The sequence below is a fragment of the Oncorhynchus mykiss genome, chromosome 9, assembly GCF_057628025.1.
Source record: "Oncorhynchus mykiss isolate SJ-2025 chromosome 9, ASM5762802v1, whole genome shotgun sequence".
Taxonomy (NCBI): domain Eukaryota; kingdom Metazoa; phylum Chordata; class Actinopteri; order Salmoniformes; family Salmonidae; genus Oncorhynchus; species Oncorhynchus mykiss.
The window spans coordinates 10,211,435-10,283,523 of record NC_143030.1 but is presented as its reverse complement, the minus strand read 5'-3'; the positions used below and the strand labels follow the sequence as shown (position 1 = coordinate 10,283,523).

Sequence of the window (72,089 nt, the reverse complement as noted above, 5' to 3'; positions counted from 1 at the left end):
TGGGGCACACTAGCCCGTCTATAAACAGTGTCAAAGACCGTAGGATGGTGTAGCGTCTTCTACTACAGAGTACAGATCACACACACCCCTAACTCTTCAGTATCACATCACCATACGTCACATCACATCACCATACGTCACATCACATCACCATACGTCACATCACATCACCATACGTCACATCACATCACCATACATCACATCACATCACCATACGTCACATCACATCACCATACGTCACATCACATCACCATACGTCACATCACCATACGTCACATCACATCACCATACGTCACATCACATCACCATACGTCACGTCACATCACCATACGTCACGTCACATCACCATACGTCACGTCACATCACATCACCATACGTCACATCACCATACGTCACATCACCATACGTCACATCACCATACGTCACATCACATCACCATACGTCACATCACCATACGTCACATCACCATACGTCACATCACCATACGTCACATCACCATACGTCACATCACCATACGTCATATCACCATACGTCATATCACATCACCATACGTCACATCACCATACGTGAGAGAGAGACAGAGAGAGAGACAGAGACAGAGAGAGAGACACAGAGAGAGACAGAGACAGAGAGAGAGACAGAGAGAGAGACAGAGAGAGAGACAGAGAGAGACACAGAGAGAGAGAGAGACAGAGAGAGAGAGAGAGAGCGACAGAGAGTGAGAGACAGGAGAGAGAGACAGAGAGAGAGAGCGACAGAGAGAGTGAGAGACAGGAGAGAGAGAGACAGCGACAGAGACAGACAGCCAGAGAGTTATGGAAACTAAATCTAAAATAGTGAGCCCCTCTCATATCATTACCAAGCACTGCTAAGGAATAAGAAAAGGTGTTCTACTAACACACCGAAGCCTCAGGACCAGAACATTCAATCACTCACATCAAAACGAATTACAACACAGTCAAAACAAAACCACATTACATATTGAGAAGCACAAAGCAAAATGCAGTGCTATCTGACACTAAATGGACAGTACACTGTGGCTAGCTATATGACCATGGTTACTGATCAAAACCTTAGAAAAACCTTGACGGAGTACAGGCTCAGTGAGCACAGCCTTGGCATTGAGAAGGGTAGACACAGGAAAACCTGGCTCCCTGTAGAGGAAAGGCTGTGCAACCACTGCACAACAGCAGAACCTGAGAGACGGAGCTGCATTTCCTGACAAAATGTCAAAAATATAAAACAATTAGAGAGTGTCATTTCCCCAAATTTGAAAACCTTTTTCAAGGTTTCAAAGACCTCTCTGATGAGAATAGGCTACCCGTCCTGTTGGGGGAGGACGCAGAGAGCTGTGGGTTGGCAGCGCACTACATTGCTGCCTGCCATAAGTTGAGGGACAGTGTCTGACAGACCCATCAACCTGCACATGTTGTCTACTGTTATGCTTATTGTTATTGCTCAGTGTATGGTTATTTTGACCCTTGGTTATTGTTGCCCCGTTGACAATATTGATTGAAATAATTTTAATTAGGTTAATAGACATCGCAAACTAAGTTACGGCAATATATATATATATGTAGCAATGTGTGTGTGTGTGTATATATATATATATACACACACACATTGCTACGTCATGCCAATACAGCTAATGACATTCAAGTGAGAGTGAGAACAGGGGTAGAGGAAGAGAGAGAACTGACCACTGTGACTGACCCAAAATTAAGGAAAGCGTTGACTATGTACAGACTCAGTGAGCATAGCCTTGCTATTGAGAAAGGCCACCGTAGGCAGACATGGCTCTCAAGAGAGACTAGGCTATGTGCAGACTGCCCACAAAATGAGGTGGAAACTGAGCTGCACTTCCTAACCTCCTGCCCAATGTATGACCATATTAGAGACATATATTTTCCCTCAGATTTCACAGATCCACAAAGAATTCTAAAACAAATCAAATGTTGATAAACTCCCATATCTACTGGGTGAAATTCCACAGTGTGACATCACAGCAGCAAGATGTGTGACCTGTTGCCACGAGAAAAGGGCAACCAGTGAAGAACAAACACCATTGTAAATAAAACCCATATTTATGTTTATTTATTTATTATTTATACATTCATTGAACCTTTATTTAACTGGACAAGTCAGTTAAGAACATTTTGTTATTTAACAATGACGGCCTACCACAGCCAAACCCTCTCCTAACCCTCTCCTAACCCTCTCCTAACCCTCTCCTAACCCTCTCCTAACCCTCTCCTAACCCGGACGACGCGGAGACAATTGTGCGCCGCCCTATGAGACTCCCAATCATGGCCGGTTGTGACACAACCTGGAATCGAACCAGGGTCTGTAGTGACGCCTCTAGCACTGAGATGCAGTGCCTTACACAGCTGCGTCACTCGGTAGGCCATATTATGACATTTGCAATGTCTTTATTCTTTTGGAACTTTTGTAAGTGTAATGTTTACTGTTCATTTTGTATTGTTTATTTCACTTTTGTATATTATCTACCTCACTTGCTTTGGCAATGTAAAACACATGTTTCCCATGCCAATAAAACCCTTAAATTGAATTGAGAGAGACTGATAGAGGCAGAGAGACAGAGAGATTGATAGAGGGAAGAGTTGATTTAATTTGGGGCCTGAAAATTGATTCAACACGAGGCCTATGTATTGGTCACATAACATTTCACATGACCGACTGGCCGAATAGCACCAATATTCCCTTTATAGCACACGACTTTACTACAGGGCTCTGGGGGAAACACAGCACACGACACTACTACAGGGCTCTGGGGGAAACACAGAACATTACTACAGGGCTCTGGGGGAAACACAGAACACTACTACAGGGCTCTAGGGGAAACACAGCACACTACTACAGGGCTCTGGGGGAAACACAGCACACTACTACAGGGCTCTGGGGGAAACACAGAACACTACTACAGGGCTCTGGGGGAAACACAGAACACTACTACAGGGCTCTAGGGGAAACACAGCACACTACTACAGGGCTCTGGGGGAAACACAGCACACTACTACAGGGCTCTGGGGGAAACACAGAACACTACTACAGGGCTCTGGGGGAAACACAGAACACTACTACAGGGCTCTAGGGGAAACACAGCACACTACTACAGGGCTCTGGGGGAAACACAGCACACTACTACAGGGCTCTGGGGGAAACACAGAACACTACTACAGGGCTCTGGGGGAAACACAGAACACTACTACAGGGCTCTAGGGGAAACACAGCACACTACTACAGGGCTCTGGGGGAAACACAGCACACTACTACAGGGCTCTGGGGGAAACACAGAACACTACTACAGGGCTCTGGGGGAAACACAGCACACGACTTTACTACAGGGCTCTGGGGGAAACACAGCACACGACTTTACTACAGGGCTCTGGGGGAAACACAGAACACTACTACAGGGCTCTGGGGGAAACACAGAACACTACTACAGGGCTCTGGGGGAAACACAGCACACGACTTTACTACAGGGCTCTGGGGGAAACACAGCACACGACTTTACTACAGGGCTCTGGGGGAAACACAGCACACGACTTTACTACAGGGCTCTGGGGGAAACACAGCAGGGCTCTGGGGGAAACACAGCACACGACTTTACTACAGGGCTCTGGGGGAAACACAGCACACGACTTTACTACAGGGCTCTGGGGGAAACACAGCAGGGCTCTGGGGGAAACACAGCACACGACTTTACTACAGGGCTCTGGGGGAAACACAGCACACTACTACAGGGCTCTGGGGGAAACACAGCACACGACTTTACTACAGGGCTCTGGGGGAAACACAGCACACGACTTTACTACAGGGCTCTGGGGGAAACACAGCAGGGCTCTGGGGGAAACACAGCACACGACTTTACTACAGGGCTCTGGGGGAAACACAGCACACGACTTTACTACAGGGCTCTGGGGGAAACACAGCAGGGCTCTGGGGGAAACACAGCACACGACTTTACTACAGGGCTCTGGGGGAAACACAGCACACTACTACAGGGCTCTGGGGGAAACACAGCAGGGCTCTGGGGGAAACACAGCACACTACTTTACTACAGGGCTCTGGGGGAAACACAGCACACGACTTTACTACAGGGCTCTGGGGGAAACACAGCACACTACTTTACTACAGGGCTCTGGGGGAAACACAGCACACGACTTTACTACAGGGCTCTGGGGGAAACACAGCACACGACTTTACTACAGGGCTCTGGGGGAAACACAGAACACTACTACAGGGCTCTGGGGGAAACACAGAACACTACTACAGGGCTCTGGGGGAAACACAGCACACGACTTTACTACAGGGCTCTGGGGGAAACACAGCACACGACTTTACTACAGGGCTCTGGGGGAAACACAGCACACGACTTTACTACAGGGCTCTGGGGGAAACACAGCAGGGCTCTGGGGGAAACACAGCACACGACTTTACTACAGGGCTCTGGGGGAAACACAGCACACGACTTTACTACAGGGCTCTGGGGGAAACACAGCAGGGCTCTGGGGGAAACACAGCACACGACTTTACTACAGGGCTCTGGGGGAAACACAGCACACTACTACAGGGCTCTGGGGGAAACACAGCACACGACTTTACTACAGGGCTCTGGGGGAAACACAGCACACGACTTTACTACAGGGCTCTGGGGGAAACACAGCAGGGCTCTGGGGGAAACACAGCACACGACTTTACTACAGGGCTCTGGGGGAAACACAGCACACGACTTTACTACAGGGCTCTGGGGGAAACACAGCAGGGCTCTGGGGGAAACACAGCACACGACTTTACTACAGGGCTCTGGGGGAAACACAGCACACTACTACAGGGCTCTGGGGGAAACACAGCAGGGCTCTGGGGGAAACACAGCACACTACTTTACTACAGGGCTCTGGGGGAAACACAGCACACGACTTTACTACAGGGCTCTGGGGGAAACACAGCACACGACTTTACTACAGGGCTCTGGGGGAAACACAGCACACGACTTTACTACAGGGCTCTGGGGGAAACACAGCACACTACTTTACTACAGGGCTCTGGGGAAAACACAGCACACGACTTTACTACAGGGCTCTGGGGGAAACACAGAACACTACTTTACTACAGGGCTCTGGGTGAAACACAGCACACTACTACAGGGCTCTGGGGGAAACACAGCACACGACTTTACTACAGGGCTCTGGGGGAAACACAGCACACGACTTTACTACAGGGCTCTGGGGGAAACACAGCACACTACTTTACTACAGGGCTCTGGGTGAAACACAGCACACTACTACAGGGCTCTGGGGGAAACACAGCACACTACTACAGGGCTCTGGGGGAAACACAGCACACGACTCTACTACAGGGCTCTGGGTGAAACACAGCACACGACTTTACTACAGGGCTCTGGGGGAAACAGCACACTACTTTACTACAGGGCTCTGGGGGAAACACAGCACACGACTTTACTACAGGGCTCTGGGGGAAACACAGCACACTACTTTACTACAGGGCTCTGGGTGAAACACAGCACACTACTACAGGGCTCTGGGGGAAACACAGCACACTACTACAGGGCTCTGGGGGAAACACAGCACACGACTCTACTACAGGGCTCTGGGTGAAACACAGCACACTACTTTACTACAGGGCTCTGGGGGAAACAGCACACTACTTTACTACAGGGCTCTGGGGGAAACACAGCACACTACTTTACTACAGGGCTCTGGGGGAAACACAGCACACGACTCTACTACAGGGCTCTGGGGGAAACACAGCACACTACTTTACTACAGGGCTCTGGGGGAAACACAGCACACTACTTTACTACAGGGCTCTGGGTGAAACACAGCACACTACTACAGGGCTCTGGGGGAAACACAGCACACTACTTTACTACAGGGCTCTGGGTGAAACACAGCACACTACTTTACTACAGGGCTCTGGGGAAAACACAGCACACTACTTTACTACAGGGCTCTGGGTGAAACACAGCACACTACTTTACTACAGGGCTCTGGGTGAAACACAGCACACTACTTTACTACAGGGCTCTGGGGAAAACACAGCACACTACTTTACTACAGGGCTCTGGGGGAAACACAGCACACTACTTTACTACAGGGCTCTGGGTGAAACACAGCACACTACTACAGGGCTCTGGGGGAAACACAGCACACTACTTTACTACAGGGCTCTGGGTGAAACACAGCACACTACTTTACTACAGGGCTCTGGGGGAAACACAGCACACTACTTTACTACAGGGCTCTGGGGGAAACACAGCACACTACTACAGGGCTCTGGGGGAAACACAGCACACTACTACAGGGCTCTGGGGGAAACACAGCACACTACTACAGGGCTCTGGGGGAAACACAGCACACGACTTTACTACAGGGCTCTGGGGAAAACACAGCACACTACTACAGGGCTCTGGGGGAAACACAGCACACTACTTTACTACAGGGCTCTGGGGGAAACACAGCACACTACTACAGGGCTCTGGGGGAAACACAGCACACTACTACAGGGCTCTGGGGGAAACACAGCACACTACTACAGGGCTCTGGGGGAAACACAGCACACTACTTTACTACAGGGCTCTGGGGGAAACACAGCACACTACTACAGGGCTCTGGGTGAAACACAGCACACTACTTTACTACAGGGCTCTGGGGGAAACACAGCACACTACTACAGGGCTCTGGGTGAAACACAGCACACTACTTTACTACAGGGCTCTGGGTGAAACACAGCACACTACTTTACTACAGGGCTCTGGGGAAAACACAGCACACTACTTTACTACAGGGCTCTGGGGAAAACACAGAACACTACTTTACTACAGGGCTCTGGGTGAAACACAGCACACTACTACAGGGCTCTGGGGGAAACACAGCACACGACTTTACTACAGGGCTCTGGGTGAAACACAGCACACTACTTTACTACAGGGCTCTGGGGGAAACACAGCACACGACTTTACTACAGGGCTCTGGGTGAAACACAGCACACTACTTTACTACAGGGCTCTGGGGGAAACACAGCACACTACTACAGGGCTCTGGGTGAAACACAGAACACTACTTTACTACAGGGCTCTGGGGGAAACACAGCACACGACTTTACTACAGGGCTCTGGGTGAAACACAGCACACTACTACAGGGCTCTGGGGAAAACACAGCACACTACTTTACTACAGGGCTATGGGTGAAACACAGCACACGACTTTACTACAGGGCTCTGGGGAAAACACAGCACACGACTTTACTACAGGGCTCTGGGTGAAACACAGCACACTACTTTACTACAGGGCTATGGGTGAAACACAGCACACGACTTTACTACAGGGCTCTGGGGAAAACACAGCACACTACTTTACTACAGGGCTCTGGGTGAAACACAGCACACTACTTTACTACAGGGCTCTGGGTGAAACACAGCACACTACTTTACTACAGGGCTCTGGGGGAAACACAGCACACTACTTTACTACAGGGCTCTGGGGGAAACACAGCACACTACTTTACTACAGGGCTCTGGGGGAAACACAGCACACTACTTTACTACAGGGCTCTGGGGGAAACACAGCACACTACTTTACTACAGGGCTCTGGGGGAAACACAGCACACGACTTTACTACAGGGCTCTGGGGAAAACACAGCACACTACTTTACTACAGGGCTCTGGGGGAAACACAGCACACGACTTTACTACAGGGCTCTGGGGGAAACACAGAACACTACTTTACTACAGGGCTCTGGGTGAAACACAGAACACTACTTTACTACAGGGCTCTGGGGAAAACACAGCACACTACTTTACTACAGGGCTCTGGGGGAAACACAGCACACGACTTTACTACAGGGCTCTGGGGGAAACACAGCACACGACTTTACTACAGGGCTCTGGGGAAAACACAGCACACTACTTTACTACAGGGCTCTGGGGGAAACACAGCACACGACTTTACTACAGGGCTCTGGGGGAAACACAGAACACTACTTTACTACAGGGCTCTGGGTGAAACACAGAACACTACTTTACTACAGGGCTCTGGGTGAAACACAGAACACTACTTTACTACAGGGCTCTGGGTGAAACAGCACACTACTTTACTACAGGGCTCTGGGGAAAACACAGCACACTACTTTACTACAGGGCTCTGGGGGAAACACAGCACACGACTTTACTACAGGGCTCTGGGGGAAACACAGCACACGACTTTACTACAGGGCTCTGGGGAAAACACAGCACACTACTTTACTACAGGGCTCTGGGGGAAACACAGCACACGACTTTACTACAGGGCTCTGGGGGAAACACAGCACACTACTTTACTACAGGGCTCTGGGGGAAACACAGCACACTACTTTACTACAGGGCTCTGGGGGAAACACAGCACACTACTTTACTACAGGGCTCTGGGGGAAACACAGCACACTACTTTACTACAGGGCTCTGGGTGAAACACAGCACACTACTTTACTACAGGGCTCTGGGGGAAACACAGCACACTACTTTACTACAGGGCTCTGGGGGAAACACAGCACACTACTTTACTACAGGGCTCTGGGGGAAACACAGCACACTACTTTACTACAGGGCTCTGGGGGAAACACAGCACACTACTTTACTACAGGGCTCTGGGGAAAACACAGCACACTACTACAGGGCTCTGGGGGAAACACAGCAGGGCTCTGGGTGAAACACAGAACACTACTTTACTACAGGGCTCTGGGGGAAACACAGCACACTACTTTACTACAGGGCTCTGGGGGAAACACAGCACACTACTTTACTACAGGGCTCTGGGGAAAACACAGCACACTACTACAGGGCTCTGGGGGAAACACAGCAGGGCTCTGGGTGAAACACAGCAGGGCTCTGGGTGAAACACAGAACACTACTTTACTACAGGGCTCTGGGGAAAACACAGCAGGGCTCTGGGTGAAACACAGCAGGGCTCTGGGTGAAACACAGAACACTACTTTACTACAGGGCTCTGGGTGAAACACAGCACACTACTTTACTACAGGGCTCTGGGGAAAACACAGCAGGGCTCTGGGTGAAACACAGCAGGGCTCTGGGTGAAACACAGCAGGGCTCTGGGTGAAACACAGAACACTACTTTACTACAGGGCTCTGGGTGAAACACAGCACACTACTTTACTACAGGGCTCTGGGGAAAACACAGCACACTACTACAGGGCTCTGGGTGAAACACAGCACACTACTACAGGGCTCTGGGTGAAACACAGAACACTACTTTACTACAGGGCTCTGGGTGAAACACAGAACACTACTTTACTACAGGGCTCTGGGTGAAACACAGAACACTACTTTACTACAGGGCTCTGGGTGAAACACAGAACACTACTTTACTACAGGGCTCTGGGTGAAACACAGCACACTACTTTACTACAGGGCTCTGGGGAAAACACAGCACACTACTACAGGGCTCTGGGTGAAACACAGCACACTACTACAGGGCTCTGGGTGAAACACAGAACACTACTTTACTACAGGGCTCTGGGTGAAACACAGAACACTACTTTACTACAGGGCTCTGGGTGAAACACAGCACACTACTTTACTACAGGGCTCTGGGTGAAACACAGCACACTACTTTACTACAGGGCTCTGGGTGAAACACAGCACACTACTTTACTACAGGGCTCTGGGTGAAACACAGCACACTACTTTACTACAGGGCTCTGGGTGAAACACAGCACACTACTTTACTACAGGGCTCTGGGTGAAACACAGCACACTACTTTACTACAGGGCTCTGGGTGAAACACAGCACACTACTTTACTACAGGGCTCTGGGGAAAACACAGCAGGGCTCTGGGTGAAACACAGCACACTACTTTACTACAGGGCTATGGGTGAAACACAGCACACTACTTTACTACAGGGCTATGGGTGAAACACAGCACACTACTTTACTACAGGGCTCTGGGTGAAACACAGCACACTACTTTACTACAGGGCTCTGGGTGAAACACAGCAGGGCTCTGGGTGAAACACAGCAGGGCTCTGGGTGAAACACAGCAGGGCTCTGGGTGAAACACAGCAGGGCTCTGGGTGAAACACAGCAGGGCTCTGGGTGAAACACAGCACACTACTTTACTACAGGGCTCTGGGTGAAACAGCACACTACTTTACTACAGGGCTCTGGGTGAAACACAGCACACTACTTTACTACAGGGCTCTGGGTGAAACACAGAACACTACTTTACTACAGGGCTCTGGGTGAAACACAGCACACTACTTTACTACAGGGCTCTGGGTGAAACAGCACACTACTTTACTACATAGGGAGCCATTTGGAACACATACAACTGTCTGGACTAATGAGACACAGAGAGAACAACATCAGGAATGGATAGAGAGAGAGTGCGTGTACGTGTGTGAGAAAGAGAGAGAGAGAAGTAGAGAGAGTGTGTGAGTGAGAGAGATGGTGTGTGTGTGTGAGAGAGGGTGTGTGTGAGAGAGAGGGTGTGTGTGTGTGTGAGAGAGAAAGAGTGAGGGGGTGTGTGTGAGAGAGAGAGGGTGTGTGTGTGTGAGAGAGTGAGAGGGTGTGAGAGAAAGTGAGAGCGTGTGTGTGTGAGAGAGAAAGAGTGAGAGGGTGTGTGAGAGAGAGAAAGAGGGTGTGTGTGAGAGAGAGAAAGAGGGTGTGTGTGAGAGAGAGAAAGTGGGTGTGTGTGAGAGAGAGAAAGAGGGTGTGTGTGAGAGAGAGAAAGAGGGTGTGTGTGAGAGAGAGAAAGAGGGTGTGTGTGAGAGAAAGAGGGTGCGTGTGAGAGAGAGAGAAAGAGGGTGTGTGAGAGAGAGAAAGAGGGTGTGTGTGAGAGAGAGAAAGAGGGTGTGTGTGAGAGAGAGAAAGAGGGTGTGTGAGAGTTAAAGAAGGAGACAGGACAGTGGGATGAGAAAGAAAGGATTAAGAAGAGATGAAGACAATAAGAACAACAGAAATGACTTCCACATGGAAATCTGATATACAGTGAAAGACGAGGTAAACACAACACTTCAGTGCTTTCAGAAAATATTCAGACCGCTTGACTTTTTCCACATGTTGTTACGTTACAGCCTTATTCTAAAATTGATTAAATTGTTTTTTTTCCCCTCATCAATCTACACACAAAACCCCATTATGACATCACAATATCCCATAATGACATCACAATACCCCATAATGACAAAGTAAAAACAGGTTTTTAGAAAACTTTGCAAATGTGTTAAAAATACAATTGAAATAGCCCATTTACATAAGTATTCAGACCCTTTATTCAGTACTTTGTTGAAGCACCTTTGGCAGCGATTACAGCCTCAAGTCTTCTTGGGTATGACGCTACAAGCTCGGCCCACCTGTATTTGGGGAGTTTCTCCCATTCTTCTCTGCAGATCCTCTCAAGCTCTGTCAGGTTGAATAGGGAGCATCACTGCACAGCGATTTTCAGGTCTCTCCAGAGATGTTTGATCAGGTTCAAGTCCAGGAGCCTGTCTCGGAGCTTATAATGTATCATTCTTCCTCTCTATCTTTCATTTTTTTATACATTTGCAAAAAATTCTAAAAACCTGTTTTCACTTTGTCATTATGGGGTATTGTGTGTGTGTATATGTTGTCCCCACCAGACTCACCACGTTGTCCCCACTAGACTCACCACGTTGTCCCCACTAGACTCACCATGTTGGCCCCACCAGACTCACCATGTTGGCCCCACCAGACTCACCATGTTGGCCCCACCAGACTCACCATGTTGGCCCCACCAGACTCACCATGTTGGCCCCACCAGACTCACCACGTTGGCCCCACCAGACTCACCATGTTGGCCCCACCAGACTCACCATGTTGGCCCCACCAGACTCACCATGTTGGCCCCACCAGACTCACCATGTTGGCCCCACCAGACTCACCACGTTGGCCCCACCAGACTCACCACGTTGGCCCCACCAGACTCACCACGTTGGCCCCACCAGACTCACCACGTTGGCCCCACCAGACTCACCACGATGGCCCCACCAGACTCACCACGTTGGCCCCACCAGACTCACCACGTTGGCCCCACCAGACTCACCACGTTGGCCCCACCAGACTTACCATGTTGGCCCCACCAGTCCAGTAAAGGAAGAATCCATCTGGGTCCACCTTCAGAGTGATGAGGGTTGGGTGACCGCTGTTGGGCTCCTACACACACACACACACACACACACGTTAATACATCGGGATATACACACTGTACACATATGACTAAAATGTGACCGGCATGAGGTTGGAAAGCCAGGTCTCCTGCATGCCATACGACTGTGTTAACCTGCTGAGCTAATTTTTCAGTTTTTGATTTGTTAAAAAAGTTTGAAATATCCAATAAATGTCGTTCCACTTCATGATTGTGTCCCACTTGTTGTTGATTCTTCACAAAAAAAATACAGTTTTATATCTTTATGTTTGAAGCCTGAAATGTGGCAAAAGGTCGCAAAGTTCAAGGGGGCCGAATACTTTCGCAAGGCACTGTATATATATATACACACATACACTGCTCAAAAAAATAAAGGGAACACTAAAATAACACATCCTAGATCTGAATGAATGAAATATTCTTATTAAATACTTTTTTCTTTACATAGCTGAATGTGCTGACAACAAAATCACACAAAAATTATCAATGGAAATCAAATGTATTAACCCATGGAGGTCTGGATTTGGAGTCACACTCAAAATTAAAGTGAAAAACCACACTACAGGCTGATCCAACTGTGATGTAATATCCTTAAAACAAGTCAAAATGAGGCTCAGTAGTGTGTGTGGCCTCCACGTGCCTGTATGACCTCCCTACAATGCCTGGGCATGCTCCTGATGAGGTGGCGGATGGTCTCCTGAGGGATCTCCTCCCAGACCTGGACTAAAGCATCCGCCAACGCGGTCTGTTTCTGACCGTTTGAGCAGACACATGCACATTTGTGGCCTGCTGGAGGTCATTTTGCAGGGCTCTGGCAGTGCTCCTCCTGCTCCTCCTTGCACAAAGGCGGAGGTAGAGGTCCTGCTGCTGGGTTGTTGCCCTCCTACGGCCTCCTCCACGTCTCCTGATGTACTGGCCTGTCTCCTGGTAGCGCCTCCATGCTCTGGACACTACGCTGACAGACACAGCAAACCTTCTTGCCACAGCTCGCATTGATGTGCCATCCTGGATGAGCTGCACTACCTGAGCCACTTGTGTGGGTTGTAGACTCCGTCTCATGCTACCACTAGAGTGAAAGCACCGGCAGCATTCAAAAGTGACCAAAACATCAGCCAGGAAGCAAAGGAACTGAGAAGTGGTCTGTGGTCACCACCTGCAGAACCACTCCTTTATTGGGGGTGTCTTGCTAATTGCCTATAATTTCCACCTGTTGTCTATTCCATTTGCACAACAGCATGTGAAATTTATTGTCAATCAGTGTTGCTTCCTAAGTGGACAGTTTGATTTCACAGAAGTGTGATTGACTTGGAGTTACATTGTGTTGTTTAAGTGTTCCCTTTATTTTTTTGAGCAGTATATATATAAAATTCAGTATATACTATATACTACATAATATAATACTTGCTCCTATACCTTTTTGTTGATAACCAATAGTTTCCACAACTAATTCAAACCTCTTCCACACATCTGACTTCCCCTTCTGAGAAACCAGTCAACATTCGCTCACTTCCAGTTTCTTTCTCACATCCCCCCGCGCATCCATTTTGCCGTCACATGTTACTGTGATGGGAGTTATAACACCTTTTACTGATGTGATTATGACAGGCTGTGGGTCAGGTCCTATTGGTCACATGTTACTGTGATGGGAGTTATAACACCTTTTACTGATGTGATTATGACAGGCTGTGGGTCAGGTCCTATTGGTCACATGTTACTGTGATGTTATAACACCTCTTACTGATGTGATTATGACAGGCTGTAGGTCAGGTCCTATTGGTCACATGTTACTGTGATGTTATAACACCTCTTACTGATGTGATTATGACAGGCTGTGGGTCAGGTCCTATTGGTCACATGTTTCACGTAAAAGAGAGCAAGGGTTGAGGGGAAAGGGAATGTTTTTTCCTAAACAAATTAGGGATTTCGGGTAACAGAACTTTTCAGTCAAACACTTTCTGTGCTGTGGTGCTTTTTCTCTGCGGTTAGGGAGGATCTCTCTCTCTCTCTCTCTCTCATTTCTCCTTTCCTTTCCAGTGCTTTCTCCTCCTCGTCTCATATCTCCATTCAATATCTCTCGTTAGGCGGCCCCTATGGGGGCCAGGAGTGGTTTCAGTGTCATTCACTACCATTTACTGTACATGAAGGTTTCACTTTCCACCATATCTCTCTCTCTCACACACACACACACACACACACATTTCCCTCCTAGAGTGACATAGAAATACCAGGTAATCTAGAGGCAAAAGAAGTGCACACCTATTTAGGCGAGGTGCTAGCGGAGGACTTAAAAAATAAACGAGAGCCACACACTCTAGGAGCTCAGATGCAAAAAAAATGTTTCCGTCCAACGTTTTGGACAAGCAAGCCGTCTTCATCAGGGTTAAATGGGGCGGCAGGGTAGCCTGGTGGTTAGAGCGTTGGACTAGTAACCGGAAGGTTGCAAGTTCAAACCCACGAGCTGACTAGGTACAAAATCTGTCGTTCTGCTCCTGAACGAGGCAGTTAACCCACTGTTCCTAGGCCGTCATTGAAAATAAGAATTTGTTCTTAACTGACTTGCCTGGTTAAATAAATGTCAAATAAAAATAAAAGAAAGAACTACCAGGCACCTTGGTTGGTATGCTAGCATCAACGTTGAAACTACAGTCTGCTAGATGTGCTCAGCCATCAAACATAAAGGCCAACTGCTATGGTTCTCTCTCCACTGTGATAGGATCGTTGTTGTGGCCCGTATTCATAAGGTGCACACCGTAGCAAAAAATAAATAAAAATAATGTTTCTTATTGGACAAGTTCAAGGAAGTCCCTCCCCTATGTTTTCTTTCGTTTGGTTTCTAATGAATATGACCCAGAAACACGACACGCTGTAAAGAAGCATGAGTTAGTTCTGTATTCACAAATTCACGTCTCAGAGTAGGAGTGTTGATCTAGGATCAGGTGCCCCCCTGTCCATATAATCTAATTCATTATGATTTAAAAAGGGCAAACTGATCCTAGATCAGCACTCCTACTCAGATGCTTTGTGAATACAGACCTAACACACAAGTTACTTAAGTCTCTCTCTCTCTCTCTCTCTCTCTCTCTCTCTCTCTCTCTCTCTCTCTCTCTCTCTCTCTCTCTCTCTCTCTCTCTCTCTCTCTCTCTCTCTCTCTCTCTCTCTCTCTCTCTCTCTCTCTCTCTCTCTCTCTCTCTCTCTCTCTCTCTCTCTCTCTCTCTCTCTCTCTCTCTCTCTCTCTCTCTCTCTCGTCTTCCCGCTCTCCTCCCCTCCCCACAACCTGTTGCTCTCCAGACCTCTCCATGCACAGGCCTTATTAACGATAGTCTATTCACACATGGATATGAGTTCTGCTCTCCCTCACCTCTCCCTCACAGCTAGAGAACACCACAAACATCTCAGCCATTCCTGAAGCCAACAACTGTCTCTCTTGTGTAGCTCAGAGTGTAGCTCAGAGTGTGTCTGTGTGGTTTATGCTCTTTTCTCATGTGCGGTCACTGCTGCTGTGTTCAAAAACCACACCATGAGCCGCCTGGGAACACTGACAGATACAGCCTGCTGTATAACGCAGAGATACGGAGAGAGGGTGGGAAGGAGAGAGGGAACAGGAAGAAAGTGGTGGGAGGAGGGAGAGAGATAAGGTGGAGAGAGAGAATGTTCTCATTATGTATAGTATAAAGGTAAAGTCTGTTTTTTCATATCAGCACCTCATAAATCAGTTATTATGCAGGGATAACCAGTGTGTGTGTGTGTGTGTGTGTGTGTGTGTGTGTGTGTGTGTGTGTGTGCTGCTCTGGCAACATAAAGGTTGATGACAGCAGAGAACCTTTGGACTCTGGTGAGGAGAAGAGAGTAAAAGGGAAAGGGACGACGGGAAAATCATTAAGCGAAAAAGAGGGAGAGAGAAGGAGAGGATGAGGAGAGGGAGGGAGAGAGAGAAGGAGAGGATGAGGAGGAGAGGGAGGGAGGGAGAGACCTGAATAGAGGACAGGAGGAAAGAGGAGAGGGAGGGAGAGAGAAGGAGAGGAGGAGGAGAGGGAGGGAGAGAGAAGGAGAGGATGAGGAGGAGAGGGAGGGAGAGAGAGAAGGAGAGGAGGAGGAGGAGGAGAGGGAGGGAGAGACCTGAATAGAGGACAGGAGGAAAGAGGAGAGGGAGGGAGAGAGAAGGAGAGGATGAGGAGGAGGAGAGGGAGGGAGAGAGAGACCTGAATAGAGGACAGGAGGAAAGAGGAGAGGGAGGGAGAGAGAAGGAGAGGAGGAGGAGAGGGAGGGAGAGAGAGAAGGAGAGGAGGAGGAGAGGGAGGGAGAGAGAGAAGGAGAGGATGAGGAGGAGAGGGAGGGAGGGAGAGAGAGACCTGAATAGAGGACAGGAGGAAAGAGGAGAGGGAGGGAGAGAGAAGGAGAGGAGGAGGAGAGGAAGGGAGAGAGAAGGAGAGGATGAGGAGGAGGAGAGGGAGGGAGAGAGAGGAGTGGAGGAGGAGAGGGAGGGAGAGAGAAGGAGAGGATGATGAGGAGAGGGAGGGAGAGAGAGACCTGAATAGAGGACAGGAGGAAAGAGGAGAGGGAGGGAGAGAGAGGAGAGGAGGAGGAGAGGGAGGGAGAGAGAAGGAGAGGATGAGGAGGAGAGGGAGGGAGAGAGAGACCTGAATAGAGGACAGGAGGAAAGAGGAGAGGGAGGGAGAGAGAGAAGGAGAGGAGGAGGAGAGGGAGGGAGAGAGAGAAGGAGAGGAGGAGGAGGAGAGGGAGGGAGAGAGAGAAGGAGAGGAGGAGGAGGAGGAGAGGGAGGGAGAGAGAGAAGGAGAGGAGGAGGAGGAGAGGGAGGGAGAGAGAGAAGGAGAGGAGGAGGAGGAGAGGGAGGGAGAGAGAGAAGGAGAGGAGGAGGAGGAGAGGGAGGGAGAGAGAGAAGGAGAGGAGGAGGAGGAGAGGGAGGGAGAGAGAGAAGGAGAGGAGGAGGAGGAGAGGGAGGGAGAGAGAGAGAGAGACCTGAATAGAGGACAGGGGGGAAGAGGAGAGGGAGACCTGAATAGAGGACAGGAGGGAAGAGGAGAGGGAGAGAGAAGGAGAGGACAGGAGGGAAGAAGAGAGGGAGAGAGACCTGAATAGAGGACAGGTGGGAAGAGGAGAGGGAGACCTGAATAGAGGACAGGAGGGAAGAGGAGAGGGAGAGAAACCTGAATAGAGGACAGGAGGGAAGAGGAGAGGGAGAGAGACCTGAATAGAGGACAGGAGGGAAGAGGAGAGGGAGAGAGACCTGAATAGAGAACAGGAGGGAAGAGGAGAGGGAGAGAGACCTGAATAGAGGACAGGAGGGAAGAGGAGAGGGAGAGAGACCTGAATAGAGGACAGGAGGGAAGAGGAGAGGGAGAGATACCTGAATAGAGGACAGGGGGGGAAGAGGAGAGGGAGAGAGACCTGAATAGAGGACAGGAGGGAAGAGGAGAGGGAGAGAGACCTGAATAGAGGACAGGAGGGAAGAGGAGAGGGAGAGAGACCTGAATAGAGAACAGGAGGGAAGAGGAGAGGGAGAGAGACCTGAATAGAGGACAGGAGGGAAGAGGAGAGGGAGAGAGACCTGAATAGAGGACAGGAGGGAAGAGGAGAGGGAGAGATACCTGAATAGAGGACAGGGGGGGAAGAGGAGAGGGAGAGAGACCTGAATAGAGGACAGGAGGGAAGAGGAGAGGGAGAGAGACCTGAATAGAGGACAGGAGGGAAGAGGAGAGGGAGAGAGACCTGAATAGAGGACAGGAGGGAAGAGGAGGGAGAGAGAGAAGGAGAGGACAGGAGGGAAGAGCAGAGGGAGAGAGAGAAGGAGAGGACAGGAGGGAAGAGCAGAGGGAGAGAGAGGAGAGGACAGGAGGGAAGAGGAGAGAGAGAGAGAGAAGGAGAGGACAGGAGGGAAGAGGAGAGAGAGAGAGAGAGAGAGAGAAGGAGAGGACAGGAGGGAAGAGGAGAGAGAGAGAGAAGGAGAGGACAGGAGGGAAGAGGAGAGGGAGAGAGACCTGAATAGGGGACAGGAGGGAAGAGGAGCGGGAGAGAGACCTGAATAGAGGACAGGAGGGAAGAGGGGAGGAAGAGAGACCTGAATAGAGGACAGGAGGGAAGAGGAGAGAGAGAGAGGAGAGGACAGGAGGGAAGAGGAGAGGGAGAGAGAAAAGGAGAGGACAGGAGGGAAGAGGAGAGGGAGAGAGATCTGAATAGAGGACAGGGGGGAAGAGGAGGGAGAGAGACCTGAATAGGGGACAGGAGGGAAGAGGAGAGGGAGAGAGAGAAGGAGAGGAGGAGGGATAGGGAGAGAGAGGAGGAGAGGGGGAGGGATAGTGAGCGAGAAAAGGAGAGGAGGAGGAGAGGGAGAGAGACCTGAATAGAGGACAGGAGGGAAGAGGAGAGGGAGAGAGAGACCTGAATAGAGGACAGGAGGAAAGAGGAGAGCGAGAGAGAGAAGGGGGGATATGGAGAGAGAGAAGGAGAGGAGGAGGAGGGATAGGGAGAGAGACCTGAATAGAGGACAGGAGGGAAGAGGAGAGGGAGAGAGAGAGAAGGAGAGGAGGAAGAGGATGAGGAGGGATAGGGAGGCGGGAGAATAGAGGACAGGAGGGATAGGGAGAGAGAAGAAGAGGAGGAGGGAGAATAGAGGACAGGAGGGATAGGGAGAGAGAAGAAGAGGAGGAGGGAGAATAGAGGACAGGAGGGATAGGGAGAGAGAAGAAGAGGAGGAGGGTGAATAGAGGACAGGAGGGATAGGGAGAGAGAAGAAGAGGGGGAGAATACACATGTCAATCCCAGAATCCCTCACTTCACATGTGGCTGTGTTTGACCTACAACCTTTCTTGTCCCCTCTGTCTCTACCACTCCTTCCGTCTTCCCTTCATTCTTTCCCTCTGTCTGTCTGTCTGTCCCTCCCTCCCTCCCTACTGTAACAATGCGTTTCAGTACATAGTGTGACTAGTTTAGACAATCACTGAGTTTCCCTCCCCCCCGTCAATACAATGGGCTTTGATCTCTCTCTGTGTTTCTCAGCCCTCTGTTAGAGTGTCATGGTGTGTTTCACTGTGAGCTCTCTCTCTCTCTCTCTAATTCAGGAGCAGAACGGATGTAGTTGAGGGAGAGAGGGAGCAAAGAAGGGAGGGGAAAGTCGTTTTGGCTCCAGAGAGCACAACAAGCTGAGACAGGAAGTCATTCAGAGTGAAACACAAAACACCCAGAATAAAACCACATTCACTGTAGGGAAAGATTCACTTTCTATAGTGTGTGTGTGTGTGTGTGTGTGTGTGTGTGTGTGTGTGTGTGTGTGTGTAGTGTCAACACAACAGTGGATATTGCGCCAGCTAACAAGTTGATTTATGATAAATGGTCTTTATGAACACACACACACACACACCCACAACCAAACACACACCCACCCCCACAACCAAACACACCCCCACAACCAAACACACCCACACACCCACAACCAAACACACCCACAACCAAACACACCCCCACCCCCACAACCAAACACACCCCCACAACCAAACACACCCACAACCAAACACACCCACAACCAAACACACACCCACCCCCACAACCAAACACACCCCCACAACCAAACACACCCACATCCAAACACATCCACACAACCAAACACACCCACACACCCAAACACACCCAAACACACAACCAAACACACCCACAACCACACACCCTCACAACCAAACACACCTACTGGCCCCTCTACTGGTCAGTCTGGCTGTAACTATATGTGAATAATGAACTACCAACAGACACTAATAAACTCTACCACCATACTGACATGAGATGTACAGACTGATGTATTGGTGTCTGTTTGCAAATGTTTTTCTATTGAAAACAAGTTGTAAAATACTTCAGGCGCCTACGACTAAAATACTGACAGTTTAACTAAATATTTCCCCTACACACACACACACACACGCATGCCACGGTTGCCAGGTGAGGTGGTTACCATGCGAGCAGGTTGCCAGGCGAGGTGGTTACCATGCGAGCAGGTTGCCAGGCGAGGTGGTGTGAAACACGCGGAAGACAAATTATTAGGGAGAGAGGCAGCTCTCAGGTTTTCTGTAAAACTTGTTTGTCTTGCTTTATTAAAACACAGATTGTATACTTGTTTATCTGGTACACTAATAGGACAAAAATAGTCCTACAATGGTGTTTAAAATACAGCTATGACCACACACATTTAGGTGTTTCAGCCTAGGCTAAATTCTGATTCACCTCTTACGGTTACAATGCACACAATAATAATAATGTGATTTATTGTGAATAGTCTGATTTTTTTTAAATGTAATCATTTGTTTAAAATGTTTAAATGCTTTGCAAGAACAACAATTTCTCTAATAATCCTGTTTACATGGACACATCTGAAATCAGGCTGCCTGATGGGAATTATGATAAATGCAGAAACTCACCAATCAAAATCAAACGCTCTACCACACTTGACCACGTTATTTTGGGGAAGAACATTTTATCCTGAGTTCGGACAGATAAAGTTTGTATGTGAAAACTATTTCAAACTAAGATACTTTCAGTTGTTCCCGAACTCACTTCACTTGCACAAAAGAGAGAGAGAGAGTCTTGAACTGCTGCTGTTAGCACGTGTACAGATAAAATACACAGCGCTGGAACTCTGCTTGAAAAAAGGTGTTTACACGTCCTAATCATTTGAAAGATTGCTCAGAAAACCAGGTGTTTTAATCAGCGGTATGCTTACTTTGATTTTGAATTTACGCCGATTAAGATAAACAGAGTAAGGTGTTTACACGACTGATGTATAATCTGCCTACTGCCATATGGTCATTTTAATAAGGAATTATTGCTATGTATGCCGACATTTGATTCTAGGCCTATACGCCGTCTTTCAGATTCCCATGTCAACATGTCAACATGTCAACAGAGCAGAGACAGAGAACGTAAAAGTGGGAATGAAAACGGGGGTTGGTCAATACCAGCAGTGATAATTTGCTGCATTCAAAACAACTGGGAAGTCTGACAAACTCGAGGTCGAATCATGAGGTCAGTGATCTTCAGGTAGGGAAGTCGGAGCTCTAAGAAGTGACCCGGTTGGATTTCCGAGTTGGATGACTGGATGTTTGGATTTTTGGATTTGGATGTTCAAATGGATTATTCCCCAGTCGGAGCTCGTTTTTTTCCCCCCTCGAGATCCTGGTCGTTTTGAACTGAAGTTGGAAGTCTGAGATTTCCCGAGTTCCCAGTTGTTTTGAACGTGGAATTTATAAAAAAATAAATAAATAAAAAAACCTGAGCTGAGGAAAAACTTGCTTGACAAGAATTCAAAACAGAGAACAGAGCTAGGCCTATCTATACCTGCACATGGGTGTTACGTCCCAAATTGCACCCTAATTCCTATATAGTGCACTACTTTTGAACAGAACCCATAGGGATACATTGGGGACAGGACCTGTATGTTGACATGTAGCCTAGCCTAGCGTTTCCCCAACTCATTGCTGTAGCTCCTCCCCCTTCTGTTCTAAGGTATCTGTGACCAACAAGATGCATATGGATATTCCCAGCCATGTGAAATTCATAAAATAAACTGATTTCCTCATAAAATTGTTACATGTTGCGTTTACATTTTGATTCAGTGTAGTTTATGATTTGTTATGTTTCGTAAGGTATATATTAATGTCCATCACCCATTTCGTATGACTTGTTACAAATTACAATTCGTATTATACAAGACATCGCAAAAAGTATGTGGACACCCCTTCAAATTAGTGGATTCGTCTATTACAGCCACACCCGTTGCTGACATGTGTATAAAATCGAGCACACAGCCATGCAATCTCCATTGACAAACATTAGCTTCACTGAAGAGCTCAGTGACTTTCAACGTGTCACCGTCATAGGATGCCACCTTTCTCGACAAGTCAGTTCGTCAAATTTCAGCACCGCTAGAGCTGCCCCGGTCAACTGTAAGCGCTGCTATTGTGAAGTGGAAATGTCTAGGAGCAACAATGGCTCGGCCGCAAAGTGGTAGACCACACAAGCTCACAGAACGGGACCACCGAGTGCTGAAGCGTGTAGCGTGTGGAAATAGTCTGTCCTCGGTTGCAACACTCACTACCGAGTTGCAAACTGCGTTTGGAAGAAAACGTCAGCACAAGAACTGTTCGTCAGGAACTTCATGAAATGGGTTTCCATGGCCGAGCAGCCGCACACAAGCCTAAGTTCACCATGCGCAAGGACAAGCCTCAGCTGGAGTGGTGTAAAGCTCGCCGCCATTGGACTCTGGAGTGATGACTCACGCTTCACCATCTAACAGTCCAACCGATGAATTTGGGTTTGGCAGATGCCAGGAGAGCGCTACCTGCCCCAATGCATAGTGCCAACTGTAAAGTTTGGTGGATGAGGAATAATGGTCTGGGGCGGTTTTCCATGGTTCGGGCTCAGCCGCTTAGCTCCAGTTAAGGGACAACTTAATGCTACAGCATATACTAGACGATTCTGTGTTTCCAACTTTGTGGCAACAGTTTGGGGAAGGCCCCTTCCTGTTTCAGCATGACAATGCCCCCGTACACAAAGCGAGGTCTATACAGAAATGGTTTGTTGAGATCGGTGTGAATTAACTTCACTGACCTGCACAAAGCCCTGACCTCAACCCCATCGAACACCTTTGGGATGAATTGGAACGCCGACTGCGAGCCAGGCCTAATCGCCCCAACATCAGTGCCTGACCTCACTAATGCTCTTGTGGCTTAATGGATGCAAGTCCCCGCAGCAATGTTCCAACATCTAGTAGAAAGCCTTCCCAGAAGAGTGGAGGCTGTTATAGCAGCAAAGGGGGGGACCAACTCCATATTAATGCCCATGATTTTGGAATGAGATGTTCGACAAGCAGGTACTTTTGGTCATGTAGTGTATATTATGAATTTTGCAATGTTATGTTATGAATTCTAGCTAGGTGGCTAACGTTAGCTAGCTCACTGATATTAGCTAGGCTAGGGGTTATGTTTAAAGTTAGGATTAAGCTTAGGAGTTAAAGTGTTACGGTGTGGGTTAGTTAAGTAACCATTGGTCTTATGTAACCAAACAAAACGTAACATATACTAAATGGAGTCTGTGCGATTTACCTACAGAATCATACGAAATGCTCTGAGACCAGGTTGAGTCTGTACTACAGCCTCTGGGCTGCTCTGACTGTGGTGTCAAAAGGCAACTTTGTCTCTCACAACCAACATGGCTCTACAAAGTAATGTCCACAAAGTACAGATTTGTCAATAAAACATTAACATATAGTTATGCTACTATTATATTTTAAATGAATGGCGCTTGAATGCCACTTGTGGCGGGGGAGAAAATACGAGAAGAATACACACACACACGTTTGGATATGTAGGTAGACTACTAACCTCGTCCCATTTGATAAACTTGCTCCCCCGTTTTAGTATGTCGTGAACCGACACAGGTTTGAGCTGTAGAGCGTGGACTCCGGGCTTCGCCCCTGCCATGGCTCCGGGTCAACGCCGTGTGGCAACGCCTAAACTCCGGGTGCGGCGACCTGCCCTAGTCACTGCCCCTTGGTCCTCGGGGCTAAGTCCTTTTCCGGGATGAGCTGTGACTAGCAGCTCATGAAGCTGCTCTAGGACTTAGTAAATACGATAATTTGTGTCTTAATAGTCGAGGTTTGAGTATTCATCTATCCTAAAATTATTCTAAAAGTCTCACGTTGAGAAAAGTCGAGTAACTGCGTTCTTGTGCGCAGCCCGTATGTCTCGCTTAATTGCGTTGAATGGCTATAAAGCACCCTATCTTCATTCCATCCGCATATTATTGTCTCCCTCTCTCTCTCTCTCTCTTTCGTTTTCTTTTAAAAGCTGTCCTCAAACTTTCCATTCTCCACACTCGTCCAGCCGGATTTTTCTCTTTCTTCCTTCATGTTTTTGAGAAAGGGGGGAGCACGCAGGACAGAGCGAGAAGGAAGGAGAGATTCAGTGAGTAAGAGTGAGGGGGGAAAAGGGTTGTTTTTTTTCTCTCCTCTCTTCTTTTCAGACAGACAGACGCTGTCATTCCATTTTTAATTTGAGGCGTGTTCTGTGCGTTGGAGACTTTACGCTGAAGCGTGGCAAGAACGTTGGAGTTTTTAACGCGCTCACACTGCCAGCTAACACAAAGTGATCCGTTCTCATGCATGCTGCCTCCTACAACACCCCATAAAGAATGTCAGCTACGTTGAAGCGTGTTTCCTCGGCAGGCCTGGTCTTGGGCGAGATGCCGCCCTAGGCGAGACCCCATCGATCCCGATCCTCTCCAAAATAGAATAGTAGCCTAGACATTGTCCCGCAGCGACGCACTTTTACTGGTAGCCTACCGTTTTTGAAAACAGGCTGTTGCATTGGCTTAATAGTCCTGATGACCTGACAAAAACATGATTTAACAAATGTTATTTTACAGTGCAGAATACAGCAGTGATCGCAGACATTTTCATATTGGTCCCTGCTGGAATCAATCCCACAACCCCTAGCAGTGCAAGTACCATACTCCACACGCGGAATGTGAGCTATTTTAGGGAGCGCTAAACTCCCTTTAAATTATCTGCCCAAAATTATTGAATTATTCCTTTTCTATACAAAAATAAATGAAATATGTCAAATGACTTCACCAGAGAGCACAAATGGCTGTTTGGTTTTGAATAACAAGCTGTGTAGGCCTAGGCCTACTTGAGCACTGGACGTGGCAATAGACCTAGCTGATTGTTGAGTTGCTGCTGTCAGTGAAAAGCCTCTAAAATATGAAGAGGATGGGTCTTGAGTATTCAACTATTTGCAATGTTATGACAAGAAGACAGGGAGGGTCTGTGGTGAAGATATAAACTGTGTCTCTCTCCAGAATGGCTGAGTTGTTTGCCCTCCAATTCTTATAATTTATTGTTTCATGTGAGTTGTTTGCCCTCCAATTCTTAGCATTTATTGTTTCGTGTGAGTTGTTAGCCCTCCAATTCTTATCATTTACTGTTTCATGTGAGTTGTTTGCCCTCCAATTCTTATCATTTATTGTTTCATGTGAGTTGTTTGCCCTCCAATTCTTAGCATTTATTGTTTCATGTGAGTTGTTTGCCCTCCAATTCTTATCATTTATTGTTTCGTGTGAGTTGTTTGCCCTCCAATTCTTATCATTTATTGTTTCATGTGAGTTGTTTGCCCTCCAATTCTTAGCATTTATTGTTTCATGTGAGTTGATTGCCCTCCAATTCTTAGCATTTATTGTTTCATGTGAGTTGTTTGCCCTCCAATTCTTAGCATTTATTGTTTCATGTGAGTTGATTGCCCTCCAATTCTTATCATTTATTGTTTCATGTCAGTTGTTTGCCCTCCAATTCTTATCATTTATTGTTTCATGTGAGTTGCTTGCCCTTTGATTGTTTATTTGTATCAATTCCCCATTACACATGTCACCAGTAGTACATTTACCATTAATCCCCATCATTTGGTTACATTCATTTCTGTTAATAATGCATGTTTTAATTAAGTCATTTGCTGTTCTTATTCTCAGAGTGGAAACGTTGTTTGCAGAGTTCACAACCTGCTACACTTGTGAGAAACACGTTTTGGTTTATTTCATGACCATCATTTATGAATATATATAGATATATATTTTTTAAAGCTAGCAACATTTTTAACCTGTCCCCAAATGAATATAATTGGTTCAGAGTTCGTTTTGATATGTACATGGATGTACTCGTGTGTGGTTTGGTCAGCATGTAAGTCAACAAATTAAAACAAATAATTTTAAAAAATCCATTGTGAATGATAATAGTTGATAATCACTAGTCTTCAGTGTGAAAGAGCAAAAATGTCTCTGAGAATCCCCATAATATCCAGAGGAAACGTCATAAAATACCTCAACACTTTTCCCCCTTTACACAATATGAGCTGTGTCCAACCCGAGCTCACTGGTGCGGGTAACTCTGAGGGCCCAGAATAGGCTAGTTCACGATAGCATTACAGCTTTGGGCCGGACCCAGTTGGTTGATTGAATACAAGGCTTCACTTCACTAGCTACAGCACAAGTCAAGACAGATAGAACGGGAGGCAGACAGGCGGAGTAGAGAGATGAATGTGACTGAAAGAACCGGCATTTTCATCAGGATATTTTCTCATGTTTTTATTTGTCAGCTTTATGTATTTTACGGAAGTTATTGGACACTGGTTGAATCCACTTTGTTCCCACGTCATTTCAATGACATTACATTGGGGCCTCCTGCAATGCAGTACTAGCTGTGCCACTCAGGAGGCCCCAATGTAATGTCATTGAAATGACGTGGGAACAAAGTGGATTCAACCAGTGTGTGCCCATTGTCCAATAACTTCCGTTAGAGATTCTGGTTCAAGTCCAGGCTCTGTCGCAGCCGATCGGGATACCCATGGGTCCAGTGTCGTCCGGGTTAGTGGAGGGTTTGGCCGGCAGGGATGTGCTTGTCCCATTGCGCACCAGCAACTCCTGTGGTGGGCTTGGCACAATGGATGCTGATGTGGTCGCCGGGTGTTTGGTGTTTCTTCTGACACATTGGTGCAACTGGCTTCCAGGTTAAGTGGGCATTGTGTCAGGAAGCAGCTTGGCTGGGTTGTGTTTCAGACGATGCATGCCTCTTCTGAGTCTGTACGGGAGCTGCAGCAATGGGACAAGACTGTAACTACCAATTGGATACCATGGTGGGACAAGACTGTAACTACCAATTGGATACCATGGTGGGACAAGACTGCTTGTGTGTCCAGTCTGAGGCCTATTGTTGCCTTGAGACTTTCTCTGAATTCCACATTTCTTTAGCCACCAATGGCTCACGGGATATCAGTGTGTCCATATGACAGAGGCTTGTGTACTTTCTGAAAATGTACTTGCAAGTGGCTCTCCAGTCTCCTTTTCACCTCAAATTAACCTGATTTACTTAACAAAATGATGCACATCTCAATAGGTTGTCCAAGTAACTCATGACATCACAAGTGGGGGTGGGGGGGCTTTCCTCCTTTGTTCTCCATTGTTTCTACAGGTGGGGGGGCGGGGGGGGGGGGGTGACATCACAACTTCCCATCAAACCAACTCCTTGAATTGCAAAGTTCAAAAATCACTGGAGGATGTTTTTTTTTATTTTTGATGTTTTGCTTCACACAATATAATTGTAAAAAAAAAAAAGCATCAAGACGTCTATAAGAAAATAAGCAACAGCAAATATTAGATATATATTAGATATTAATAAAGCACTTCTATATCTTCTAAATTACTTTTTACAATGTAGGAAAAGGAACAGGAAGAGCAGTGCCAAGATGGAGGTGGCTTTCAAACAGCGCCCCCTGTCAGTCATCTAGTGTATATATAAATCATTGGCTCAGAAACCAGTAGCTCAGAAACCAGCTAGCTATTACATCGAAACATATGAATTGCTTTGCATTGGTTGTTATTCCATTGAAATCCATGAAGTGCTTTGCATTGGTTCTTCAGGTAGCCAAGGAAGGCACCTGAGCCCCAAGTTGTCCCCACAAACCTCAGTGCTTGAGATGTCCTCCTCCTCTAACTCGTACCATTCCTCAATAACTTCCTTCCCAGTGGGGCTGCACTGACTGCTGCCAGGTTAGGACAGTCCCGTGTGGCTCTGTTAGTAGAGCATAATGCTTGTAGTGGCAGGGTTGTGGGTTTGATTCCCACAAGGAACCATTCATTAAAATGGATGTACCAAGTTGCTCTGGATAAGAGCGTAAAAACGACAGACAGGGACTTTTTTTTTATTGATGTCTTTTGATACAAGTTTAAACGTCATCAATGAGCATCTCTGTCTCTTCACCCTTAAGTCATGAGAAAACACGTATCTTCTGTGTTGTAGGGGTGATGAAGGGGTGACTGGCTGCGACGAAGTGACATCGGACGTGAGTCGTCTTCCAGAGAGAACGAAGAGGCCAAGTGACCTGGCAGAGGATGCTGAAACACTTTGTAACGGGTAAGACAATCTTCATACGGAACGGAAATGATACACCCCCACATTCAAATTGTACGTATGCGTGCTAAATGATTCACAGTGTGATGAGGACATCTCTACAACACAGTCCACCTGTCCTATCAGTGAAAATGTTTCCCTTGTCCAGAGTGGGACAGTTCATTTCTAACAGACCTGATAACCTTCTTTGTTGTAACTTTTGAGGTTGGAACCAACACGTTGGTCACTGCTCACAGCCCCATGTAAATGCATGTAGTGGACAGGTGCTGGACCTAGTGCATCCGTCTTGTTTATCTTGTACTTTCCATTGTGTTAAGTGATAGGTGGCTTTCCATTGTGTTAAGTGATAGGTGGCTTTCCATTGTGTTAAGTGATAGGTGGCTTTCCATTGTGTTAGTGATACGTGGCTTTCCATTTTGTTAAGTGATAGGTGGCTTTCCATTGTGTTAAGTGATAGGTGGCTTTCCATTGTGTTAGTGATAGGTGGCTTTCCATTGTGTTAGTGATAGGTGGCTTTCCATTGTGTTAAGTGATAGGTGGCTTTCCATTGTGTTAAGTGATAGGTGGCTTTCCATTGTGTTAGTGATAGGTGGCTTTCCATTGTGTTAGTGATAGGTGGCTTTCCATTGTGTTAGTGATAGGTGGCTTTCCATTGTGTTAAGTGATAGGTGGCTTTCCATTGTGTTAGTGATAGGTGGCTTTCCATTGTGTTAGTGATAGGTGGCTTTCCATTGTGTTAAGTGATAGGTGGCTTTCCATTGTGTTAAGTGATAGGTGGCTTTCCATTGTGTTAAGTGATAGGTGGCTTTCCATTGTGTTAAGTGATAGGTGGCTTTCCATTGTGTTAGTGATAGGTGGGGTTGAAATAAAATATTTTTTTGCAATGTATTGTCTCATTCATTACTTCTTATCATTCAGTATTAAAAAATAAATAAATGTTTTGTGGGTAGATATGTAAATACACTTTTAAAAATAACAAGATAAGAACTACAAGTAATACAGATGGGTTATAGTTCATTAGATAACCCAATGTGTTAAAACCCAACATGGCCACCATAAGGTAGGTGCTAAACAGTCTAAATTCCCTCTCGCCTAAATATTAAAAATACATTTAAAAAAAAAACTTCCCCCTCTCTCTCCTACCGGCAACAGAGTGCACCAGCCCGCTGACACACACACACACACACACACCTTCCCATCCTCCAGACATGTGTGTTGGATGGCCATATTAAAGAGTGGACACCTGTGGTGGCAATAGTCTCATTCACTCTCTCCTCTCCCTTGCTCTCTCCTCTCCCTGTAGAGTCTGGCATTAACTGATAAGTGTCAGTTCCCCTCTAATCACTTTCCCTACTTCAGCCTCTACAACATGGCTGTGTTCCAAATGGCTCTCTATCTCCTATATATATAGTGCACTACAGAGTCCTATAGGCCCTGGTCAGAAGTAGTGCACTACAGAGTCCTATAGGCCCTGGTCAGAAGTAGTGCACTACAGAGTCCTATAGGCCCTGGTCAGAAGTAGTGCACTTTGGGTTCCATTTGGGACTCACAGCAGGTGGTCTGTTCCCAAAGGAAATGTACATTAAATGATCAGAGAAACATATTAATAGTCTATTATTCTTTACACTAACCTTTTGTTTCTGCCAACTGTCAATATATTGTGATAAAAATACACCCGGACAAACACAGCTGTGCCCTGTGGCCATGTTCCCTATTGGCCTGATTAGTGACTGAAGGTCAGAGAGAGGGTGAGAGAGACAGACAGAGAGGATGAGGGGGGATAGAGATGGGGGAGGAAGAGAGGGTGAGAGAGACTGACAGAGAGGATGAGGGGGATAGAGATGGGGGAGGAAGAGAGGGTGGAGGGAGAGAGTGTGACCTGGAGAGAGGGAAAAGAGAGCAGAGAGAGAAAAGAGGGGAGGGAGAGAAAAGAGGGGAGAGAGAGAGAGAGAGAAGAGAAAAGAGAGGAGAGAGAGAAAAGAGGGGAAAAAGAGGGGAGAGAGAGAAGAGAGAAGAGAGAAGAGAGAAAAGAGAGGAGAGAGAGAAAGAAAAGAGAGAGAGAGAAGAGAGAAGAGAAGAGAGAGAGAAGAGAGAGAGAGAAGAGAGGAAAGAGAGGAGAGAGAGAGATTAAAGGATGCATCATTTGAAAGTCGTTAAATTAGGTTATGAAGAGAGAGGAAGATGAAGGTGAGGACAAACATGGAAAGAAGAGGGGGAGATGTATGAGGTAATTATGAAAGCCCTCCTTCCCACTTTCTCTCCCCTCCCTTCCTCTCTCCCCCTCCCTCCCTCCCTCCCCCATCTTTCACTCTCTCCCTCCCTCTCCCATCTTTCACCCTCTCCCTCCCTCTCCCATCTTTCACTCTCTCTCTCCCTCCCTCCCTCTTTCACCGCCCTTCCTCTCTCTCTGCCGTCTTTCATTCTCTCTCTCTCCCGTCTTTCACTCTCTCTCTCTCCCATCTTTCACTCTCTCTCTCCCTCCCCCTTTCACCGCCCTTCCTCTCTCTTTGTCTCATTCACTCTCTCCTTTCACTGATATCCCTCTCATTCCCTCTCCTTTCACTGATATCCAAACAGTTCTGACCACATGCCAAGGACTCACAAAGACACATTGTATCGGAGCGTACACACACACACACACACACACACACACACACACACACACACACACACACACACCGTTCCCTCTCTTTTTCACTCACACACACAATTAAACTGTGTTAGCGTGAGATTAAATTACAGTGTAAAACGCAGTAGATATGTTGACTTCAAAAGCTCGTCTTTGGCTGCAGAAGCCAAGTTCTGTGTTGACTACTAATATATTACACAGTACAGGACACTTCCTTATGTAGTGGTCCTACACCCCCATCTAGTGGTCGCTTGGTGCTATTACTGCACTGGTACTAAACTGAGCAATAGTTCAGAACGAGGAAGCAGACGAGTTTCTATCAGGACCATGTTCACCCTTTAGGTTTCAGCACTTAGATATCAATCTCTACTAAGATAACATACATTATGGAATTGTTTTAAGATTTATTTAAAATTTTAGGAACCCTGTAGGAATAAAAATAAATAATATTTGATGAAACAGAATTTGTCCTTTTCTGCTATAGCCCAGATAAACGCATTGAATAACACATTCATAAATGGCAAAAAAATGAGACAGTCAAAAAAGAAATCATCGGGAACAAGGTTTTGAAGTGTCTGTCCTAAAACTAGGAGATATACAGTGCATTCGGAAAGTATTCAGACCCCTTGACTCTCTCCACATTTTGTTTAGGTTACAGCCTTATTCTAAAATGTATTCAATTGTTGTTTTTTTCCCCTCATCAATCTACAACCAATACCCCATAATGACATCACAATACCCCATAATGACATCACAATACCCCATAATGACATCACAATACCCCATAATGACATCACAATACCCCATAATGACATCACAATACCCCATAATGACATCACAATACCCCATAATGACATCACAATACCCCATAATGACATCACAATACCCCATAATGACATCACAATACCCCATAATAACAAAGCAAAAACGTTTTCTTTTTTTAAATGTAAAATAAAAACAAAACTTAAATATCCCATCTACATTAGTATTCAGACCCTTTACTCAGTACTTTGTTGAAGCACCTTTGGCAGCGATTACAGCCTCGAGTCTTCTTGGGTATGACGCTACAGGCTTGTCACACTTGTATTTGGGGAGTTTCTCCCATTCTTCTCTGCAGATCCTCTCAAGCTCTGTCAGGTTGGATGTGGAGCGTCGCTGCACAGCTATTTTCAGGTCTCTCCAGATATGTTAGATCAGGTTCATGGCCACTGAAGGACATTCAGAGACTTGTCCTGAAGCCTCTCCTGCGTTGTCTTGGCTGTGTGCTTAGGGTCCTGTTGGAAGGTGAACCTTTTCCCCAGTGCTCTGGAGCAGGTTTTCATCAAGGATCTCTCTGTACTAGTCTCCCAGTCCCTGCTGCTGAAAAACATCCCCACAGCATAATGCTGCCACCACCATGCTTCACCGTAGGGATGGTGCCAGGTTTCTTCCAGACATGACACTTGGCATTCAGGGCAAAGAGTTCAATCTTGGTTTCATCAGACCAGAGGACCTTGTTTCTCATGGTCTGAGAGTCTTTAGGTGCCTTTTGACAAACTCCAAGCTGTCTGTCATGTGCCTTTTACTGAGGAGTGGCTTCCGTCTGGCCACTCTACCATAAAGGCCTGATTGGTGGAGTGCTGCAGAGATGGTTGTCCTTCTGGAAGGTTCCCCCATCTCCACAGAGGAACTCTGGAGCTCTGTCAGAGTAACCATCGGGTTCTTCGACACCTCCCTGACCAAGGCTCTTCACCCCCGATTGGTCAGTTTGGCCGGGCGTCCAGCTCTAGGAAGAGTCTTGGTGGTTCCAAATGTCTTCCATTTAATAATAATGGAGGCCACTGTGTTCTTGGGGACCTTCAATGCTGCATAAGTGTTTTGGCACCCTTCCCCAGATCTGTGCCTCGACACAATCCTGTCGCTGATCTCTACAGACAATTTCTTCAACCTCGTGGCTTGGTTTTTGCTCTGGCATGCAACTGTGGGACCTTATATACAGTACCAGTCAAAAGTTTGGACACACTTCCTCATTCCAGGGATTTTCTTTATTTGTACTATTTTCTACATTGTAGAATAATAGTGAAGACATCAACACTATGAAATAACACACATGGTATCATGTAGTAAACCAAAAAAGTGTTAAACAAATCAAAATATAGTTGAGATGAGTTTCTTCAAAGTAGCCAGCCTTTGCCTTGATGACAGCTTTGCACACTCTTGGCATTTTCTCAACCAGCTTCACCTGGAATGCTTCTCCAACAGTCTTGAAGGGGTTCGTACATATGCTGAGCACTTGTTGGCTGCTGTTCCTTCACTCTACGCTCCAACTCATCCCAAACCATTTCATTTGGGTTGATTATGTCGCTGCACAGGTCAGGTATGTCGCTATTATTCTACAATGTAGAAAATAGTACAAGTAAAGAAAAACCCTTCAATGAGTAGGTGTGTCCAAACTTTTGACTGGTACTGTATGTAGGTGTGTGCCTTTCCAAATCATGTCCAAACAGTTGAATTTACCACAGGTGGACTCCAATCAAGTAGTAAAAACATCTCAGGGCTGATCAATAGACACAGGATACACCTGAGCTCAATGTCAAGTCTCATAGAAAAGGGTCTGAATAAGGTATTTATACATTTGCAAAAATGTCTAAACCTATTTTTGCTTTGTCATCATGGGGTATTGTGATGTCATTATGGGGTATTGTGATGTCATTATGGGGTAATTGTGATGTCATTATGGGGTATTGGGATGTCATTATGGGGTATTGGGATGTCATTATGGGGTATTGTGATGTCATTATGGGGTAATTGTGATGTCATTATGGGGTATTGGGATGTCATTATGGGGTATTGTGATGTCATTATGGGGTATTGTGTGAGGAAATACATGTTTATTTTGTATTTATTTATTTTACCTTTATTTAACTAGGCAAGTCAGTTAAGAACAAATTCTTATTTTCAATGACGGCCTAGGCACAGTGGGTTAACTGTCTGTTCAGGGGCAGAACGACAGATTTGTACCTCGTCAGCTCGGGGGTTTGAACTTGCAACCTTCCGGTTACTAGTCCAACGCTCTAACCACTAGGCTACCCTGCCGCTACCCTGTATTTAAATCCATTTTAGAATAAGACTGTAACGTAACACAATGTGGAGAAGGTCGAGGGGTCTGAATACGTATGTGTGTGTATGTGTGTAAGTCAAAAGTTTGGACACGCCGACTCATTCATGGGTTGTTACTTTATTTTTACACATTATACCCTATGCACTTTTTACAGCCTGGTACTGGGTTACCTGGGTTACCTGGGTTACCTGGAGCTTGTGTGTGTTCTAAAGCACAACAACCGACACCTTCGCATTCCTGAGTTTTCAATATTGGCAGAGGTGGAAAAAGTACCCAGTTGTCATACTTGAGTAAAAGTAAAGATACCTTAATAGAAAATTACTCAAGTGAAAAGTGAAAGTCACTCAGTAAAATACTACTTGAGTAAAAGTATTTGGTTCTAAATATACTTAAGTATCAAAGGTAAAAGTATAAATCATTTCAAATTCCTTATACTAAGCAAAGCAGACGGATAGTCACGGGTACACTCCAACATTATTTACAAACAACGCATTTATATTTAGTGAGTCTGCCAGATCAGAGGCAGTAGGGATGACCAGGGATGTTTTCTGTTTAGTGAGTCCGCCAGATCAGAGGCAGTAGGGATGACCACGTGTTCTCTGTTTAGTGAGTCCTCCAGATCAGAGTCAGTAGGGATGACCAGGGATGTTCTCTGTTTAGTGAGTCCTCCAGATCAGAGGCAGTAGGGATGACCAGGGATGTTTTCTGTTTAGTGAGTCCGCCAGATCAGAGGCAGTAGGGATGACCACGTGTTCTCTGTTTAGTGAGTCTGCCAGATCAGAGGCAGTAGGGATGACCAGGGATGTTCTCTGTTTAGTGAGTCCTCCAGATCAGAGGCAGTAGGGATGACCAGGGATGTTCTGTTTAGTGAGTCCTCCAGATCAGAGGCAGTAGGGATGACCAGGGATGTTCTGTTTAGTGAGTCCTCCAGATCAGAGGCAGTAGGGATGACCACGTGTTCTCTGTTTAGTGAGTCCTCCAGATCAGAGTCAGTAGGGATGACCAGGGATGTTCTCTGTTTAGTGAGTCCTCCAGATCAGAGGCAGTAGGGACGACCAGGGATGTTCTCTGTTTAGTGAGTCCTCCAGATCAGAGGCAGTAGGGATGACCAGGGATGTTCTCTGTTTAGTGAGTCTGCCAGATCAGAGGCAGTAGGGATGACCAGGGATGTTCTCTGTTTAGTGAGTCCTCCAGATCAGAGGCAGTAGGGATGACCAGGGATGTTCTCTGTTTAGTGAGTCCTCCAGATCAGAGGCAGTAGGGATGACCAGGGATGTTCTGTTTAGTGAGTCCTCCAGTAGGGATGACCAGGGATGTTCTCTGTTTAGTGAGTTCTCCAGATCAGAGGCAGTAGGGACGACCAGGGATGTTCTCTGTTTAGTGAGTCCTCCAGATCAGAGGCCGTAGGGATGACCAGGGATGTTCTCTGTTTAGTGAGTCCTCCAGATCAGAGGCAGTAGGGACGACCAGGGATGTTCTCTGTTTAGTGAGTCCTCCAGATCAGAGGCAGTAGGGATGACCAGGGATGTTCTCTGTTTAGTGAGTCCTCCAGATCAGAGGCAGTAGGGATGACCAGGGATGTTCTGTTTAGTGAGTCCTCCAGTAGGGACGACCAGGGATGTTCTCTGTTTAGTGAGTCCTCCAGATCAGAGGCAGTAGGGATGACCAGGTGTTCTCTTGATAAGTGCGTAAATTTGAACATTATTTTCATTAGGAATGTAGTGAAGTAAAAGTTGTCAAAAAATATAAATAGTAAAGTTAAGTCCCCCAAAAAACGACTGAATTAATACTTTAAAGTACTTTTATCTAAGTACTTTACACCACTGTATATTGGTGACACTTGGTTGTAGCACCAACGGTTTGGTCGGGACAGTCGGTTTTTGTGACACCTCTTGGAAATGACGTAGTCCGTGACAGAGTTCAGAGGACACTTAAACTCGTAGATGTCATAGAGCCAAACAAAGTCTCTCCTTTTCGATATTGGTGACATTAGTTTGTAGCACCAACGGTTTGGGATTAACACATGATTCTGTGAATATTTTCTCTTGTCCCAGAGCTCCTCCTGTGTAGAAAAAAGGCCTCTTTCACAAAGCCCCATGTTATTGAATAGCTGCACACTTAATGTCGGAGGAAAGAGGGGAGCAGCAACGATAATAAATACACAGGGAGATATTCTGTATTCAAAATGACGTCGCCCTGTGACGATCAACTCTAGGGGGTTTTAAGGGGCAATCTGTGATTTTGGTACATCGAATTTTTTGGATTTTGGACAGTCATACCCCCATCAGAACACAAACCATATGAACCTAAAATGTCAACCAAACACTTCAGAGCCACAGAATATGGTTAAAACTATTATTTTGATCTCATGGGTGATCAGTCCTGGCATCCAAAGATGTGTCTGAATATTTACATTTCTCCAGCCCTTTCCCTCTTTACCAAAACAGTGGCAGGTTTCCCACTTTGTTCTTGTTTGAACTGCAGAGGGGGGGGGGGGGGGGGGGGGTTCAATGAAACAGATCACTTTGACAATCAATCAGAAATACCTAGAGATCCTCTGGCTCATTAAGAAATCTACACTTACTTACGTTGTTTGGTCGTTGAGTCAATTAGACCACGCCCATTTGGTGTTTATCTCTTTCTCCATACGTTTATTTAGTTAACTAGCTGACTAAATCTCTAGCTGACTAAATCTCTAGCTGACTAAATCTCTAGCTGACTAAATCTAGCTGACTAAATCTCTAGCTGACTAAATCTCTAGCTGACTAAATCTCTAGCTTACTAAATCTCTAGCTGACTAAATCTCTAGCTGACTAAATCTAGCTGACTAAATCTCTAGCTGACTAAATCTCTAGCTGACTAAATCTAGCTGACTAAATCTAGCTGACTAAATCTCTAGCTGACTAACTCTCTAGCTGACTAAATCTAGCTGACTAAATCTCTAGCTGACTAAATCTCTAGCTGACTAAATCTCTAGCTGACTAAATCTCTAGCTGACTAAATCTCTAGCTGACTAAATCTCTAGCTGACTAAATCTCTAGCTGACTAAATCTAGCTGACTAAATCTCTAGCTGACTAAATCTCTAGCTGACTAAATCTAGCTGACTAAATCTCTAGCTGACTAAATCTCTAGCTGACTAAATCTCTAGCTGACTAAATCTCTAGCTGACTAAATCTAGCTGACTAAATCTCTAGCTGACTAAATCTCTAGCTGACTAAATCTAGCTGACTAAATCTCTAGCTGACTAAATCTAGCTGACTAAATCTAGCTGACTAAATCTCTAGCTGACTAAATCTCTAGCTGACTAAATCTAGCTGACTAAATCTCTAGCTGACTAAATCTCTAGCTGACTAAATCTCTAGATAACTAAATCTCTAGCTGACTAAATCTCTAGCTGACTAAATATCTAGATAACTAAATCTCTAGCTGACTAAATCTCTAGCTAACTAAATCTTGCATTGTAGTGGACACCTCTGATGGTTCCTTTAAGGAACAAAGTAGCAACAGGCAAATTTGATATCCGTCTATGAATTTGAGTGTTCACCTAAAAACTGGTGGTTGTCTGAACTGCAGATTGTCCATTTCCTACACAAAGAGTAGCAACATTACCTGTTAGGTTCAGACAACAGCCACATTATATCATTACTGTGACATTGGACTGAGCAGGATCAGGAGAACCAGTTAGAGTTGGTCCACAGGGGATCTTGGGTGTATCTCAATAATCTCTTAGTCCCCTCTCTGTGTCCTCATTTACTTTCTTTGTTCCTTTGTCTTGTTTTCATTCTTTGTGGTTGTTTTTGACATGCCTCAGCAGATTAGTCTTCTGAATGAATCTTTTACCACAGACGGAGCAGCCATGTTGTTTCTCTCCTGTGTGAGTCAGTTTGTGCTTAGTTAGGTTCCTATTGACACTGAAGCTTTTCCCACAGTCACCACAGCTATATGGCTTCTCTCCTGTGTGAGTACGTATATGTTCAATTAGTGTCTTCTTGACACTAAAGCTTTTTCCACAATCACCACAGCTAAAAGGTTTCTCTCCTGTGTGAGTCCGTATGTGTTCAGTTAGTGTCTTCTTGAGATTGAAGCTTTTCCCGCAGTCGCCACAGCTAAAAGGTTTCTCTCCTGTGTGAATCAGTTTGTGCCTGGTTAGATGCTGCTTGAGACTGAATCTTTTCCCACAATCACCACAGCTAAATGGATTTTCCCCTGTGTGAATCAGTTTGTGCCTGGTTAGATGCCCCTTCAGACGGAAGCTCTTCCCACAGTCACCACAACTAAATGGTTTCTCTCCTGTGTGAATCCTCATGTGCCTGGACAGATGTCCTTTTTGTTTGAAGGTCTTTCCACAAACAGGGCAGACACAGGGTTTCCCACTGTGACAGAGTCGGACATGGGCCTTCAGTTTACAGGTGGAGTTGTAGCGTTTCTTACAGAATCTACATTCACTGAGTCTCTTCTTGGTGAGAGTCACGTGTCTCTTCAGATCAGCTTTCAGAGCAAATGTTTCTCCACAGTCACGGCAGTGGTGAGTTTTTCTAGGCGTGGTGCTGGGTTTGGAAGAGTTTTCCCCCAATGTTGGGCTACTGTCAAGTTCTACTGGGTCACTGCTTATGGCTGTACTGTGGCTGTAGGCATTGTTCTGATTATCTGGAGGGTCACAGGGAATGTTGAAACCCTTTAGGTGGGTCACAGTGCCAGAAGGTTTGAGATCCACTAGTTTAGAGTCTCTCTCTCTGTTCTCCACAGTCTGGGTTTGGTCCTCCTGATCACATTCACTTTTCACACAGGAAGGAGAGAATATGAACCCTATGATATCAGGCTCCAGACCTTGAAGCTGCTCTTCCCCCTGACTGGTCCTGACTTCCTCCTGTTCCTCTTTAATCTGTATGGTCTCTGGGTCCTTCTGCCCCAGCCTGGGGCTCCACTCCTGCTCACAGTGCTGCTGCTCAGGGGGAACCTCCTCTTCAGAGACAGAGAGCTGCAGGGAGTCTGGAGGGAAGGAGAGGAGGAGCAGAGGTTACCTATACAGCCTTTAGACAGATGTAGAATGGTGCCGGAGAGGATGGCTAATGTTTTACATGCTCCTAACCATCAGTTATTTTGGTGGGTTTTTACGTTGTTTGTAACTTTAAACAACCCTGGAATGGATGTGTCCAAACCTTTGACTGGTACTGTAGGTATATAAATCAGTAAAAAATAAATAATAATCATATTATGGATTTAACACGACTGGATCTGCATCTGTTGGTCAGATAAATAAATACACATAAATAAAGACGTGGATGTATCGTACAGTATGAGGTGTGACCACCATGTACCTCATACAGTACGACACACCTCATACAGTACGACACACCTCATACAGTACGATACATCTCATACAGTACGACACACCTCATACAGTACGACACACCTCATACAGTACGACACACCTCATACAGTACGACACAGCTCATACAGTACGACACATCTCATACAGTACGACACACCTCATACAGTACGACACACCTCATACAGTACGACACACCTCATACAGTACGACACACCTCATACAGTACGACACATCTCCTTCGCATAGAGTTGATCAGGCTGTTGACTGTAGCCTTTGAAAATGTTGTCCCACTCCTCTTCAATTGGCTGAGTGAAGTTGAACTGGAACACGCTGTCGTACACGTCAATCCAGAGCATCCCAAACGTGCTCAATGGGTGACATGTCTGGTGAGTATGCAGACATCTGTGGCATTGTGTTGTGTGACAAAACTGCACATTTTAGAGTGGCCTTTTATTGTCCCCAGCACAAGGTGCACCTGTGTAATGATTATGCTGTTTAATCATCTTCTTGATATGTCACACCTGGATGGATTATCTTGGCAAAGGAGAAATGTTCACTAACAGGGGATGTAAACAAATTTGTGGTCAAAATTTGAGAGAAATAAGATGTTTGTGTGTATGGAACATTTCTGGGATCTTTTATTTCACCTCATGAAACATGGGACCAACACTTTACATGTTGCAAGGTCCAAATGATTCATATAAAAGGTCCAAATGATTCATATAAGGTACAAATGATTCATATAAGGTGCAAATGATTCATATAAGGTGCAAATGATTCATATAAAAGGTCCAAATGATTCATATATAAGGTCCAAATGATTCATATAAGGTCCAAATGATTCATATATAAGGTCCAAATGATTCATATATAAGGTCCAAATGATTCATATATAAGGTCCAAATGATTCATATATAAGGTCCAAATGATTCATATATAAGGTCCAAATGATTCATATATAAGGTCCAAATGATTCATATATAAGGTGCAAATGATTCATATATAAGGTGCAAATGATTCATATAAAAGATCCAAATGATTCATATAATGTGCAAATGATTCATATAATGTGCAAATGATTCATATAAAAGGTCCAAATGATTCATATAAAGTCCAAATGAAGCACTGTTTAGTATTTGATCCTTTGCATCCAATAACTGACGGAAGTCTGCAACCCATTGACCAAGACAATATCTTCTCTGGCGACGCCCTGCCAGCTCTGTACTGCAGCCACTAGTTTGTTGTTGTTGTTTTTAAATATTTTTTGCCTTTATGTCTCATCTTCAGCAAATGAAATGCATGTTCAATTGGATGTAAATCTGGACTTCGCCCAGTAAAGAACTTTACATTTTTTTGGGGGGCGTTGAAAAAACTCCCTAGTTGCTATGGTTATATGTTCGGGGTCATTGTCTTGCTGTAATGACGAAGCGCCGTCCAATGAGTTTGGAGGCATTTTGCTTGTTCTTTAGCAGACAATATACGTTAGCGGACAATAGGTTTCTGTACACTTCAGAATTAATGTGGTGACATCATCAATGGAGCAGTGACAGCAGTGACATCATCAATGGAGCAGTGACAGCAGTGACATCATCAATGGAGCAGTGAAAGCAGTGACATCATCAATGGAGCAGTGACAGCAGTGACATCATCAATGGAGCAGTGACATCATCAATGGAGCAGTGACAGCAGTGACATCATCAATGGAGCAGTGACATCATCAATGGAGCAGTGACAGCAGTGACATCATCAATGGAGCAGTGACATCATCAATGGAGCAGTGACAGCAGTGACATCATCAATGGAGTAGTGACATCATCAATGGAGAAAAAAAAAAGAAGGTGAGCCAGTTCCAGGGGCAGACATTCATGGGCAGACATTCATGCCCAAGCCATAACACCCCTCCCTCCCCCACCCCACACTTTCCTCTTGCCATCATTCTGGTGTTAATCATTAATGTTATTCTTTGTTTTAATCTGTCCACAATCTCCCCCCCCCCCCCACCACCACCCCAGAACTCTGCAAACTCTTTTAAGCAAACTGTAACCTGCCCATCCTGTTTCTGAAGCAGTGGCACCTCACAGTGTGACCTCTGTAGTTCCAACCTGGTCTCAGAGCATTTCGTATTATTTTGTAGGTAAACCTCTGACACATCTTTAGTATGGTGTGCATTCAATTTGTGGATGTCCATCACCATTTTCTTACTATATGTTATGAATTTAAAAAAAATGTTTAATGCAAATTCTAGCTAGGTGGCTAACATTAGCTAGCTGGCTAACTTTAGTTAGGCTAGGATATATGGTTAAGGTTAGGAGTTATAGTTAAGGTTAGGAGTTATAGTTAAGATAACCGTTAACTAAAATGGTTAGGAGAAAGGTTAGAGAAAAGGGTTAAGGTTAGGGGAAGGGTTAGCCAACATGCTAAGTAGCTAAGTAGTTGCAAAGTATATATATATTTTTTTTAAGTAGTAAGTAGATGAATAGTTTCTAATTTCGTACTAATTAGTGTCCCGGATTTACATTTACTATGTTACGTCTAGTATATGAGACCAGGCTAGTCTATGAGACCAAGTCTTCTGTAGATGATAGTGGCTGACATGTCCAACCCTACCTCCTGGAGTGTTCCTAATGTGTCTGACATTCTTCGGTCATCTTTGGTAACGGTCTTCCTTGGCCTACCAGGCCATTTGCGATTGCTGAGCTCACAAGTGCTTTCTTAATTTTGAATTATGTTTTTTTTCTTTTTTGGTAAGCCTATGTTTCTGATCAATTTTGTCCGATGTTTCAGCCTCATAAATGGCTTCATTGACTTTCATTGACACTTATTTGGGCCTCTTTCTCCTATTGGTGTTAACACCACAAAAGCAGGCTCCAAAAGGCATATGCAAAGTCTAGACACAAGACTACACATTGCCAGCTCTCGTATGCCTGCACAAGTTATGTGACAGAACACACCTGACTAACCAGAAACACCTGTCGAGCCAATTGTCCAAATACTTGAAATAGGAACCCAAGGTATAAAAAGCATTGTCATTTCTAAATGGTATATATATATATACTCTCAAATAAAAGCTGAGAAACTATACTTTAACCTCCTAGTCATTGGTATAGAGCCAAAATACGAAGGAACTGCTTCACTGTGCCATGTAATTACAGAGGACAATATATACAGTGCATTCAGACCCCTTCCCTTTTCCACTTTTTGTAAGGTTAAAGCCTTATTCTAAAACAGATTAAATAAAAACAAATCCTCATCAATCTACACACAATACCCCATAATGACAAAGCAAAAACAGTTGTTAAGACATTTTTGCAAATGTTAAAAAAAATATTTAAAAAATATTGACATAAGTATTCAGACCCTTTTCTATGACACTCAAAATTGAATGGAAGATGTTTGGAACCACTAAGACTCTTCCTACAGCTGGTCACCTGGCCAAACTGGGCAATCGGGGGGGAAGGGCCTTGATCAGGGAAGTGACCAAGAACCTGATGGTCACTCTGACAGAGCTCCAGAGTTCCTCTGTGAAGATGGGAGAACCTTCCAGAAGGACAACCATCTCTGCTGCACTCCACCAATCAGGCCTTTATGGTAGAGTGGCCAGACGGAAGCCACTACTCAGTAAAAAGGCACATAGTCGGGATTGTTTATGGCGGTTTTGGAGCAGTGGCTTCTTCCTTGCTGAGAGGTCTTTCAGGTTATGTCGATATAGGACTCATTTTACTGTGGATATAGATTCTTTGTACCTGTTTCCTCCAGCATCTTCACAAGGTCCTATGCTGTTGTTCTGGGATTGATTTGCACTTTTCACACCAAAGTTCGTTCATCTCTAGGAGACAGAACGCGTCTCCTTCCTGAGCGGTATGACGGCTGCGTGGTCCCATGGTGTTTATACTTGCGCACTATTGTTTGTACAGATGAACGTGGTACCTTCAGGCGCTTGGAAATTGCTCCCAAGGATGAACCAGACTTGTGGAGGTCTACAATTTTATTTCTGAAGTCTTGGCTGATTTCTTTTGATTTTCCCATGATGTCAAGCAAAGAGGCACTGAGTTTGAAGGTAGGCCTTGAAATACATCCACAGGTACACCTCCAATTGACTCAAATTATGTCAATTAGCCTATCAGAAGCTTCTAAAGCCATGACATAATTTTCTGGAATTTTCCAAGCTGATTAAAGGTAGTCAACTTAGTGTATATAAACTTCTGACCCACTGGAATTGTGATACAGTGAATAAGTGAAATAATCTGTCTGTAAACAATTGTTGGAAAAATTACCTGTGTCATGCACAAAGTAGATGTCCTAACCGACTTGCCCAAACTAAAGTTTTTTAACAAGAAATTTGTGGAGTGGTTGAAAAACATGTTTTAATGACTCCAACCTAAGTGTATGTAAACTTCCGACTTCAACTGTAAATACTATGTTACTCATCTCATATATTGTATATATACTGTATTCTGTGGGGCGGCAGGGTAGCCTAGTGGTTAGAGCATTGGACTAGTAACTGGAAGGTTGCAAGTTCAAATCCCCGAGCTGACAAGGTCTGTCGTTCTGCCCCTGAACAGGCAGTTAATCCACTGTTCCTAGGCCGTCATTGAAAATAAGAATTTGTTCTTAACTGACTTGCCTAGTTAAATAAAGGTAAAAAAATATATATATATTCTTTAGTATTTTTACTGCTCGTCATAATATTTATATATTTCTTAATTCCACTTTTTAGATTTGTGTACAGTTGTGAATTTGTAGATACTACTGCACTGTTGGAGCTAGAAACACAAGCATTTCACTACACTACACACCTGCTAAATGTGTATGTGACCAATACAATGTGATTTGAAGTACAGTGAGATCCTTGATGAAAACCTGCTCCAGAGCACTCAGCACCTCAGAAAGGGGGCAAAGGTTTTAACAGGACTACGACCCTAAGCACACAGCCAAGACAACGCAGGAGTGGCTTCGGGACAAGTCTCTGAATGTCCTTGAGGGGCCCAACCAGAGTCCGGACTTGAACCTGATCAAACATCTCTAGAGAGACCTGAAAATAGCTGTGCAGCTACGCTAACCCATCCAACCAGACAGGGCTTGAGAGGATCTGCAGAGAAGAATGGGAGAAACTCCCCAAATACAGGTGTGACAAGCTTGTAGCATCATACCCAAGAAGACTCGAGGCTGTAATCGCTGCCAAAGGTGCTTCAATGAAGTACTGAGTAAAGGGTCTGAATACTAATGTAAATGGAATATGCCAAAAAAAATCTAAAAACCTGTTTCTGCTTTGTCATTATGGGGTATTGTGATGTCATTATGGGGTATTGTGATGTCATTATGGGGTATTGTGAAGTCATAGGGTATTGTGTGTCAATTGATGAGGAATAGAATAAGGCTGTAACGTAACAAAATGTGGAAAAAGTCAAGCGTTCTGAATACTTCCTGAAAGCACTGAGGTGTTATGTGTTTACCTTGTCTGTCTTTTTGTTGCAGATTGTCGTCTGTATTGTTCTGTCTGAGATTATGGGTTCCTGATACAAACACCTCATTTTGTATTTGTAGAATTACATCTCTATGTTCTGTTCTATGTGATATGACATCGAGTGGCCCTTTGGGTTACTTTAGATTACCACAGGTGTCTGTAATTATCTCTGGCTGCCCAAGTCTAATCTCTTTCCCATTAATTGACCAATCAGATCAGCACTGAAATTTATCTGGCGTGAAAAGATATATGATTGGTCAAAATACCAATGGGGGGGTTGGTGGGGGGGGGGGCAGAATTGATCTGCCTGCATAAACGCAGCCTGAGTGGCCTCATCTGTCCCACTGTTTGGGGAGATTTGCTCTGATGAAGGTTGAACGACCGAAAGATCTGTTTATTTTTTTTCTGTTTCTAAAGTCAGTAAATTCTAGAACCTATTTTCATACTTTCAAATAACTTCCTGGTTTTCGTGACACAGACATGTTTTTATCCATGTACAATAGAAGTTAATAAAAACATTTTCATTGAGTAGAACTATAACTAACTATCAGTAGATGTCCATACGAACCTATTCTACATAGCTGTATCTCTGGTGTGATCCGCAGCAGTCTCCGTAGCCGATCATTCTCCTCTTGGTACTCCACTATCATTTTAGCAAATGCCCCGGAAATCTCCACAGCAGCAAACGCCGTTAAACGCTCATTTAAAAACTCTTGAAACGACTGTAGTTTAGACATTTTAGGTGGACTGAGAGTTGGGTGTTCAGCTAGTATGGGATCTTGACGTGGGTCCTCCTGATCACATTCACTTTTCACACAAGGAGGAGTAAATATGAACTCTATGATATCAGGCTCCACCCCTTGAAGCTGCTCTTCCTCCTGACTGGTCCTGACTTCCTCCTGTTCCTCTTTAATCTGTTTGGTCTCTGGGTCCTTCTGCCCCAGACTGGGACTCCACTCCTGCTCACTGTGCTGTTGCTCAGAGGGAACCTCCTCTTCAGAGACAGAGAGCTGCACGGGTTCTGGAGGGACAGAGAAGAGGAGCAGAGGTTACCTATACAGCCTGGATACAGAGGTTACCTATACAGCCTGGATACAGAGGTTACCTATACAGCCTGGATACAGAGGTTACCTATGCAGCCTGGATACAGAGGTTACCTATACAGCCTGGATACAGAGGTTACCTATACAGCCTGGATACAGAGGTTACCACAGTCCCCAAATCCAGAACAAATTCAAGAAAGCGATCAGTATTATGAAGAGCCATTGTTGCATCGAACTCCGTTCCATCAAAATGTCTCAAGCGAACAGCAAACCTGTTTTAGAAAACAGATAAAGCAACACCTCACAATGCGTCTCCCCTATTTGACCTAGATAATTTGTGTCTATGTATTGATATTTAGGCTACGTGTACCTGTTGTCTAGGGTAGCCTAGTGGTTAGAGCGTAGCCTAGTGGTTAGAAGTTCAAACCCCTGAGTTGACAAGGTACAAATCTGTCGTTCTGCCCCTGAACGAGGCAGTTAACCCACTGTTCCTAGGCCGTCATTGAAAATAAGAATTTGTTCTTAACTGACTTGCCTAGTTAAATAAAGGTAAAAAAATATTGATATTATATCTATTAATGTTCTATATTATGTAATTCTGTATTATGTGTCATGTTTTGCGTGAACCCCAGAAAGAGTAGCTGCTTTTGCAACAGCTAATGGGAATCCTAATAAAATACTAAATTACCACAGTATATAAGTTATAACCATAAAACGGTCAAACAAGGAAATGGGTCTAATCTTTTTTCAACCATTCATTTTTCCCCCGTAGGAGATTTTACAATGACTTAAAATAAGGGCTGTGTTTCGTGTAGGCTAACCCTGGCGTGACGTTTTGATAACCGTGTAAATCTCTCTAAGACAAGGTGACTTTTATGAATATATTCGCCTATTTTTTATAATTTGTGGAACATTTCAACAGGAATCCAAAAAACTTCGTAAATAACAAGGTTGCAAACACAACGCATACAAAGTTGTATAGCGGCAGAGTAAGATACCAGGTAGAGAGTGGTCTATTTCATTGCGTTTTTCACTCGCCACGTTAACTCTGAAAAATGTCTGTCCTCACTCTGGTAGCCTATGGACAAACATTAAGAACAAACTACGTGGTGAGTTGATGCCTATTCGGCAGCTAGTTAGCTAGGTTTGTATGCGTTGTTTGCTGGCATCCTTGTACTTCAGTTTTTGAAAGATTCATGTTGGACAAATTCCACAAATTATACCCCCTCAAAATGAAATTCTCCTAATGTGGCTAACAAAGAACTACAAACATAAAGAACTACAAACACCATAATGATCGGGACGGGACTGGTGTATCGAGGCAAAGGTTAAACAAATCTCTGGATTAACTATCTAATGTTATCTAAAATGTAGTAATGAATAAATTGGCTTAATTTCTTTAAATTGAACATTCTGTTAGCCAAGGTGTCAGCTAGAGATGACGTGCAGGCGCTTGCGGGGATTTGTTGTTTTGCATGATGTCTACTTTGAGGCAAATTAGCATTTTCGAAACTGAGAGTAAATAGAGCTGAATATTGGTAGAGGCTCCTCAGAGGAAGGGGAGGACCATCCTCTATTGGGAATTTCATACAAATACGAACCTATTTGACGTAGAGGTATCACCGGTGTCCTCCGCAGCAGTCTCCGTAGCCGATCATTCTCCTCCTGGTACTCCACTACCGTTTTCTCAACTGCACCAAAAATATCCACAGCAGCCGCCGATAAACGATCATTTAAAAACACACGCAACATCTGTAGTTTAGACATTTTCTGTCAAATTAGAGATGGGTAGCCTATTGAGTTGAGTCAGTATGTCTTTCTTTACTGCACACAAGGAACAATAAAAACTCGTTTCCAATCCTACTTCCGTGTTCTAGTCAAGGAATCTTGGGACGTTCTAGTTGGTGACGAACCCAGAAACACAACAGGGCCGCCAGCTGGATGGGAGTTTACTGTGCAAGGCAGCCTACAGACCAGCAGTAAAGGAGAACGGCAACATCAAATCGAATCAAATTTTATTGGTCACATGCACATGGTTAGCAGATGTTAATGCGAATGTAGCTAAATGCTTGCGTTTCTAGTTCTGGCAGTGCAGTAATATCTAACAAGTAATATCTAACAAATTCACAAGGACTACCTTATACACACATTGTAAGGGGACGGAATAAGAATATGTACATATAAATTATATGGATGAGCGATGGCCGTGGCATTATTTAAAGTGACCTGTGATACCTTTATTAAATCCATGTATTAAAGTGGCCAGAGATTCGAGTCTGTATTTTGGCAGCAGCCTCTCTATGTTAGTGATGACTGTTTAACAGACTGATGGCCTGTTTTTCAGTCTCTCGGTCCCTGCTTTGATGCACCTGTACTGACCTCGCCTTCTGGATGATAGCGGGGTGAACTTTGGCCTTCTTGTGACATCGGGTGCTGTAGGTGTCCTGGAGGGCAGGTAGTTTGCCCCCGGTGATGCGTTGTGCAGACCTCACTTCCCTCTGGAGAGCCTTGTGGTTGAGGGAGGTGCAGTTGCCGTAACAGGTGGTGGTACAGGAGAGGGCTGAGAACGCAGCCTTTTGGGGCCCCAGTGTTGAGGATCAGCAGAGTGGAGGTGATGTTTCCTACCTTCACCACCTGGGGGCGGCCCGTCAGGAAGTCCAGGACCCAGTTGCACAGGGCGGGGTTCAGACCCAGGGCCTCGAGCTTAATGACGAGCTTGGAGGGTATTGTGGTGTTGAATGCTGAGCTATAGTCAATCAACAGCATTCTTACATAGGTATTCCTCTTGTCCAGATGGGATAGGGCAGTGTGCAGAGTGATGGCGATTGCATCGTCTGTGGATCTATTGGGGCAGTTAGCAAATTGAAGTGTGTGTATCTAGGGTGTCAGGTAAGGTGGAGGTGATATGATCCTTGACTAATCTCTCAAAGCACTTCATTATGACAGAAGTGAGTGCTACTGGGTAGCGGTAGTCATTAAGTTCAGTTACCTTTGCCTTCTTGAGTAGCCACTTTAATGTTAGACAGCAATAAAAAGCTAGTATACATCTACGAAGAACTTCGGTTGTTACACCAGGGCTGGCAACTTTTGAAAAAAGCTTGGCCTGACATTTGTTATGTGGATTTCATTTCCCCCTGGCCAGTGCCAACACACCATTCAGGGCAAGTGGGGTTTGAGCCCCCCCCCATGTTTAGCAAAAAAAAATAATGTTTGCCTGTTTTGTTCTGTTATTTTGGCCTTAATACGTGTCATATATCAGTTTGCAAACAATGTTAAAAATAATAATAATAATTGAGTAACTAAAGCCGCATACAACCGTGGTCTCTTTTTTACTTTCTTGAGTGAGGCAGCTCCAAAATGCAGGTGTTTCAGCCTAGCTCAGCTGATTTCTGTGGTGGTGGGGCTGCCAGAGGAAGATACGGAGCTTAGGGGTTGATTAATGTTCTCTAGTTGCGCTGTGATTGGCCCAGTGTTCTGTCAGTCATGGGGACACTACGTCACCGCAAAATCTACAGGGAGAGTTCAAAAATTCAAGCCCATCGGGTGCTGCAATACAGTTACATTAAGAAGTGCCCATCCAAGAAGGCTCAAGGTCATTGGCCACAGATAAAATGACATCAGATCACGTGATATCTACCGTATCTTTGATTGGACTGATCATGTCAACATCATACTTTCTAAATCTTAGCTAGCAAGCGAGACAATCATCATGAATCACGTCGACAATCTACTGGCAAATATTTTTTAACCCTTGTCATATGAAGAGAAATTATAGATAAAAATGTATCTTTGCCCACAAGGATTGTCGCGCCACCTTCCTGTTCAAGTGAGCACATCACAAGGTGAGTCCAAAAATGTATTCTATGCTGCTGCATTAATGATGTAATATGCCAGGGAGATATGTATACTGTAGCTAATAAAGTAATACTCAGTGTATGTTGTGTAGTAAGCTGTTTAGTAGCCCCTGTGCCTCACCCTAATAAATTGGTCCCTTTTCCCTCTCATAACTTAGCCTACTGTTCTGACTTGGTAGTGCACACGTAGCCTATACCCATTTTTAAAGAAATATAATCATTGAATATTGTAAGAACTTTAACTGTCTCCTTATTTGCCCCCTTTATTTTTCTTACGGTTCTGACTTGGTGTACAGGGAGAATACTGTCAGAACGGCCCATGTTCTGAATTCTGTCACTGTACATTTCAAAAGTGCTGAACAAATAGATATATTGACAACATCCTCCTAGCTCGCTCATTAATGTCTTAATCATAATTACAGATTGCCTCTCATCAGCTCGTCATCCCCTTATGCCATAGTTTGTACATCTCAATTGTCAATAGAAACCACATTTGTTTAAGCAAGGCAGCCATATCAGCATTGTTTTTATTAAAAGACAGTAAATGAGGCTTAATGAACTGTTTCGCCGACAGACCAGGCTGATAGCCAGGTGTAGCGGTGTTAAGGATTCACTCCATGGTGCTGAAAAGAAAGCTCTGCTGTTGGGACAGCTTTATGTCGGCCCTAACAGTTTGTGGGCACCCTTTGTCACCGCTACAGTGCAATTCATATTTTGTTTAGTGAGGAGTTTGCCCCACCAATCGCACTGCCCCTGGCACAATCCCTAGACGATAGACTGGGGGGTCCTTCCCCAGGAAGGTTTCTTCTGTCCATAGAATGTACAAACATTTTATAATTTTGGTGAGCTATTTCTTTAAAATAGGTCTGGAAGAAAATCCTGCTAGCTCTCCAGGAGGGTTGGCCACCCCAGATCTATGTTTCCCAAGTGATTGAAAATACTTGTTAAAACAATTCATTTCTCAAACCTTCTCGAAATATCTAATGAACATCCAATATTCAGGTGGTTTTATGCCTACAAGTCGAAGATGCCGTTCATACTCTCTACACAAGACGAAATATGTGTATTATGAGTTGTGAGTCCCTCTACCATCTCTCTCTAGCATGTGCACAATACTAAAATGATATTTAATTCCCGAACCATTTGATATCCAATGCTTACTTGTATGACTTATTCAAAACTGTCCGTGACGAGCTGTATAATTACATAGCCTCATATAATTCCTTTACAAAGACACAAGAAGGCAAAAGAGATTTCCAATATGTGATTACACTGGCAGAACAGGGAGGAAGTGGAATAATAGAATAAGTTTGGGGAAAAACAGTAGCGCTCTTGCTGACAAGCACAGCAATTACCCTACATTTTAGCCCATTGTTAATGAGAATTGTTCCTCTGATCAGACTAAATAAAGTATACTAAACAAAAATATAAATGCAACAATTTTACTGAGTTTTACAGTTCATATGAGGGAATCAGTCAATTGAAATAAATCCATTAGACCCTAATCTATGGATTTCACATGACTGAGCAGGGGCGTAGCCATGGGTGGGTCTGGGAGGGCCCACCCACGGAACTAGATCCAACCAATCAGAATGAGTTTTTTTCCCCACAAAAAGGGCTTTATTACATACAGAAATACTCACCAAGGTGCACCTGTGTAATGATCATGCTGTTTAATCAGCTTCTTGATATGCCACACCTGTCAGGTGGATGGATTATCTTGGCAAAGGAGAAATGCTCACTAACAGGGATGTAAACAAATTTGTGCAAAACATTTGAGAGAAAAGCTTTTTGTGCGTATGGAACATTTTCTGGGATATTTTATTTCAGTGCATGAAACACTGCATTTATATTTTTGTTCAGTATACAGTGGCAAGAAAAAGTATGTGAACCCTTTGGAATTACCTGGATTTCTGCATAAATTAGTATTCAAATTGGATCTGATCTTCACAAAGATAGATAAGCAGTCTGCCTAATCTAATAACACACAAATTATTGTATTTTTCTTGTCTATATTGAATACATAATTTAACCATTCACAGTGTAGGTTGTAAAAAGTATGTGAACCCCCTAGGCTAATGACTTCTCCAAAAGCTAATTGGAGTCAGGAGTCAGCTAACCTGGAGTCCAATCAATGAGATGAGATTGGAGATGTTGGTTAGAGCTGCTTTGCCCTATAAAAACACTCACAAAATTGCCTGATGTGAACCATGCCTCAAACAAAAGAGATCTCAGAAGACCTAAGATTGAGAATTGTTGACTTGCATAAAGCTGGAAAGGGTTACAAATACATCTCTAAAAGCCTTGATGTTCATCCATCCACAGTAAGACACATGGTCTATAAATGGAGAAAGTTCAGCACTGTTGCTACTCTCCCTAGGAGTGGCCGTCCTGCAAAGATGACTGCAATAGCACAGCGCAGAATGCTCAACGAGGTTAAGAAGAATCCTAGAGTGTCAGCTAAAGACTTACAGAAATCTCTGGAACATGCTAACATCTCTGTTGACGAGTCTACAATACGTGAAACACTAAACAAGAATGGTGTTCATGGGAGGATACCAAGGAAGAAGCCAATGCTGTCCAAAAAAACATTGTTGCAAGTCTGAAGTTTGCAAAAGTGCACCTGGATGTTCCACAGTGCTACTTGCAAAATATTCTGAGTTGTTTGGAAGGAACACACAACACTGTGGGAAAAAAAGGCACAGCACATCAACATCAAAACCTCATCCAAACTGTAAAGTATGGTGGAGGGAGCATCATGGTCTGGGGCTGCTTTGCTGTCTCAGGGTCTGGACAGCTTGCTATCATCAACGGAAAAATAAATTCCCAAGTTTATCAATACATTTTGCAGGAGAATGTTAGATTTTCTGCCAATTGAAGCTCAACAGAAGATGGGTGATGCAACAGGACAACGACCCAAAACACAGAAGTAAATCAACAACAGAATGGCTTCAACATAACGCCTTCTGGAGTATCCCAGTCAGAGTGCTGACCTCAACCAGATTGAGATGCTGTGGCATGACCTCAAGAGAGCACTTCACACCAGACATCCCAAGAATATTGCTGAACTGAAACAGTTTTGTAAAGAGGAAATGGTCCAAAATTCCTCCTGACCGTTGTGCAGGTCTGATCCGCAACTACAGAAAACTTTTGGTTGAGGTCATTGCTGCCAAAGGAAGGTCAACCAGTTATTAAATCCAAGGGTTCACATACTTTTCCCACCATGCACTGGGAATGTTTACACGGTGTGTTTAAAAAAGACAAAACATATAATTGTTTGTGTTTATTAGTTTAAGCAGACTGTGTTTGTCTATTGTTGTGACCTTGATGAAGATCAGATCACATTTGACGAGCAATTTATGTAGAAATCCAGGTATTTCCAAAGGGTTCACATACTTGTTCTTGCCAACTGTATATGGCTGTAACACAGCCACCTGGTGCAGGCAGTCAATGGCTCAGTATATATGGCTGTAGTCCAGTGCCCACTTGTAACACCTGGTGCAGCAGGCAGGCAGGCAGGCAGGCAGGCAGTCAATGGCTCAGTATATATGGCTGTAGTCCAGTGCCCACTTGTAACACCTGGTGCAGCAGGCAGGCAGGCAGGCAGTCAATGGCTCAGTATATATGGCTGTAGTCCAGTGCCCACTTGTAACACCTGGTGCAGGCAGTCAGGCAGGCAGGCAGTCAGGCAGGCAGGCAGGCAGTCAATGGCTCAGTGTTCCATAACTGTTCACCTGTTTCTGCATCAGGCCTGGACAATGTTCCATCTGATCTTTTTGTGAGTTTTATGGTGTGTGTGTGTGGGTGGGTGTGTGTGTGTGTGTGTGGGTGGATGTGTGTGTGTGTGTGGGTGGATGTGTGTGTGTGTGGGTGGGTGGGTGGATGGATGTGTGTGTGGGTGGGTGGATGTGTGTGTGTGTGGGTGGATGTGTGTGTGTGTGGGTGGGTGGGTGGATGTGTGTGTGTGGGTGGGTGGGTGGGTGGATGTGTGTGTGTGTGGGTGGGTGGGTGGATGGATGTGTGTGTGTGTGGGTGGGTGGATGTGTGTGTGTGTGGGTGGATGTGTGTGTGTGTGGGTGGGTGGGTGGATGTGTGTGTGGGTGGGTGGGTGGATGTGTGTGTGTGTGGGTGGATGTGTGTGTGTGTGGGTGGGTGGGTGGATGTGTGTGCGTGTGTGTGTGGGTGGATGTGTGTGTGTGTGGGTGGATGTGTGTGTGTGTGGGTGGGTGTGTGTGTGTGTGGGTGGGTGGATGTGTGTGCGTGTGTGTGTGTGGGTGGATGTGTGTGTGTGTGGGTGGATGTGTGTGTGTGTGGGTGGGTGGATGTGTGTGTGTGTGGGTGGATGTGTGTGTGTGTGGGTGGGTGGGTGGATGTGTGTGTGGGTGGGTGGATGTGTGTGTGTGTGGGTGGGTGGGTGGATGTGTGTGTGTGTGTGTGGGTGGGTGGATGTGTGTGTGGGTGGGTGGGTGGATGTGTGTGTGGGTGGGTGGGTGGATGTCTGTGTGTGTGGGTGGGTGGGTGGATGTGTGTGTGTGTGGGTAGGTGGGTGGATGTGTGTGTGTGTGGGTGGGTGGGTGGATGTGTGTGTGTGTGGGTGGGTGGATGCGTGTGTGTGTGGGTGGGTGGATGTGTGTGTGGGTGGGTGGATGTGTGTGTGGGTGGGTGGGTGGATGTGTGTGTGGGTGGGTGGGTGGATGTGTGTGTGTGTGTGGGTGGGTGGGTGGATGTGTGTGTGTGTGTGGGTGGGTGGATGTGTGTGTGTGTGGGTGGGTGGGTGTGTGTGTGTGTGGGTTGGTGGGTGGATGTGTGTGTGTGTGGGTGGGTGGATGGGTGGGTGGGTGGATGTGTGTGTGTGTGTGTGTGGGTGGGTGGGTGGATGTGTGTGTGTGTGGGTGGGTGGATGTGTGTGTGTGTGGGTGGGTGGGTGGATGTGTGTGTGTGTGTGGGTGGGTGGGTGGATGTGTGTGTGTGGGTGGGTGGGTGGATGTGTGTGTGTGTGGGTGGGTGGGTGGATGTGTGTGTGTGGGTGGGTGGATGTGTGTGTGTGGGTGGGTGGATGTGTGTGTGTGTGTGTGTGTGTGGGTGGGTGGATGTGTGTGTGGGTGGGTGGATGTGTGTGTGGGTGGGTGGATGTGTGTGTGTGTGGGTGGGTGGATGTGTGTGTGTGTGGGTGGGTGGGTGGATGTGTGTGTGTGTGTGTGGGTGGATGTGTGTGTGTGTGTGGGTGGGTGGATGTGTGTGTGTGTGGGTGGGTGGATGTGTGTGTGTGTGTGTGGGTGGGTGGGTGGATGTGTGTGTGTGTGGGTGGGTGGGTGGATGTGTGTGTGTGGGTGGGTGGGTGGATGTGTGGGTGGGTGGGTGGATGTGTGTGTGTGTGTGGGTGGGTGGGTGGATGTGTGTGTGTGTGGGTGGGTGGGTGGATGTGTGTGTGTGTGGGTGGGTGGGTGGATGTGTATGTGTGGGTGGGTGGGTGGGCGGATGTGTGTGTGTGTGTGTGGGTGGGTGGGTGGATGTGTGTGTGTGTGTGTGGGTGGGTGGGTGGATGTGTGTGTGTGTGTGTGGGTGGGTGGGTGTGTGGATGTGTGTGTGTGTGTGTGGGTGGGTGGGTGGATGTGTGTGTGTGTGTGTGGGTGGGTGGGTGGATGTGTGTGTGTGTGTGTGGGTGGGTGGGTGGATGTGTGTGTGTGTGGGTGGATGTGTGTGTGTGTGGGTGGGTGGGTGGATGTGTGTGTGTGTGTGTGGGTGGGTGGATGTGTGTGTGTGCGGCACAGCAGCATATCATGGATTTCATCTTCAATTTCCTATTTGTGTGTGCATGTATTTATTGAATTCTAATTCCAGGTTTGGTCCTCCATATGCAGTTACCCATGACCACTTACTGGGAGGGGAAGTTGGGTAGAGAGGAGGGGAGCAGGACGGCCTTTTCTACAGGGTTTTACTAAGGTACAGCCCAGTGATTATGGATAACTACAATCAGGGGAAGTAGTTGTAATGAGTAACAGGTTGGTGATATAGGATGAATATTTTAATAAAAGGACAGAACTAATTGTAACACGGGTGACTCCTGACAGCTGCTACTGATGGGACAGCGTGCACTAAAACCAGAGAATGCAGTTATAGAGAATGTTATGGTATTGGGGCTGGAAGAACACTGTAGTTCGCTTAAAACAGAGTTTACACTAATACAAAATAAACTCATCAGGAGTCAACTGTATATAGTTTATTAGCAGTATTAGGACAATCTATGATAAATACTCTTGGACAGATGGAAGGAGATATTTTTTATGTATCAATAACATCAGACTGACCATTCTCTCATCAAAACAAACAATCAGGAATTTCAGTTTTTAAAACATCAAGAGACTTTGAACAGGGGACCTGTGAGTTTCCTCCAATACTTTCCTCCAACAGGTTTTAGGTAGTCTAGTGGTTAAGAGAGACAAGACCGTAGTCTAGTGGTTAAGAGAGGCAAGACCGTAGTCTAGTAGTTAAGAGAGGCAAGACCGTAGTCTAGTGGTTAAGAGAGGCAAGACCGTAGTCTAGTGGTTAAGAGAGACAAGACCGCAGTCTAGTGGTTAAGAGAGACAAGACCGTAGTCTAGTGGTTAAGAGAGGCAAGACCGTAGTCTAGTGGTTAAGAGAGACAAGACCGCAGTCTAGTGGTTAAGAGAGACAAGACCGCAAGCGGAGGGGTCCAATCCCATTGGACAAGTGAGTGGTTGCTGGTATCAAATCCTAGATGCCATACCTGCTGTTCTGCCCTTGAGCAAGGCACTTAACCCCCCACAACTGCTTCACAGGAACTTTAGTATGGCAGCTCCAAGCTCTATATACACGGTACATTCGGAAAATATTCAGACACCTCAACTTTTCCACTTTTTTACTTTACCTCCATATTCTAACATTACATTTGGTTTTTCTCATCAATCTACACTCAATACCCCAAAATGAAAAAGCAAAAACTGTTTTTTTTTTTTTAAATTCTACATAAGTATTCAGACCCTTTACTCAGTACTTTGTTGAAGCACCTTTGGCAGCGATTATAGCCTTCAGACTTCTTGAGTATGACCCTACAAGCTTGGCACACCTGTATTTGGGGAGTTTCTCCCATTCTTCTCTGCAGATCCTCTCAAGCTCTGTCAGGTTGGGTGGGTAGCATCGCTGCACAGATATTTTCAGGTCTCTCCAGAGATGTTGGATCGGGTTCAAGTCTGGGCGCTGGCTGGGCCACTCAAGGACATTCAGAGACTTGTCCTGAAGCCACTCCTGCATTGTCTTGGCTGTGTGCTTAGGGTCTTTGTCCTGTTAGAAGGTGAACCTTCGCCCCAGTCTGAGGTCCTGAGCACTCTGGAGCAGGTTTTCATCAAGGATCTCTGTATTTTTCTCTGTTCATCTTTTCCTTGATCCTGACTAGTCTCCCAGTCCCTGCCACTGAAAAACCAAAAGCCAAATAGCCAAATAGTTCAATCTTGGTTTCATCAGACCAGAGAATCTTGTTTCTCCTGGTCAGAGTCCTTTAGGTACCTTTTGGCAAACTCCAAGTGGGCTGTCATGTACATTTTACTGAGCAGTGGCTTCTGTCTGGCTACTCTACCATAAAGGCCTGATTGGTGGAGTGCTGCAGAGATGGTTGTCCTTCTTGAAGGTTCTCGCATCTCCACATAGGAACTCTGGAGCTCTGTCAGACTGACCATTGGGTTCTTCGTCACCTCCCTGAACAAGGCCCTTCTCCCCCGATTGCTCAGTTTGGCCGGGAAGCCAGCTCTAGGAAGAGTCTTGGTGGTTCCAACCTTCTTCTATTTAAGAATGATGGAGGCCAATGTGTTCTTTTGGACCTTCAATGCTGCAGAATTTTTTTGGTACCCTTCCCCTGATCTGTGCCTCGGCACAATCCTGTTTCGGAGCTGTACGGACAATTCCTTCGAACTCATGTTTCTTGGTTTTTGCTCTGACATGCACTGTCATCTGTGGGACCTTATATAGACAGCTGTGTGCCTTTCCAGATCATTTGAGTTTACAGGTGGACTCCAATCAAGTTGTAGAAACATCAAGGATTATCAATGGAAACAGGATGTACCTGAATAGTTAAGTAAAGAAGGTTACATTTTTTAATACATTTGCAAACATTTCTGAAGATTTGTTTTTGCTTTGTCTGACATCGCTAATTGAGTGACTGTCAGTGACAAAGTGCTGATGCACAACCAAATGTCTAAATTGGACCTGGTGTATTCTACTATTCTGAGTCTTAATAGTAAGTTGAGACCCAAACTGAGCTCCTAAGATATTGTCAAACCACGTCAAGAGGCAGTCAATGAACTGGGAGTAGCTGGAGATGGACTTGACCTCCAGGCAAGCAACCAGAGCCATGTCGTCTGCATATGAGGGCCATATCGCTGTTACTTCCTAAGAGATTTATCCACATCCTGCCTTTTTATTCACTTACCTGACCTTTTTTTTAAAACTAGGCAAGTCAGTTAAAAACAAATTCTTACTTACAATGACGGCCTACACCGGCCAATCCCGGACAACGCTGGGCCAATTGTGCGCCGCCCTATGGGACTCCCAATCACGGTCGGTTGTGATACAGCCTGACAGACAATCTCTTTGTCCTATTGTCCTTTCTTCTTTCAATTTCTGTCCTGTTTCTTTCCTTTGTGGACTTTATCCACATGCCTCAGCAGATTCGTCTTCTGAGTGAATCTTTTACCACAGACGGAGCAGCCATGGTGTTTCTCTCCTGTGTGAATCAGTTTGTGCCTCCTTAGGTCCCCTTTCTGATTGAAGCTTTTCCCACAGTCACCACAGCTAAATGCTTTCTCTCCTGTGTGAGTCACTTTGTGCATGGTTAGGTGCCCCTTCCGATTGAAGCTTTTCCCACAGTCACCACAGCTAAATGGTTTCTCTCCTGTGTGAGTCAGATTGTGCATGGTTAGGTGCCCCTTCCGATTGAAGCTTTTCCCGCAGTCATCACAGCTAAATGGTTTCTCTCCTGTGTGAATCAGTTTGTGCATGGTTAGGTGCCCCTTTCGATTGAAGCTTTTCCCGCAGTCAACACAGCTAAATGGTTTCTCTCCTGTGTGAGTCACTTTGTGCATGTTTAGGTGCCCCATCCGATTGAAGCTTTTCCCACAGTCACCACAGCTAAATGGTTTCTCTCCTGTGTGAATCAGTTTATGTTCAGTTAGGCTCATCTTCCGATTGAAGCTTTTCCCACAGTCACCGCAGCTAAAAGGTTTCTCTCCTGTGTGAATCCTCATGTGATTGGACAGAGCTCCTTTTTGTTTGAAGGTCATTCCACAAACAGGGCAGACACAGGGTTTCCCACTGTGACAGAGTCGGACATGGGCCTTCAGTTTACAGGTGGAGCTGAAGCTTTTCTTGCAGAACCGACATTCACTGGGTCTGTTCTTGGTGAGAGTCACATGTCTCTTCAGGTCAGCTTTTTTAGCAAACGTTTCACCACAGTCACGGCAGCTGGGAGTTTTTCTAGATGTGGTGCTGGGTTTGGAACAGTGTTTTTCAAATGGTGGACGAGGATCCAATGGTGGACTGCTTTCAAGTCCTACTGTGTAGCTGCTTACAGCTGAACTGTGTCTGGAGGCATTGTTTTGATTATCTGGAGGGTCACAGGGAATGTTGAGACCCTTAATGTGGGTCACAGTGACAAAAGGGTTCAGATCCACTGGTTTAGAGTCTCTCTCTCTGTTCTCCACAGTCTGGGTTTGGGGAAGAGTCAAGGACTGAAGTGGGTCCTCCAGATCACATTCACTTTTCACACAGGAAGGAGTGAATATGAACTTCATGATATCAGGCTCTAGACCTTGAAGCTGCTCTTCCTCCTGACTGGTCCTGACTTCCTCCTGTTCCTCTTTAATCTGTTTGGTCTCTGGGTCCTTCTGTCCCAGACTGGGGCTCCACTCCTGCTCACAGTGCTGCTGCTCAGGGGGAACCTCTTCTTCAGAGACAGAGAGCTGCAGGGAGTCTGGAGGGAAGGAGAGGAGGAGCAGAGGTTACCCAGCTATACAGCCTGGATACAGAGGTTACCTATACAGCCTGGATACAGAGGTTACCTATACAGCCTGGATACAGAGGTTACCCAGCTATACAACCTGGATACAGAGGTTACCTATACAGCCTGGATACAGAGGTTACCTATACAGCCTGGATACAAAGGTTACCCAGCTATACAGCCTGGATACAGAGGTTACCTATACAGCCTGGATACAGATGTTACCCTGCTATACAGCCTGGATACAGAGGTTACCCAGCTATACAGCCTGGATACAGAGGTTACCCTGCTATACAGCCTGGATACAGAGGTTACCCTGCTATACAGCCTGGATACAGAGGTTACCCAGCTATACAGCCTGGATGCAGAGGTTACCTATACAGCCTGGATACAGAGGTTACCCTGCTATACAGCCTGGATACAGAGGTTACCCAGCTATACAGCCTGGATACAGAGGTTACCCAGCTATACAGCCTGGATACAGAGGTTACCCAGCTATACAACCTGGATACAGAGGTTACCTATACAGCCTGGATACAGAGGTTACCTATACAGCCTGGATACAAAGGTTACCCAGCTATACAGCCTGGATACAGAGGTTACCTATACAGCCTGGATACAGATGTTACCCTGCTATACAGCCTGGATACAGAGGTTACCCAGCTATACAGCCTGGATGCAGAGGTTACCTATACAGCCTGGATACAGAGGTTACCCTGCTATACAGCCTGGATACAGAGGTTACCCAGCTATACAGCCTGGATACAGAGATTACCCAGCTATACAGCCTGGATACAGAGGTTACCCAGCTATACAGCCTGGATACAGAGGTTACCCAGCTATACAGCCTGGATACAGAGGTTACCCAGCTATACAGCCTGGATACAGAGGTTACCCTGCTATACAGCCTGGATACAGAGGTTACCCAGCTATACAGCCTGGATACAGAGGTTACCCAGCTATACAGCCTGGATACAGAGGTTACCCTGCTATACAGCCTGGATACAAAGGTTACCCTGCTATACAGCCTGGATACAGATGTTACCCAGCTATACAGCCTGGATACAGATGTTACCCAGCTATACAGCCTGGATACAGAGGTTACCCAGCTATACAGCCTGGATACAGATGTTACCCTGCTATACAGCCTGGATACAAAGGTTACCCTGCTATACATATATTCGGTGTCCTGTGTGAATTTAAGTGTGCTCTCTCTAATTCTCTCTTTCTCTCTCTCGGAGGACCTGAGCCCTAGGACCATGCCTCAGGACTACCTGGCATGATGACTCCTGGATGTCCCAGTCCACCTGGTCGTGCTGCTGCTCCAGTTTCAACTGTTCTGCCTTATTATTATTCGACCATGCTGGTCATTTATGAACATTTGAACATCTTGGCCATGTTCTGTTATAATCTCCACCCGGCACAGCCAGAAGAGGACTGGCCTCCCCTCAGAGCCTGGTTCCTCTCTAGGTTCTGGTCTTTCTAGGGAGTTTTTCCTAGCCACCGTGCTTCTACACCTGCATTGCTTGCTGTTTGGGGTTTAAGGCTGCGTTTCTGTACAGCACTTTGAGATATCAGCTGATGTACGAAGGGCTATATAAATACATTTGATTTGATATCGTCTGAGATCCCCAAGGATTGGAAAGCTGCCGCAGTCATCCCCCTCTTCAAAGGGGGAGACACCCTGGACCCAAACTGTTAGACCTATATCCATCCTGTCCTGCCTATCTAAGGTCTTCGAAAGCCAAGTCAACAAACAGGTCACTGACCATCTCGAATCCCACCTTACCTTCTCCGCTGTGCAATCTGGTTTCCGAGCCAGTCACGGGTGCACCTCAGCCAAGCTCAAGGTACAACCGCCATCGATATAACCGCCATCGATAAGACAGTACTGTGCAACCGTCTTCATCGACCTGGCCAAGGCTTTCGACTCTGTCAATCACCGTATTCTTATCGGCAGACTCAACACCCTTGGCTTCTCAAATGACTGCCTTGCCTGGTTCACCATCTACTTTGCAGACAGAGTTCAGTGTGTCAAATCGGAGGGCATGTTGTCCGGTCCTCTGGCAGTCTCTATGGGGGTGCCACAGGGTTCAATTCCCGGGCCGACTCTTTTCTCTGTATATATCAATGATGTTGCTCTTGCTGCGGGTGATTCCCTGATCCACCTCTACGCAGACAACACCATTCTGTATACTTCCGGTCCTTCCTTGGACACTGTGCTATCTAACCTCCAAACGAGCTTCAACGCCATACAACACTCCTTCCGTGGCCTCCAACTGCTCTTAAACGCTAGTAAAACCAAATGCATGCTTTTCAACCGTTCGCTGCCTGCACCCGCACGCCCGACTAGCATCACCACCCTGGATGGTTCCGACCTAGAATATGTGGACATCTATAAGTACCTAGGTGTCTGGCTAGACTGTAAACTCTCCTTCCAGACGCATATCAAACATCTCCAATCTAAAATCAAATCTAGAGTCGGCTTTCTATTCCGCAACAAAGCCTCCTTCACTCACGCCGCCAAACTTACCCTAGTAAAACTGACTATCCTACCGATCCTCGACTTCGGCGATGTCATCTACAAAATAGCTTCCAACACTCTACTCAGCAAACTGGATGCAGTTTATCACAGTGCCATCCGTTTTGTTACTAAAGCACCTTATACCACCCACCACTGCGACCTGTATGCTCTAGTCGGCTGGCCCTCGCTACATATTCGTCGCCAGACCCACTGGCTCCAGGTCATCTACAAGTCCATGCTAGGTAAAGCTCCGCCTCATCTCAGTTCACTGGTCACGATAACAACACCCACCCGTAGCACGCGCTCCAGCAGGTGTATCTCACTGATCATCCCTAAAGCCAACACCTCATTTGGCCGCCTTTCGTTCCAGTTCTCTGCTGCCTGTGACTGGAACGAATTGCAAAAATTGCTGAAGTTGGAGACTTATCTCCCTCACCAACTTCAAACATCTGCTATCTGAGCAACTAACCGATCGCTGCAGCTGTACATAGTCTATCGGTAAATGGCCCACCCAATTTTACCTACCTCATCCCCATACTGTTTATATTTATTTACTTTTCTGCTCTTTTGCACACCAATATCTCTACCTGTACATGACCATCTGATCATTTATCACTCCAGTGTTAATCTGCAAAATTGTAATTATTCGCCTACCTCCTCATGCCTTTTGCACACAATGTATATAGACTCTTTTCTTTCCTACTGTGTTATTGACTTTTTAATTGTTTACTCCATGTGTAACTCTGTGTTGTCTGTTCACACTGCTATGCTTTATCTTGGCCAGGTCACAGTTGTAAATGAGAACTAGCCTACCTGGTTAAATAAAGGTGTATATAAAAAAATAAAAAATACCCAAGAAGACTCGAGGCTGTATTCGCTGCCAAAGGTGCTTCAATGAAGTACTGAGTAAAGGGTCTGAATACTAATGTAAATGGGATATGCAAAAAAAATCTAAAAATCTCTTTATGCTTTGTCATTATGGGGTATTGTGATGTCATTATGGGGTATTGTGATGTCATTATTGGGTATTGTGATGTCATTATGGGGTATTGTGATGTCATTATGGGGTATTGTGATGTCATTATGGGGTATTGTGATGTCATTATGGGGTATTGTGATGTCATTATGGGGTTTTGTGTGTAGATTGATGAGGAAAAAACTATTTAATCAGTTTTAGAATAAGGCTGTAACGTAACAAAATGTGGAAAAAGTCAAGCGTTCTGAATACTTCCTGAAAGCACTGAGGTGTTATGTGTTTACCTTGTCTGTCTTTTTGTTGCAGATTGTCGTCTGTATTGTTCTGTCTGAGATTATGGGTTCCTGATACAAACACCTCATTTTGTATTTGTAGAATTACATCTCTATGTTCTGTTCTATGTGATTTGACATCGAGTGGCCCTTTGGGTTACTTTAGATTACCACAGGTGTCTGTAATTATCTCTGTCTCGCTAAGGCCGCCCAAGTCTAATCTCTTTCCCATTAATTGACCAATCAGCTCAGCACTGAATTATCTGGAGTGAAAAGATATATGATTGGTCAAAATACCAATGGGGGGGTTGGTGGGGGGGGGCAGAATTGATCTGCCTGTATAAACGCAGCCTTAGTGGCCTCATCTGTCCCACTGTTTGGGGAGATTTGCTCTGATGAAGGTTGAACGACCGAAAGATCTGTTTATTTTTTTTCTGTTTCTAAAGTCAGTAAATTCTAGAACCTATTTTCATACTTTCAAATAACTTCCTGGTTTTTGTGACACAGACATGTTTTTATCCATGTACAACTAGCTGTCAGTACGTTCACATACGAACCTAGTAGATCTACATACGAACCTAGTAGATCTACATACGAACCTAGTAGATCTACATACGAACCTAGTAGATCTACATACGAACCTAGTAGATCTACATACGAACCTAGTAGATCTACATACGAACCTAGTAGATCTACATACGAACCTAGTAGATCTACATACGAACCTAGTAGATCTACATACGAACCTAGTAGATCTACATACGAACCTAGTAGATCTACATACGAACCTAGTAGATCTACATACTAACCTAGTAGATCTACATACAGTGCCTTGCGAAAGTATTCGGCCCCCTTGAACTTTGCGACCTTTTGCCACATTTCAGGCTTCAAACATAAAGATATAAAACTGTATTTTTTTGTGAAGAATCAACAACAAGTGGGACACAATCACGAAGTGGAACGACATTTATTGGATATTTCAAACTTTTTTAGCAAATCAAAAACTGAAAAATTGGGCGTGCAAAATTATTCAGCCCCTTTACTTTCAGTGCAGCAAACTCTCTCCAGAAGTTCAGTGAGGATCTCTGAATGATCCAATGTTGACCTAAATGACTAATGATGATAAATACAATCCACCTGTGTGTAATCAAGTCTCCATACAAATGCACCTGCACTGTGATAGTCTCAGAGGTCCGTTAAAAGCGCAGAGAGCATCATGAAGAACAAGGAACACACCAGGCAGGTCCGAGATACTGTTGTGAAGAAGTTTAAAGCCGGATTTGGATACAAAAAGATTTCCCAAGCTTTAAACATCCCAAGGAGCACTGTGCAAGCGATAATATTGAAATGGAAGGAGTATCAGACCACTGCAAATCTACCAAGACCTGGCCGTCCCTCTAAACTTTCAGCTCATACAAGGAGAAGACTGATCAGAGATGCAGCCAAGAGGCCCATGATCACTCTGGATGAACTGCAGAGATCTACAGCTGAGGTGGGAGACTCTGTCCATAGGACAACAATCAGTCGTATATTGCACAAATCTGGCCTTTATGGAAGAGTGGCAAGAAGAAAGCCATTTCTTAAAGATATCCATAAAAAGTGTTGTTTAAAGTTTGCCACAAGCCACCTGGGAGACACACCAAACATGTGGAAGAAGGTGCTCTGGTCAGATGAAACCAAAATTGAACTTTTTGGCAACAATGCGAAACGTTATGTTTGGCGTAAAAGCAACACAGCTTAACACACCATCCCCACTGTCAAACATGGTGGTGGCAGCATCATGGTTTGGGCCTGCTTTTCTTCAGCAGGGACAGGGAAGATGGTTAAAATTGATGGGAAGATGGATGGAGCCAAATACAGGACCATTCTGGAAGAAAACCTGATGGAGTCTGCAAAAGACCTGAGACTGGGACGGAGATTTGTCTTCCAACAAGACAATGATCCAAAACATAAAGCAAAATCTACAATGGAATGGTTCAAAAATAAACATATCCAGGTGTTAGAATGGCCAAGTCAAAGTCCAGACCTGAATCCAATCGAGAATCTGTGGAAAGAACTGAAAACTGCTGTTCACAAATGCTCTCCATCCAACCTCACTGAGCTCGAGCTGTTTTGCAAGGAGGAATGGGAAAAAATTTCAGTCTCTCGATGTGCAAAACTGATAGAGACATACCCCAAGCGACTTACAGCTGTAATCGCAGCAAAAGGTGGCGCTACAAAGTATTAACTTAAGGGGGCTGAATAATTTTGCACTCCCCATTTTTCAGTTTTTGATTTGCTAAAAAAGTTTGAAATATCCAATAAATGTCGTTCCACTTCATGATTGTGTCCCACTTGTTGTTGATTCTTCACAAAAAAATACAGTTTTATATCTTTATGTTTGAAGCCTGAAATGTGGCAAAAGGTCGCAAAGTTCAAGGGGGCCGAATACTTTCGCAAGGCACTGTACTAACCTAGTAGATCTACATACGAACCTAGTAGATCTACATACGAACCTAGTAGATCTACATACGAACCTAGTAGATCTACATACGAACCTAGTAGACCTACATACGAACCTAGTAGACCTACATACGAACCTAGTAGACCTACATACGAACCTAGTAGACCTACATACGAACCTAGTAGATCTACATACGAACCTAGTAGATCTACATACGAACCTAGTAGATCTACATACTAACCTGTTCTACATAGTTTAATCTCTGGTGTGATCCGCAGCAGTCTCCGTAGCAGATCATTCTCTTCCTGGTACTCAGCTACTGCTTTCGCAAATTCCCCGGAAATCTCCACAGCAGCAAACGCCGTTAAACGCTCATTTAAAAACTCTTGAAACGACTGTAGTTTAGACATTTTCAGGAGAGTTGGGTGTTCAGCTAGTATGGGATCTTGACGTGGGTCCTCCTGATCACATTCACTTTTCACACAAGGAGGAGTAAATATGAACTCTATGATATCAGGCTCCACCCCTTGAAGCTGCTCTTCCTCCTGACTGGTCCTGACTTCCTCCTGTTCCTCTTTAATCTGTTTGGTCTCTGGGTCCTTCTGTCCCAGACTGGGGCTCCACTCCTGCTCACAGTGTTGCTGCTCAGGGGGAACCTCCTCTTCAGAGACAGAGGGCTGCACGGGTTCTGGAGGGAAGGAGAGGAGGAGCAGAGGTTACCTATACAGCCTGGATATAGAGGTTACCTAGCTATACAGCCTGGATACAGAGGTTACCTAGCTATACAGCCTGGATACAGAGGTTACCTATACAGCCTGGATACAGAGGTTACCTATACAGCTTGGATACAGAGGTTACCTAGCTATACAGCTTGGATACAGAGGTAACCTAGCTATACAGCCTGGATACAGAGGTTACCTAGCTATACAGCCTGGATACAGAGGTTACCTATACAGCCTGGATACAGAGGTTACCTATACAGCTTGGATACAGAGGTTACCTAGCTATACAGCTTGGATACAGACGTTACCTAGCTATACAGCCTGGATACAGAGGTTACCCAGCTATACAGCCTGGATACAGAGGTTACCCAGCTATACAGCCTGGATACAGAGGTTACCTATACAGCCTGGATACAGAGGTTACCTATACAGCTTGGATACAGAGGTTACCTAGCTATACAGCTTGGATACAGACGTTACCTAGCTATACAGCCTGGATACAGACGTTACCTAGCTATACAGCCTGGATACAGAGGTTACCCAGCTATACAGCCTGGATACAGAGGTTACCCAGCTATACAACAATTCAAGAAAGCGATCAGTATTATGAAGAGCCATTGTTGCATCGAACTCCGTTCCATCAACATTTCTCAAGTGAACAGCAAACCTGTTTTAGAAAACAGAAAGCAACACCTCACAATGCGTCTCCCCTATTTGACCTATATATTTTGTGCGTATGTATTGATATATTGATGTAGGCTACGTGTGCCTTTAAAAAATGTTTTCTGTAGTTTTGTCCTTGAGCTGTTCTTGTCTATTAATGTTCTGGACGATGTCATGTTTCACGTGAACCCCAGGAAGAGTAGCTGCTGCTTTTGCAACAGCTAATGGGAATCCTAATAAAATACCAAATTACCACAGTATAAGTTATAACCATAAAACGGTCAAACAGGGAAATGGGTCTAATCTTTTTTCAACCATTCATTTTTCCCCGTAGGAGATTTTACAATGACTTAAAATAAGGAGTCTTACCCTTTACAATGACTTAAAATAAGGAGTCTTACCCTTTACAATTACTTAAAATAAGGAGTCTTACCCTTTACAATGACTTAAAATAAGGAGTCTTACCCTTTACAATGACTTAAAATAAGGAGACTAACCCTTTACAATGACTTAAAATAAGGAGTCTTACCCTTTACAATGACTTAAAATAAGGAGTCTTACCCTTTACAATGACTTAAAATAAGGAGTCTTACCCTTTACAATGACTTAAAATAAGGAGTCTAACCCTTTACAATTACTTAAAATAAGGAGACTTACCCTTTACAATGACTTAAAATAAGGAGTCTTACCCTTTACAATGACTTAAAATAAGGAGTCTTACCCTTTACAATGACTTAAAATAAGGAGTCTTACCCTTTACAATGACTTAAAATAAGGAGTCTAACCCTTTACAATTACTTAAAATAAGGAGACTTACCCTTTACAATGACTTAAAATAAGGAGTCTTACCCTGGCATGACATTTTGATAACCGTGTAAATCTCTCCAGGACAAGGTGACTTTTATCAATATATTCACCTATATTTACTACCCCAAAATGAAATGCTAATCAGCTCCTGATGTGGCTATCATAAAGAATTACAAATGCCATGATGATCTACATGAGACTGCCGAATCGAGGCAACGGTAAGAATCTCTGGATTAACTATCTAATGTTATCTAAAATGTAGTAATGAATAAATTGGCTACATTTTCTTAAGTTGAACATTCTGTTAACTGTCTTGTTTAATTGACAAAATACCTGTTAGCAAAGATGTCTGCTAGAGATGATGAGCAGGCGCTGCAGGGATTTGTAGTTTCCCATGACGTCTACTTTGATGCTAATTAGCATTTTCGAATCAGAGAGTAAATAAAGCCAAAAATCAGTGGATTTCATTTTCATTTTTTTCATAACAAAAAAAAAAAGTTATCCTTCTTAGATAAAACTATACTAAATATATTTACGTCACCAAATAATTGATTAAAACACTGTTTTGCAATGAAGGTCTACAGTAGCCTCAGCAGCACTCTGTAGGGTAGCACCATGGTGTAGCTAGCTGTACGACAGCTAGCTTCCATCCTCCTCCGAGTACATTGACTTCAATACAAAACCTAGTAGGCTCATGGTTCTCACCCCCCCCCCCCCCCCCCCCCCCCCCTCCTCCTTCTATAGACTTACACAGTAATTAGGACAACTTCGGGACGACATCCTCCAACCTATCAGAGCTCTAGCAGCATGAACTGACATGTTGTCCACACACTCATAGGATCAGATAATTAAACTAGTACTGAAAGCATAAGCTACAGCTAGCTAGCACTGCATAACATGTGGTGAGTAGTTGACTCAAAGAGAGAAAGACAATAGTTGATCACTTTTGAACAAATTCATTTCTTAAATGAAGAGCGAGAGAAAGCTATAATTAATATTTTTTTAACACTTCCACTTTCACTTACTTAGCTAGCGAATGCAGCTAGCTAGTTTAGCCTACTTAAACAAAAATGGATGCTATGTTAGCTTGCTGGACATGGCGATCCAACTGTTGGATTAGTAATTACACCCTAGATCAGTTAGATGCAGGCAAGAGTCTGCATGGCGGTATTAAATGTGTCGCTGTCTGTCACCTAAAATGTTTCTCAACCTGTGAATGCATCTATGTTGTAAACTTTCATTCATAGGGTAGGTTGTAGCAACCTCATGATGGCTATAGGGAAAATGTGAGTATCATGTAGTAACCTAAACCTATCAATGTTACATTGAGCTGGGCGAATGGAATATGAATGACAGTCATCCAATATGCTAATAGAAATAAGGCCGTGCTCATAAAAAAACAGCACCGACCGCCACTGAAGAAAATATTGCTAAAAGTCACCTTGTCAGAGAGAGATATACATGGTTATCAAACCGTCACACCGGGGTAAGCCAACAGGAAACGCAGTCCAAATGTTACGTCTTCTAAAATCCCCTATGGGAAAAATGAATGGTGGGAAAACGATTGGAACCCTGTTTGAGCACTAGGTTTTATGGGTATTATTACACCCCCACTGTGGGACTCTATACAGGCTTTAGACATCAGGGTTGTGGTCTATTTGAATTTTTAAGCCAGTAAATTCAAGACCAGGCTAACTATAATGCCAATTCAATAATTAAAAACTAGAATCCATTTTCAATTACTTCTCAGTATAAATTAAAATAACTTCCTGTTTTTATGACAATGTTTTTATCCATGCACGGTAGGTTTAAAAACAACTTCTTAAACGTGTATGAAGTGGTGATCAGTTAACAGTTTATCAATAAAGTATAACTATAGCTAGCTATCAGTATCTACATACGAACCTATTCGACATAGTTGTATCTCTGGTGTCCTCCGCAGCAGTCTCCGTAGCCGATCATTCTCCTCCTGGTACTCCACTACCGTTTTCTCAACTGCACCAAAAATATCCACAGCAGCCGCCGATAAACGCTCATTTAAAAACACACACAACATCTGTAGTTTAGACATTTTAATAAAATTAGAGATGGGTAGCCTATTTAGTTTAGTAAGTATGTCTTTCTTTACTGCACACAAGGAACAATAAAAACTCGTTTCCAATCCTACTTCCGTGTTCTAGTCAAGGAATCTTGGGACGTTCTAGTTGGTGACGAACCCAGAAACACAACAGGGCCGCCAGCTGGATGGGAGTTTACTGTGCAAGGCAGCCTACAGACCAGTAGTAAAGGAAAACGACGACTACATGTAGACAAATAGTGGTTATCATAAGTATAGGATGATCTGGGAGAATCTATTCTTCCCCAGGAGGCAACAGTTTATCATTACTCCATACAAGATTAAATCAACATGATGAATGAGCAGCATTAGGTCAGAATTTATGAGAAATACTCTTGGATAAATGCAAGGATACCTTTTCTGGAATTGTTTTTCATTTCATTTCATGTATCAATTACATCAGCCTGACCTAAATCAAATGACCAGATATTGCTGTTTCTAATGAAGGGGAAAATTAAACAGACTTTGAACAGCAGAACTGTGAATTTCCTACAATACTCTGTACGGTTTGATCATTACGTCATCATTCAAATCAAATCAAACTTTATTTACATACACTGTTTTACAACATTAAGTCCGTGGTACAGTATATGTATTTATCTGAGACCCACAGTATGAATGGTCTGGAGTTACTTTCCTTTCAGACAGTGTTGTTCACGTTGTCTTTTTATTCTTCTGACTAAAGGCGTTATTTCTGTGGTCTGTTTTTCTCTCTTTGTGGATATTATCTATACCGTATGCTCAGGGTTGGGTGGGTTCCTTTCTAAATGTAATCCGTTGCAGTTACTAGTTACCTGTCCAAAATTGTAATCGGTAGTGTAACTTTTGGATTACCCCAAACTCAGTAACGTAATCTGATTACATTTAGATTACTTCCCCCTTAAGAGGCATTAAAATAATACAAAAACATGTATGTTACTAATTGAATGACATTTATTGCAAGATCAATCAATGTTAACGTTTACATAGCTGGCCATTATATATACAGTGCCTTGCGAAAGTATTCGGCCCCCTTGAACTTTGCGACCTTTTGCCACATTTCAGGCTTCAAACATAAAGATATAAAACTGTATTTTTTTGTGAAGAATCAACAACAAGTGCGACACAATCATGAAGTGGAACGACATTTATTGGATATTTCAAACTTTTCTAACAAATCAAAAACTGAAAAATTGGGCGTGCAAAATTATTCAGCCCCCTTAAGTTAATACTTTGTAGCGCCACCTTTTGCTACGATTAAAGCTGTAAGTCGCTTGGGGTATGTCTATCAGTTTTGCACATCGGGAGACTGACATTTTTCCCCATTCCTCCTTGCAAAACAGCTCGAGCTCAGTGAGGTTGGATGGAGAGCATTTGTGAACAGCAGTTTTCAGTTCTTTCCACAGATTCTCGATTGGATTCAGGTCTGGACTTTGACTTGGCCATTCTAACACCTGGATATGTTTATTTTTGAACCATTCCATTGTAGATTTTGCTTTATGTTTTGGATCATTGTCTTGTTGGAAGACAAATCTCCGTCCCAGTCTCAGGTCTTTTGCAGACTCCATCAGGTTTTCTTCCAGAATGGTCCTGTATTTGGCTCCATCCATCTTCCCATCAATTTTAACCATCTTCCCTGTCCCTGCTGAAGAAAAGCAGGCCCAAACCATGATGCTGCCACCACCATGTTTGACAGTGGGTATGGTGTGTTTAGGGTGATGAGCTGTGTTGCTTTAACGCCAAACATAACGTTTTGCATTGTTGCCAAAAAGTTCCATTTTGGTTTCATCTGACCAGAGCACCTTCTTCCACATGTTTGGTGTGTCTCCCAGGTGGCTTGTGGCAAACTTTAAACAACACTTTTTATGGATATCTTTAAGAAATGGCTTTCTTCTTGCCACTCTTCCATAAAGGCCAGATTTGTGCAATATACGACTGATTGTTGTCCTATGGACAGAGTCTCCCACCTCAGCTGTAGATCTCTGCAGTTCATCCAGAG

The 72,089-nt window shown here is 44.9% G+C and overlaps 3 protein-coding genes across 5 annotated transcripts in view; all 3 read right to left on the bottom strand.

Moving 5' to 3' along the window:
- LOC110510780 (1-phosphatidylinositol 4,5-bisphosphate phosphodiesterase beta-3) overlaps positions 1-24,900 on the bottom strand; it is a 157,983-nt gene extending 133,083 nt beyond the window's left edge. Inside the window, exons 1-2 of the mRNA XM_036987197.2 lie at positions 23,584-24,900; positions 12,124-12,210 (exon numbers count right to left, since the gene is read on the bottom strand). Coding sequence (XP_036843092.2) covers positions 12,124-12,210; positions 23,584-23,682 — 186 coding nt within the window. The 5' untranslated portion in view covers positions 23,683-24,900. The remainder of the gene's footprint in view (positions 1-12,123; positions 12,211-23,583) is intronic.
- A 12,741-nt stretch (positions 24,901-37,641) lies between these two features.
- LOC110531366 (uncharacterized) lies at positions 37,642-47,625 on the bottom strand. The gene is made up of 3 exons (XM_036987201.2): positions 47,328-47,625; positions 45,252-45,704; positions 37,642-38,876 (listed from the first exon to the last, which is right to left on the bottom strand). The coding sequence occupies exons 1-3, from the start codon at positions 47,491-47,493 to the stop codon at positions 37,666-37,668; spliced, it is 1,830 nt and encodes a 609-aa protein (XP_036843096.2). The 5' UTR covers positions 47,494-47,625; the 3' UTR covers positions 37,642-37,665.
- An 8,160-nt stretch (positions 47,626-55,785) lies between these two features.
- LOC149980750 (uncharacterized) lies at positions 55,786-70,197 on the bottom strand. Of its 3 annotated transcripts, XR_016483042.1 has the most exons (4): positions 69,901-70,197; positions 66,045-66,491; positions 58,076-59,561; positions 55,786-57,656 (listed from the first exon to the last, which is right to left on the bottom strand). XR_016483042.1 is itself a non-coding variant. In XM_036987200.2 (3 exons), exons 1-3 carry the CDS (start codon positions 70,064-70,066, stop codon positions 58,207-58,209), a joined length of 1,968 nt encoding a protein of 655 aa, XP_036843095.2. In that variant the 5' UTR covers positions 70,067-70,182; the 3' UTR covers positions 55,786-58,206. The 3 variants fall into 3 exon arrangements, 2 of the variants coding, with proteins under 2 accessions (XP_036843095.2, XP_090039537.1); XM_036987200.2 differs by having other exon boundaries at positions 55,786-59,561; positions 69,901-70,182; XM_090183411.1 differs by lacking the exon at positions 66,045-66,491 and having other exon boundaries at positions 55,786-59,561; positions 69,901-70,174.
- Positions 70,198-72,089: the final 1,892 nt, after the last annotated feature.

Excerpts from the sequence above, each read along its gene's own strand:
- LOC110531366 (XM_036987201.2), bottom strand. The coding sequence starts at position 47,493 with ATGTCTAAACTACAGATGTTGCGTGTGTTTTTAAATGATCGTTTATCG. Across the intron at positions 45,705-47,327 it reads GATACCTCTACGTCAAATAG|AACCCGTGCAGCTCTCTGTC; the intron begins GTTCGTATTTGT and ends CTGTCCCTCCAG. Across the intron at positions 38,877-45,251 it reads GATACAGCTATGTAGAATAG|ACTCCCTGCAGCTCTCTGTC; the intron begins GTTCGTATGGAC and ends CCTTCCCTCCAG.
- LOC149980750 (XM_036987200.2), bottom strand. The coding sequence starts at position 70,066 with ATGTCTAAACTACAGATGTTGTGTGTGTTTTTAAATGAGCGTTTATCG. Across the intron at positions 66,492-69,900 it reads GATACAACTATGTCGAATAG|AACCCGTGCAGCCCTCTGTC; the intron begins GTTCGTATGTAG and ends CCTTCCCTCCAG. Across the intron at positions 59,562-66,044 it reads GATTAAACTATGTAGAACAG|ACTCCCTGCAGCTCTCTGTC; the intron begins GTTAGTATGTAG and ends CCTTCCCTCCAG.